At 36.1% G+C, this 71,057-nt stretch overlaps 5 protein-coding genes and 1 long non-coding RNA gene across 16 annotated transcripts; 4 read left to right on the top strand and 2 right to left on the bottom strand.

The window, feature by feature from the left end:
* Positions 1-12,800: 12,800 nt before the first annotated feature.
* Positions 12,801-32,754, top strand: LOC131160724 (uncharacterized). Of its 10 annotated transcripts, none has more exons than XM_058116594.1 (6): positions 12,801-12,894; positions 13,188-13,271; positions 30,639-30,711; positions 30,814-30,888; positions 32,184-32,288; positions 32,455-32,754. In XM_058116594.1, the coding sequence occupies exons 3-6, from the start codon at positions 30,667-30,669 to the stop codon at positions 32,566-32,568; spliced, it is 339 nt and encodes a 112-aa protein (XP_057972577.1). In that variant the 5' UTR covers positions 12,801-12,894; positions 13,188-13,271; positions 30,639-30,666; the 3' UTR covers positions 32,569-32,754. The 10 variants fall into 10 exon arrangements, with proteins under 10 accessions (XP_057972577.1, XP_057972575.1, XP_057972580.1 ...); XM_058116592.1 differs by having other exon boundaries at positions 32,184-32,382; XM_058116593.1 differs by having other exon boundaries at positions 12,807-13,104; positions 32,184-32,382.
* Positions 32,755-35,541: 2,787 nt separating this feature from the next.
* Positions 35,542-38,109, top strand: LOC131160722 (bidirectional sugar transporter SWEET14-like). Its single transcript, XM_058116588.1, has 6 exons — positions 35,542-35,668; positions 36,444-36,480; positions 36,608-36,818; positions 36,939-37,100; positions 37,279-37,398; positions 37,529-38,109. Exons 1-6 carry the CDS (start codon positions 35,617-35,619, stop codon positions 37,868-37,870), a joined length of 924 nt encoding a protein of 307 aa, XP_057972571.1. The 5' UTR covers positions 35,542-35,616; the 3' UTR covers positions 37,871-38,109.
* A 928-nt stretch (positions 38,110-39,037) lies between these two features.
* LOC131160721 (RNA pseudouridine synthase 7) lies at positions 39,038-54,676 on the bottom strand. 2 transcript variants are annotated; one of them, XM_058116586.1, is made up of 12 exons: positions 54,521-54,676; positions 54,372-54,415; positions 54,163-54,240; positions 53,432-53,532; positions 53,223-53,310; positions 51,638-51,716; positions 51,387-51,469; positions 50,507-50,572; positions 49,223-49,279; positions 47,236-47,361; positions 46,470-46,705; positions 39,038-39,350 (listed from the first exon to the last, which is right to left on the bottom strand). In XM_058116586.1, exons 1-12 carry the CDS (start codon positions 54,612-54,614, stop codon positions 39,248-39,250), a joined length of 1,155 nt encoding a protein of 384 aa, XP_057972569.1. In that variant the 5' UTR covers positions 54,615-54,676; the 3' UTR covers positions 39,038-39,247. The 2 variants fall into 2 exon arrangements, with proteins under 2 accessions (XP_057972569.1, XP_057972570.1); XM_058116587.1 differs by having other exon boundaries at positions 51,387-51,459; positions 51,661-51,716; positions 54,521-54,658.
* A 2,927-nt stretch (positions 54,677-57,603) lies between these two features.
* Positions 57,604-62,614, top strand: LOC131160718 (membrane-anchored ubiquitin-fold protein 3-like). Its single transcript, XM_058116585.1, has 3 exons — positions 57,604-58,103; positions 61,134-61,304; positions 62,264-62,614. Exons 1-3 carry the CDS (start codon positions 57,974-57,976, stop codon positions 62,317-62,319), a joined length of 357 nt encoding a protein of 118 aa, XP_057972568.1. The 5' UTR covers positions 57,604-57,973; the 3' UTR covers positions 62,320-62,614.
* On the top strand, positions 59,506-60,778 carry LOC131160720 (uncharacterized). The gene is made up of 2 exons (XR_009138135.1): positions 59,506-59,883; positions 59,950-60,778. It is a non-coding gene; the product is annotated as an uncharacterized LOC131160720 (long non-coding RNA).
* Positions 62,615-65,998: 3,384 nt separating the features above from the next.
* LOC131160717 (glutamate-1-semialdehyde 2,1-aminomutase, chloroplastic-like) lies at positions 65,999-70,375 on the bottom strand. The gene is made up of 3 exons (XM_058116584.1): positions 70,037-70,375; positions 67,836-68,009; positions 65,999-67,258 (listed from the first exon to the last, which is right to left on the bottom strand). The coding sequence occupies exons 1-3, from the start codon at positions 70,208-70,210 to the stop codon at positions 66,191-66,193; spliced, it is 1,416 nt and encodes a 471-aa protein (XP_057972567.1). The 5' UTR covers positions 70,211-70,375; the 3' UTR covers positions 65,999-66,190.
* Positions 70,376-71,057: the final 682 nt, after the last annotated feature.

The following is a 71,057-nucleotide window of genomic DNA, read 5'->3' as shown; positions in this document are numbered from 1 at the left end:
ATTACGAGTTTCTCGTTATGCCATTTGGATTGACGAATGTTCCTGCGGTATTTATGGACTTGATAAACAGAGTCTTTCACCGATACCTAGACTAGTTTGTTATTGTTTTTATTGATGTTGTACTGGTCTATTCGAGGAGCTATGAGGAGCACAAGACGCACTTGAGGCAGGTTTTGCAGACACTTCGGGAAAAGAAGTTGTACGCCAAGTTCAGTAAATGTGAATTTTGGCTTGAGAAGGTCATGTTCTTGGGGCATGTTATATCTGGAGACGGTATTTCTGTGGATCCTAGCAAGATTGAGACAGTAGTGAATTGGGCTAGACCGAAAAATGTCCAAGAGATTAGGAGTTTCTTAGGGCTAACTGGATATTACCGTCGTTTTGTTGAACGATTCTCAGCTTTGTCAGGACCCTTGACACAACTGACGAGGAAGAATGTCATATTTGAGTGGGACGACTGCTGTGAGCAGAGTTTTCAAGAACTGAAGCAGAGGTTAGTCACAGCACCAGTTTTGGTTATCCCATCTGGGGGTGAGGGGTATGTCATTTATAGTGATGCGTCCTTGAAAGGATTTGGTTGTGTATTGATGTAGCATGGCAGGGTAGTTCCGTATGCGTCCAGGCAGTTGAAAGAATATGAGAAGAACTACCCTACACATGATCTTGAATTGGCTGCAGTAGTACACGCGTTGAAAATTTGGAGGCATTACCTGTATGGCAAGCAGTGTGAGATTTTCTCCGACCACAAGAGTTTAAAGTATTTCTTCACGCAAAAGGAACTGAATATGAGGCAGAGAAGGTGGTTGGAGTTGATTAAGGATTTTGATTGTACCATCAATTATCACCCGGGGAAAGCAAACGTGGTAGCTGATGCGTTGAGCAGGAAATCCAGGGAGCTAGTGTTGGCGACTATGGGGATCCAACATCCGATCATGATGGATCTAGAGAGACTCGGCATAGAATTAGTAGAGAGTGATCTCCCAGTATGTATTTCCAGTCTAGTGGTACAACCTACTCTGCAAGAAATAATTAAAACCACTCAAAAGGAAGATCCAGTATTAGCAGAGGTGATATACAGAGTGTAGATGGGTCAGGGGGAGGATTTCAGTATTGCAGATGACGGAACTTTGTGGTTCCGTTCTAGATTATGCGTTCCTGCCGATACTAAGATCAGGAAGACTATTTTAGAAGAAGCTCACAAATCTTTGTATACCGTTCATCCTGGTAGTACGAAGATGTATAGAGACTTGCGTGAAACATTCTGGTGGAGTGGCATGAAGAGAGAAATCGCTGAGTATGTAGCCCGGTGTTTGACGTGCCAGCAAGTAAAGGCTGAGCACCAAACATCGGCAGGGCAATTGCAGCCATTATTCATCCCAGAGTGGAAGTGGGATCATATATCAATGGACTTTGTGTCAAGACTGCCGACGGCATTACATGGCCAAAATGCCATTTGGGTGATTGTTGACCGTTTGACTAAGACCGTCCACTTTATACCTATCAAGATCAGCTACTCCCTCAGCCATTTAGCGGAGATTTACATTCAAGAGATAGTACATTCTCATGGGGTGCCAGTATCGATTGTGTCAGATAGAGACCCGTGATTTACATCACGATTTTGGAGGAATTTGCAAGAGGCTCTAGGGTCTCAGTTATCGTTTAGTATGACATTCCATCCTTAGTCAGACGGGCAGACTGAGAGGACGATACAGATATTAGAGGACATGCTTAGAGCGTGTGTACTAGACTTTGGGGGTAGTTGGACTCAGTTCATGCCGCTAGTAGAGTTCGCGTATAATAACAGTTATCAGTTTAGCATTGGCATGACACCATTTAAGGCTCTGTACGGTAGGAGATGTCATTCTCCTTTGTTTTGGGATGAAGTGAGCGGCGAGTAGTGGGGCCAGAACTTGTGCAGCAAGAGTGTGATAAGGTTCGGCTTATCAGAGACAGGATTAGTGTAGCTCAGAGCCAACAGAAAAGTTATGCTGACCATCGCCCCAGGAATTTAAAGTTTGATGTGGGTGATCACGTATTTTTGAAGATAGCTCCGATGAAAGGGGTTATGCGCTTTGGGAAGAAGGGTAAACTTAGTCCTAGGTTTATCGTTCCATTTGAGATTTTAGATAAAGTGAGACCGGTAGCTTATAGGCTAGCTTTACCTTCGGTGTTGTCCAGGATCCACGACGTATTCCATGTGACTATGTTGAGGAAATACATTCCAGATCCTTCTTATATCATCAATTATGATGAGTTGGAACTTAGTGATTCACTAGGATATGAGGAGGTACCAGTACAGATTCGGGATAGGAAAGTACAGGAGCTACGTAATAAGAAAATTCCTCAAGTAAAGGTTTTGTGGAGGAATCATACAGTAGAAGAGGCTTCTTGGGAATCCGAGGAGCAGATGAGACAGAGATATCTACATCTATTCCAAGAAAGTTGATGGGATAAGATCCAAGTAGTTAGGTAGTTTCTTTTGTAGGTACATGTAATGGTTAATTAGTGTAGTATTTTAATTTTGGGAGAATAGTTTTCTTTTGTATATGTAATCTTCCAAGACTCGAAATGTAACAACGGTATTTCTCCGCTATAAGTGAGGGTAGGTAATAAAATGAGTAGACCCTTTTTCCTAGTTAAAGGATGGCGAGTTACGGGAACAGTAAATTTCGAGGACGAAATTCTTTTAAGGGGGGAGGAATGTAGTAACCGGGAAAAATAAAATTTAAAAAATAATAATAAAATAATAAAATAATAAAATAATTAAATTAACAAGTAAAATGAATAGTATGATAAGGAATATATATATATATATATAAATAAGTTATTATGATATATATGTAATATATATAAGTTAAAGGTATATATATATAATTGTATAAGCTTCTATAAGAAGTCCCATTGTTCTCTCTCTCTCTCTCTCTCTCTCTCTTTCTTCGATTCCAGGCCAGTTTTACGCCGGATCGACAAATCGAAGCCACCACGACGCTCCTGACGAAGTTCTCTACAAGTCTGCCTGAGCAGATTGTTAGGGAAACGAAGTTGGATTTCATCCCAAATCCAAGGTAAGACTTTATACTCAATATTTGGATTTTTGACAATTGAAGAGAGTGATATACACGTTAAAATACTGAACTTTAACACTGAAAATTTTCATTTTCAGGGGTGTTAGTTGGGAACATTGGGAATCATCCCTAAGTTGAGGTAAGATTTTTTAAGCCAAATTTGACTTTGTGGTAGTTATAGAAAATGTTGTACGTACGAAAATACTGAACTTTAATTCTGCGAGTTCGTTTCCAAGGTTGTTGAGTTGGGAACCCTGCGGGTGCAGAGAAGATTTTCTTAGGGGCTTTACAGGAATCAGGTAAGGGGATAAACAAAGCTAATTTTGTTTTGAGAAAATACTTGTTTATATATATATATATATATTTAGCATCTGATTTATGGAAAATAAAAATATTTTTATATATATACGTGTTATATTTGCAAAAGACTGTGAAAATGATCGTATGATTGAATATGTGAAAATCCGTTTGTGTGACATGAGTAAAAATGTTGTGAAATACTGTTTTCTGGGAATGTGGATGATATGGATTTTTATGATGGAAAATTGGCGTACGGGCCAAGATTTTTATATGATTTGCCGACGTACGGGCCGTGCTATGTGACTGTGATTTGCCAGCGTACAGGCTGTGCTATGTTTTGCTGGCGTACGAGCCGTGCTATGTGACTATGATTTTCCAGCGTACGGTTCATGCTACGTGGATGTGATTTGCCAGCGTACGGGCTGTGCTATGTTTGCCGGCGTATGGGCCGAGTTATGATAAAATGTGTAATATCGGCGTACGGGCCGATGATTTTCATGATACATGTATATATGCAAAATGATATGATTGATGTGAAAATAAATGATATGAGATATCTATGTATCACGATTTTAGTATATGTTATATGATATCAGAACCTAGCTGGTTTGGTCTAGGCTAGCACTTGCACGGTACCGTTGATATGTGTCCATGGTCCTCGTGATCATGATATTTATGTTAATGCCGCTGTACGGAGTGGTGTGAGATTGGATGGTCGATGCGGTTATTTTCAAGAAGTATACTGTTATCGCCCCTGGTGTATAGACCAGTCTGGGTAGATCCATTAGACCTACAGACTACTGTTTGACTTGGCAGTGGTCGGTCAACCATTGTCAGGTCCCGCCTTCGGGCCACACAACCCAGTTATGTGGGGGTAATACATGATAACAGCCAGCTAACCTACCAGGGATTGTTTTATGTTATTATTATTATGATATGAGATGAGAAATGTTTATGAAAATACAGTATGTTCTGCCATGTTTTGAATTACATCTGTTTTTCCAGATTTGATAAACAGTATTGAATATGTTATGTATGGTATATGTAGAGCACAGGATACTCATGTTACCACACATTGGTATTAGTTTATTTTCCTTACTGAGAGGTGTCTCACCCCTAAATCTTATAAACTTTTCAGGAACCCCAGATAGGAGAGCGGGAAAAGCCCCGTAGATATAGTGTGGTTTATTTGCCCTTTTTGAAGGGTAAGTTTTTTGTATGGATAGTATGGCTCTGTGGGAATCGTCCCTAGATTTTATTTTTGGGATGTATATATGGAAGTACAATGATTCTAGTAACTCTAGTATATTGTGATGTATGATATGACGGTATGAATATGATTGTACATTTTTTGCTGCGTATGCTTCTACTGTATGTTCTAATTTATTCCTGGTACCCACGGGTCCAGGAGGATTGTGACCTACTGAGTTGGAATATGGGATATGTAATATTGATATTATATAAAAAAAAATGTGGAAAATGAGCAGGTCGTGACAACCTCAACCCATATCTGGATGGGGAGCCTAACCTCTTCAAAGGCCTAGGTGGTCGACTTTACCACGTATTATCTGAATAGGTGGTTGTACTCATAAAGTAACATAATATCTATAGCAACAGTATCGTGCTCTGGAGCTGCAAGTCCAACAGGGTCTGATATCATATAATATATTTCTATATATATATATATATGAATTTACCATGATTCTGAAGTACTAAAATAACCATGATGCTGCATAAACTGTAACTATAGTTCATACGTAATACTATTGAGAATTATACATTCATAACACTGAAACTGCATATTCATAATACTGAGATTCGTATAATCATGATACTAAGATTTGTATAATCATGGTACTAAAATACATAAAATCATGGTACTGAAATTCGCATAATCATAATACTGAAATTCGTAAAAATCATGAAACTAAATTCGTAAAACTTATATCCGTACCATATTCATATTCACAAGCCACACCATACTAAATACATAATTTTCATAATTAAATAAACTGTATAATGTTTCTAAAAATACCTAGCATAGCATATTTCCCTTACCTGACTATTGGAAAATCCCTAGGGAATACAAGCCTAACACCCGTAGGGCCTCCTACGAAACACCCTCGAAACAATATTTGCCAGAACATAATATCAGTATTTTTTTGCCTATATCATTTCCTATAACTATCATAAGGCCAAAAAAGGACTAAAATGCCTTACCCTGAATTTGGGATGAATTCCAACTCTGTTTTCCTGACGACCTGCTTCGGCAGATTTGCAGAGAACTCCGCCAGGAGCATCGTGGTGACTTCAGATCGTCGATCTGGTGACTGGTGGGGCCGGAAACGAAGAGAGAAGGGGGAGAGTGACGTAAAGAGAGAGGGGCGCAGTGAAAATGATAAAAATCTCGGGTTTCCACTATTTATAGGGTTAGGTTCGTCAACGAGACATGTCACTTTGTTGACGAATCCTTCAGTAAATTCATCGACGAAGCCCTATATTCGTTGACAAAATCCTTAAGGCCTTCGTCGACGAAACCCTGTATTCGTCGACGAAGTCTACGACCTCCTTCTGTTTCTGTATCTATTTTCTCTCTCTCTCTCTCTCTCTCTTATTATTAAAATGCTATTATTCTTCGGGTCACTACAATAGTAATGATTGAAAACTTCCCTATGGATAACTGTGTGTCATGATTTAATCCCTCATGATAGGGTTATGCGGCCTGTAGGCGGGATCTACCCTAGTTGGTCGACCAAGATAAACCACTATACTCCATCAGTCTGATCAACCCTCCTTAACTCATATCTGATGGGGAGCCTGTCCACTCGTGGGCTCTAGACAATCGATTGTTATACCACGTATTATCTGAATAGGTGGTTGCACTTTATATATTGTATATAGCAACGATACCGTGCTCTGTAATCTGTAATGGTCCAACGGGATCTGATACTATATAATACATCTCTATATACAACTATTTGTTTTACCATGAGTCTATAACAACTGTATAAACCGTGACATTGTGATAAACTGTATCTGTATTAACTATATTTCTGAAATGAACTGTAAAATTGTATGTCTTGGTACTTAAAACTGTATAATCATGGTATTCTGTAATTACTATAAAATATATTCACTGTCTGTATATTTTGTAAAATATAGTTATGAAAAATACTGTAAAGCATGTCTTTGTACTATATCTATATTCTCAAGTCACACAATAATTCAAAACATATTATACATAATGGATAAACTGTATTAATTCTTGCTGTGAATAATAATCTGGTATAAATATATATACTATACTGAAAATCATACTAAATTTGCCTAGCATAGCATATTTTCTTTATCCGATTTCTGCTAAAATCTCCCTACTGTAACGAGTCCTACACCCGCAGGGTTCTCCACTCAATACCTTGAAAACCATAAATTTCAGAACAAAACATCATTATTTCTACATCTACTACATTTTCGACAACTGCTATTAAACCAAATTTTTATTAAAAGACATTACCCTGAATTTGGGATGAAATCTAACTTCGTCTCACCAACGATCCGCTCCAGCAAACTTGGAGAGAACTTCCCCAGGAGTGTCGTGGTGGCCTCAGATCATCGATCCAGTGGCTAACGGGGCTGAAATCGAAGAAAAATGGGAGAGGGACCGTAAAGAGAGGAGAGAGAGAGTCTTCGCTGAAATTTTCTACATAAAACTGAGTTTAAGCACTATTTATACTGCGGGATTCGTCAACGAGCCATGTCACCTCGTCGACGAGTCCTGTAGAAAGTTCGTCAACAAACTTGCACCCTCGTCGACGAATTTCAGACTTCCAAAAATCCTTCTTGGTATCTTCTCATCGACGAGACGGGACCTCGTCGATGAGGCTTGAAAAATTTCTTGGGTTATTTTCTCCAAAGTGCAATGTCGTCGACGAACATGAAGCGTTCATTGACGAAGTCGGCTGCCTCCTTTTGTTACTGTTTCCATTTTCCTCCCTCTTTATTATTTAAATACCATTATTCTTTGGATCGTTACATGTAATATGAATATTGTGAGAATTCTATGTATGTGAGCAGTTTAGAACTCTAGTAATGTTTTGGAGAATATATCATTTATTTTCGCTGCTTTTATATAATGAATATGGTATCAGGTACACAGACGTCATCAAAGTAGCACCCTGAGCCCCACATGGCGGGTTGGGGTGTTACATGTGAGGAGAGAGAGTTGGCGAGAGAGAGAAGGGGGGGATGTTCTCTGGATTAAAAAAAAAAAAAAAATTGAATCCTGAAGGATCTTTCAGGTTGCTTACTTATATATATATAATAATAATAATAATAATAATAATATTATTATTATTATTATTATTATATTATATAATCAATAATTATTAATTAATTATTTATTTATTTATTTTTAGGATTACAACCCTAATCAAGTATAACAATTTTTGAGATCGCTACATTCATAAAATGATAGTAGGTAAAAATTACATATTTATAATGTTATTATTTCATTTTAAATTAATAAATAATTTTTTATACTATAATGACATAATTGATAAATTAGATTCATTTTTCGATTCTTATAAAAATACCAAACATTATAATACAAATTAGGAATATGACATTTCGTTTTCAATTCCAATAAATTTCAACTCTAATTCCGATTTCAATTGTGAACCAAATGCTATCTTAGAGAATTATTAAAAAAACAGAGAACATATTTTTTTATGTAGAGATTAAATGTTGTGTTTTTTTTTCTCTCTCTTAACTCATTTTCTAATTTTATATGCTTTAATAATATTGCGTTGCTTCCCGAGTGGCAAAATAGATTCACGAGTCGGGTCCATATGAGTTGAAAATGAATCAAATCGTAAACGGGTTGATGTTAAACGGGTCGCAACCATGTAAACTCTAATCCGTCCGTTTATTAAATGGATGGGTCACAAGTTATTCGTTTAAAAAATAATTATATATTTTAATTTTTTAAAATTTATTTTTTAAAGAAAAGTACTCCTTTTTTATTTATTAAATCTTACATTTTTTCTTTAAAAAAAAGGTAGATCGACAGACTGATTCTGAGAGAGTGGAGGGAGATGGAGTGTAACGCCCCAACCTGAGTCTGCCAGGGAGTACTACATCTCTCCTCCTCCACCTGGCCTGGACAATAGGGGGGCAGGCCTTATCGGACTAATGACTGGCCCCATAGATCAACACGTGTCATTTTCGGTGTGTTTTGTCTTCACTCACACACTTCCTGAGAAAACTTCCTAGGAGGTCACCCATCCCAATATTGCTCTAAGGCAAGCATGCTTAATCGTGGAGTTTTTATGGGAAAGCTCCTGAAAAGAAAGGTACACTTTGTTGATATGGGTAGTAACATCTAATCTTTTTAAGTCTTTTCATCCATGGGGTATCAAATTGAGGCTTGAGAGTGAGCTGAGGCTCGAGAGGGAGACTAAGGCCTAAGGGTGAGATCGTGAGAGCGAGAGTCGGAGATTTAGGGTGAGATGTCACTGAGATCGTGAGAGGGAGAGACGGAGACTGAGGGAGATTGAGAGTGAGAGGGAGGGGACAACGTGCGACAACATTGAGGCTTGAGAGTGAGATTGTGAGAGGGAGAGACAGAGAATCGAGATCGTGAGAGCCGAGAGGGACTGAGGGAGACAAACTCTGCGAGTGAGAGGGAGGGGGATAGCGTGCGGTGACAATGTTCTAGTGCTGCAGTGCTAGGATGCATAAAGAGCGATGTGCAATGCTGAGAGCTTGGGCAGAGGGCAAAGGGAAAGGGCAAAGGGCAATTGGTGTGGGTAAGACTAAGAGATAAGAGATTAGGGTTCTTTTAAATTGGTATTAGGTATAAACGGCGGGTCATGGGTTGACTTGTTTATAAACGAATTGACTTTCATAATTCGGAAGCCGTCTTAATTGGAGTTTTTTCTATTTTTGATTTTATTTTTTAATAAAATAATAAATAACAATCTGAATGGAGAAAAATTTCCTATTTTGATGCTTACAAAATCTCGCTAGATGGTCTAGCGAGATTTGTCACGCATCAGCACCTGCTTCTTTCCCAAGCAAATCTCGCTGGATGGTCTAGGGAGATTTAAGTGACACGCATCAAAACACGATTAGTCTGACTGTTTAAATCTCGTTGGCTGGTCCAACAAAATTTACACTGCATGTATTTTTTTTGTAAATTAAAAAATCCTAAGTATTCCATTCTCTTTTTATCTTTTTGAGATTTTGAACACTTAATTTGTGTTTTAATGTGGGAAAAATGAAGAAAAAACTTATTTGTTCATTTGTTCAATTTTTTTTTTAATTTTGGTCAATAACTAAATATAAAAAAGTGGATTCCTTTTCTTTTTATTTTCTTTATATTTTTCAAGCTACAAACGGGATTACTTTTTTTGTTTGATTCTAATAAAAGCAAAAAATAAAAAATATAATAAATTAATGAAAGAAATTAATTTACAATCATTAATATTTATATTTTAAAATTTAAAAATATTAATATATCATTAATAAAATTAAGAGTTAAGAAAAATTAAAAATAAATAGTATACAAAATTATATTTTCTTTATTCTTCTTTCCTAAAAATTTTAGAGTTTCACACCATTCCCCAAAGCATATGGGGGCTTAAATTTATAGTTATATTATATGGCTCTTAAGGATCCACGTCCTCCTGCTTCTCCACATTATTGTTTTTGGAAGACTTTGAAGTGTGAACAATTAGCATGACTGTCAAATCGGAGAAGAAAAAGCAAAAGATGTAGTTGATTCTTATTCTTTCCCCTCTTTTGAATTTAATCTGCTTTGTAATTGTGACACTCCAATTTTCATACCATTTTTTTCATTTTTGTCTCCAATAAATAATAAATATTAATCAAACATTGGCCACATGAAATACTCTGATACCACCTCAACACAACCCAACCCGAAAGTGGGTACTGGGTAAACGGTAAATCTCATTTACACAAACCTAATAGCGGAAGTCAATATATACAAACCATCCAGAATATAAATAACCATAGTTTTAAACATCTATATATATACATATCTAAACACATCCCCGCACCCCACCCCCCCCCCCCAAAAAAAGAGTAAAATACTCTAGGGGAATCATACATCCCTAGCTCATAATACTCACCCTGTCTATCAGGGTATTAGCTCCCTTTTATCTCGGAGCTCTATCTACTCGTCTATCACGTTTTCTTGTAATATTTAGATATTTGGGTGAGACAACTCTCAGAAAAACGAATAAATTATTCATAGTGTGTGGCAGTACAGTATGAGTTCAATTATATCATAATACACTCTTTTAAGTAATTATATCATCTGAAAAAAAATATACAGATATATACTCATTATCATATAAATATAAAATATGATTTCTTAAGTTTAGATATCATTTCTCATATTTATACACATACAACCAATATTTATCAGCGAAAGTTCCCGATGATAGGGGAGATTACACGCCCATACATGTAGCGTCCCTTTACTCTGATATCATTTGTAACCTTACCTGATTAACTCGGGTGTGGCTACAAATGATACTTATCAGAGCACTCACCTTACTTAGTAAGCCCTAAAGCGGAGAGTTTTACTTCATCTAATTATTTATATAATTAAACTCACACTCTTTCTTTTCTTATTTTCATTTCACCATTTAACTCATGAATGTCCTCGGTAACGAATACATGTGCTGTCTGTAACTCATGGCTGCCCTGAGGGTATTCTCCACATCATGCTTTCCTCCATGATCAGGGTTGTGCGGCCCGAAAGCTGGATCTAAATTGCGGTTGGCCTACTCAATTAGATCAAAATAAGAAATCCATCAATTCTTCTATAGTACGATTGGCTTGCCTAACCCTGGTCTGAAAATAAATCCAAATCAAATTCCAATATAAATCCAATTCAATGATTAACACAGTAAATTAGAGCATACCTTAATTTTTTTTCAATAACAATTTTAAATACAATATACAAGGTGAATCTTTTTTCAAATCCGAAAATATTCATATTCAACGATTACAGCATACCTTAATTTTTTCAATAAGAATTTTTTTTTTCAATAACAATTACACATACAGTATATATTAATTAAACAATTTTTTCTTTCAATAACAATTACACATACACAATACAATATATATTAATTACATCATACCTTAATTTTTTTTCAATAACAAATTTTCTTTTCAATAACAATCACACATATAGTATATATTAATTAAACAATTTTTTCTTTCAATAACAATTACACATACACAATACAATATAAAATATATTTTTTTTCAATAACAATTACACATAAAGTATATACACATTTGCATGAAACAAATTGTAAGAAACACAATATTAAATACAATAAAATAAAATACAAAAACAGAATAACCATAACCTTAATATTGGGGGTTTCTAGCAAATGTTTCCAATCAACAAATTGGAAGTGTTACATACTAATTTATTAAACACATTAACGAATATTTGGATCAAACTAACAAATTCTCCACTTAAACTAACAAGTCTGAATTCAATAATGTGAGCATAAGGGTTGAAGAAGCTACATACCTAATCTCCCCCTTTTATACCTTCCTCCCCACATTCGACGATCAACGTTCGCCTCTCCTCTCCAACGGTCACCTACAATTCACATCCAATCATTTGGCTCGGCTGCTCTGCCCTCCGCTCTACAACGCTGCCTCCTCTCTGCTCTCTCTACAATTCGCGAGCAAATGAAGGAGGAAGAAGACTTTCAAAATTTGAGCAAAACTCGCTGGATGGTCTAGCGAGTTTTGCCATGCATCAAATGTCAGTCGATTTCGAAGGAAAACTCACTGGATCATCCAGCGAGTTTTGTCAATTTCCAAGCAAATCTCACTGGACCTAAGTGCCTCGCATCAAACGCTGCTTCACTTTCAAGCGAGATTTCGTACGCATCAAAGTGAGAATTTTTTTTTTTTCCAATCAGACTATTATTTAATATTTTATTAAAAAATAAAATCAAAAATGAAAACTCATCTTAATTGGACGGGTTAGAAGTCATAACCCATTTTGCTAGATCTAGTTCCTAAAGGTAGCAAAATTCTCCTAATTAAATTGTTAGGGAACTTTTAGTAACATCAATAAGTAGATGTCATTGTCGCTAGCCCCCAGGGTGTAGTTCAGGTGGTAGTGTGGGCTGCAGGAGTGCCTTTCATGAGGTCAGGTGTTCAAACCCTTTCGGACTCGTTTCCGCTCCTGGACTCCTGAACTTACCGTTGCTTTGGAGTTGTGAGGTCAACTTCAAGGGGCGTAGGATTAGTCACGTGGACCGTAAAATGAACGCGTGGATATCCGGTGCGTATTCCAAAAAAAAGAAGTAGGCGTCGCTAAACTAAAAGTAATAATTAATAATGCATGATAAAAGTAAAATCCCTCTTCCTCATCCCGTTCCCTCAGAGTGCACCCACCTCACGCGCCCCAGCCGGTCCCTCTCACGGAAGCCCTATTGCCATCATCGCCGTCGTATTCCTCTTCCTGGTAATCTCAATCTCTCTCTCTCTCTCTCTGGGAAGAGAAGTACCACACGTTGTAGTACAAGTTATACGAGGCAGAGGAAGATATCTTACGCCATGTGAGAGCTAAGGGACATCGTTTTGAGCATGAGCCTTTGGGGGTTCTCTGCCCAATTCCGTGTTGGATTTTCCTTTTACATCATTTCTTGATTGTAAATACGATATAATAAAAATGGTAGCGTGAAAATGAACTGCTTGTTAAACCCCGAAGATCCAACCTAATTATTTATATACTGATTACGATATTCTTATTAACAGACGAAGCAGACACTGAGAGGAGCTAAGCAATCGTTGTTGCCCAGCGTGGAAGGGCAACCGGCAGGAAACTTGTCATTGGTTCAGGTTAGTGCGGCTGAATTTCGAACTGATTAACCCATATGCCCGTCTACATTTATCATTTTGGTATTCCAATTACAGCGAAGGCAGAAATGGAGATAAAATCCTTACTATGATTTTATATATTAACTATTTTTTAACAATGTACTTAAATAGCCTCCTTCAAAATTATCAATTTCTCACATTCCTCTGCTAATTTCTATTTTCCAATGTTGTTTTCTTTTTAATCTGGCATATATGATTTGCATTTTTTTTGGTACACGTGCACTCTACATAAATGTTAAAGGCGCATACCCTCGATAATTGATATAATACATTTGTGACACCGCAATGGTTTTGGCCCAACTCTAACGAGATATTGTCCATTTTGACTCACAAACCTTATAATTTTGTCCTATAAAATGCACCTCATATCTTTGGAGCCTGAGCCATCATTATAAGTCCAAGATCTCCCTGATTCATGTCCTATATGGGATCGTGACAACTTTTCTCATCCCACGCTCTCTTTAGAGTGACCAACATCTTTGAGTGGGACCTATACCTTTATGTAGTTGTAGTATCTACCTTCATGACAATACTCTTAGAGTAGCTTTGATGCCAAACAAAATGTTCTTGGCCCAATTCCGACAAGGTCTTGTCTTCTTTGACTCACTAGCCTCATGGTTATATCCGGCGGTTCAAGTACTTGGAGCACAAACCATCTACAAGCTCAAAATTTTCGTAGTACATGCTTGATGTGGGATCGCGACATTGGGCATACATACATTGTTTTGCTTGTTTTATTGCCGTTTTATAGGGCCAATAATAGTTCAATGGGAATGCTTGAGCATAGAGCTTTCTCAAGTTGGAAAGTTGTTCCATATTTTGCAAAGGGAGTTGTAACGACCTGCTTAATTAAATTGATTTTTTTTTTCATAATAGCAAATAACATACTCTGATATCATGATATTAACCTAAGCAGCAGGAAGTAGAATCATACAAATATAACCATTATATAAAATACAAAATCAATATCAGAGTACTATTATGTTTCCCAAAATATACACATATAATTGTTTTTTAAAAATTCCCTCAACTGTACTGGGATATACAAAAACGCTCCCAAAAATGATACTTTCTCTCTGACAGGGCACTACAGACGCCCCTTTATTTGCGAGCCTGATCTGCTCGCCTACCTGGATCACCTGAAAAATATTTTAACACTAGGATGAGCCAACGCTCAGTAAGAAGAAATATTCTATTACTAGTGTGTGCCAAATGAGCTACTATATATCATGAAATTTGTTTCATATAAACATGAATAACTGAGTAAAAAAGTACATCACAAATAATAAAGTACACCACCCCTTTTTCCCTATTGCTCGACATATCAGTATTATGGTTATAATTCAAAATACTTTTAGTGTATATAGTAAGATCCCCGTTTCTGTAAATCAATACGTAAATAATAGTAACTGAAACTGTTCCTTGTGGCTATCTGTGTCATGACATGCCCCTCATGACGAGGTTGTGCGGCCCGTAGGCTGGATTTACCCTGGTTAGCCAACCAGGAATAAATCACTAAACTTCGTTAGTTGACCTGCCCACCTCAACCCATATATGGATGGGGAGCCTAACCTCTTCAAGGGCCCAGGTGGTCGACCGTATCACGTATTATCTGAATAGGTGGTTGCACTCATAAAGTAACATAATATCTATAGCAACGGTACCGTGCTTTGTAGCTGCAAGTCCAACAGGGTCTGATATCATATAATATATTTCTATACAAAACTAACCGATTTACCATGATTCTGAAGTACTGAAATAACCATGATGCTATATAACGTACTGAAATCTGAATAATCATAGCATGAAATTGCATATTCGTAATACTGGTATTCGTATAATCATGGTACTAAGATTCATAAAATCATGGTACTGAAATCCGTAAGATCATGATACTGAAATTCGTATAACCATAATACTGAAATTCATAAAATCAGGAAACTAAATTCGTAAAACATATCCTCGTATCATATACATAATCATAAGCCACACCATACTAAAATACATAATTTTCGTAAATAAATAAACTGTCTAATATTTTGAAATTTCTTAGCATAACATATTTCCCTTAACTGACTACTGGAAAGCCTCTAGGGAATACAAGCTTAACACCCGCAGGGCCACCTACAAAAACACCCTGAAACCAACATATGCCAGAACATAACATCAGTATTTTTTCCGTCTATATCATTTCTTATAACTGTCAGGAAGTCAAAAATTGGATAAAAGATCTTACCCTGAATTTAGGATGAATTCTAACTCTGTTTCCTCGACGATCCGCTTCGGCAGCTTCGCAGAGAACTCTGCCAGGAGCGTCGTGGTAGCTTTGGATAGTCGATTCGGCGACTGGTGAGGTCGGAATCGAAGAGAGAAGGGAGAGGGAGTCATAGGAGAGAGAGAGCAGCGAGAGAAGTGTGATAAAATCCTGAGTTTCCACTATTTATAGGACCAGGTTTGTCGACGAGACACGTCACCTCGTCGACGAGCCCTTCACAAAATTCATCGACGAGGCCCTGTGTTCGTCGACGAAATTCAGAGCAGTCCGAACCGTCTCTCAGTATTTTTTCGTCGACGAAATTCTGAAGACCTTCGTTGACGAGATTCTGTGTTCGTCAACAAAGCTGGGTAATTTCCTGAATTTATGATTATTTAATATTATTTTTAAAATGCAATGTCGTCGACGAAGTTTACGGCCTCCTTCTGTTTCTGTATCTATTTTCTCTCCCTCTTATTATTATTAAAATGCTATTATTCTTCGGGTCACCAGGAGCTCTATAAATATATATGGTATTGATCACAATAATTAGGCATTGGAAGTTAAGACTCAGCTTGGGTTGGCACATTGTTTCTGGTTTTCTTCATTTGTTCTTTGACATAACTCCATGAGCATCTGGTAGTTGATAACAATCTAAGGTAATAGTCTTAAAAAAATTGACTTGCAAAAAATTGTCTTAAAAAATTGACATCAGTGCTAAGGAATTTTTTCAATTAAAATATTCAGTTTTTCACTAAATTTATTAAAATTAAACTATCCTCTTGGCAAAAATTTTTTTTTTTAAGGCACTATTGTTGCAATTCAGTGCAAATTTGGTGCAACTATTAAACAAAAATTGCAAAGTTTTAGAACAAAAACTAACCAAATTTGTAAAAATTTTGGGGGCTGTTTAGTATCAGGGTAAAAAATTACAGAAATGAAGCTAAAAACTAGAAATTGAAACTAAAAACTAGAAACCAACAATCTGTTTGGTTATTATTTATAAAATTATCACTTGAAAACTTAATTAAAAATTTCTCATTTTTGTCTTTAAATCAAATAATATTATAAAAATATGATTAAAATAATAAAATTTCAAATAATACACATTTAAAAAATACTATTATAAAAAATAAAATTATTATAATTATTTTACTTAATTTTTATAATTCCAAAATTTACTGTACAATAAAAAAATTTATTAGACATGACTATTGAAAAATAATAAGAATATTTTGTAATTGACTTTATTATGATTTTTTGAGATTTGTGTATATTTTTATTTTAATTATTTTAAAATTCATACGATCATTTTATTTTTAATTTTAATTTAAAAGTATATAAAATGAATGATTTAATCCAAATGAACTATTTCTAGATATTAAAATTTCTAGCAATTAGTTGCCAAAATAGCTAAAAATCATAAAATCTGGTTTTTAGATTTTTCCCAAATAGTTAAAAACTGACAATAGAAATATAAAATTAGTAATATAGACAAATGCGTTTTTATAATATGTTTATGCATTGTACATAAATAAAAATAAAAAATAAAAAATAGCAATGATACTGAACACACCCTTAAATAATTTGCAATAACTAGTCGGTGCCCACTTGCAAAGATTTTTCCTTTACGTTATTAGTATCCCAAACCTACTAATTGTTTTGTGTTGACACCCTCCCTCCCTTTTACATTCTGTTTTTCTTGTATTTTATAGTGTTTTCATATAAAATGTATACGTGCACACACTCTTGCAATGACTCTTAACTTTTAAACCATAAATAAAAGTAAAACTTGGCAAAAAAGAAAAAAGAAATAGACAATGAGAAATCCAGCTAAGATGTAAAAATTTAATTTTAATTTAATATATGGGTTGGATTAGGGTAGGGGTGAGCATAATTCAGTTTTAGTCGGATTAATCGAATTGTCAATCGAGTTCGGTTGGTTTGGTTGGGGTAATTTATAGTTCGGTTCGGCTCAATTTTAGAAGGAATAATTTTAGGTATTTGGTTTTCGATTCGGGTAATTTGTATTTTGATTAACTGAATTATCCGAGTTTTTAATTAATTAATAATTAAATATAAATTATTAAATTATATTATTTATGATTTTAATTTTTAGGCTAGGTTGGGCGCTAAGGTTCCATTCGGGATTCGGTTATTCCTAAATCCCAATTTCCTATTTCCCTCTTCCCCCTTCGGATCTTCCCTTCCAAAGTTCGCAGTTCGCAAGTCGCAACTTCTCCGGCAGCTGGCACTTCCTGACCCTTAGTCTCAGCTCCCTTCAGCTTCAGCTTCCCTTCCCAGTTCCCTTCCCACTTCGCAGTTCACACACAGTCGGCGACGGCGAGTTCTAACCTCCTGTTCCAGATCGGCAGATCCAGTCTTCCCCTTCGGTCTTCGGCTTCCACCTTCCCAACTTCGCAGCTCGCACTCTCGCAGACTTGCAGTACTCCTTCGGACCTTCGTCCTTCAGGTTTTTCATGTTTCCGCTGTGTTCAAAACTCAAAAGTCTTGGCATTTTGATTTTTATTGAAATTTTACAATGCCCTAAGATGAGCACAATGTGTTTGATTAAATGTATGAGAGAATGTTTCCTCCAAATTATTATATTTATGTTGATCAACCTCTCTATTTAAAATGGCTTTCTTTGTGTTCCTTGTTCATATTTGATTGAATGTTCATTAAATTTGAGTTTTGTTCCTTTTTAATTTTTTTTTTTTATTTGTGTTTTCTTACTTTTGTTGTACCCAAAGTCCAGTGCCCTGTTCTCTTCTTCTTCGATTCTTCCCTGCTCTTACCAAAAACCCAGATGAATTTTTTTCTCATAATTAATTTTATTTTTATTTGGTTAAATTCGGTTAACCGAATTACCCAATAATTCAGTTCGGTCGGGTTCGTTCGGTTAAATAAACCAATTTAGTCGGTTCGGTTATGGGATGGAGTTAAACTGAAATAATTCAATTAATTGGCCGAATTAGCGACCGATTGCACACCCCTAATTCAGGGTATCGAGTTAGTATTCAAGGAGAATTTGGGATATCGTTTCAGCATTTGGGGGCAGTAGGTGGAGCTCTAAATGATTCGGGGATGAGATATTAGCTTTGCTTCAAGATAGATTGGAGGCAGTAGGAAGGGGTGTGTGATATTTTTTCAGAGTAGTAGTGATGGTAAGTCTTTATCTTATGGCACTTTTGGTTAAAAGGCATGCATGAGCATACATTTTGCTTTGTGATCCGACCACGTGAAGCAAATCCCAACATAATATATGGAGGAATGTTGACTATTATGAAATTATGGCCTTGAATGCTTAGTTGTTTTGAAATGCAAGATATGTTGATGGGTGTTGGAACCTTGATCCATGGTCCTATGATCCTACTTCCCTTGAATTACCTTGATCATGTGTAGAGAGATTCACACATTGGTTTGATTGGAGTATAGCCATAGTAGGATTGGTAGGGTCAATGGGATCTATAGGATTATGAAAGGATCATAAGATCATACAATGCATTTTATTTTAAAATTTCACCAAATTATATTAGGTGCGATGTTTGTCTTGTATAATTTATACCAAGAATGGACAACTTAGAAAGTGATTTGATTTATCAAATATTTATAAAATTATGGACTCAAAAATTTGTTTTTGGATTGATGTTCATTAAACAGTTCAAACTTCAAACATCAATATCTAGGTTGAGAATATAAACAAATATTTAGCACCATGGTTATCAAAATCGCAATTCATAATTAGGATCATATGATTCTTCGATCCAGATTGACCCCAACAATCCAAATCACAACAATAATCAGAATCAAGTAATAATCGTAAAAGAATTGGTAGAATCAGGATAGCATGTAGGATTATACCAATTTTACTTTGTGGTCTGCCCCTTCCCTGGACCCCGCATACGTGGGAGCTTTGTGCACCGGGCTGCCTTTTTTTTTTTTTTCTTGGATTGGGTTTCTTCTCTTTTGGGCTTTAATAATAAGGCCCAATGAATGTTTTTATGGGCCCAAAGACTCCAAAAGGTTTAAGTTTGCAACCTATTTGGCCCAAGTCTTAAAATATTAGGGCAAAAGAGCTCCCATCAATCAACACCCGGCACCTGACTTCTTTTTGGAATTCAACACCTCAGTTCTCTTTGAAGTTCAGAATCCAGCACTTGATTTCTTCTCTTTAAAGTTCTAATCAGAACCTAGCATCTTTCTTTGGAGTTCGAGAACCAGAGAGCCCTCCATCTGGTGTTTGATCAGCAGCAACCAAAGACAGAGCCAAGCCAGTGGGCGCAGCAGAGCGCTTGCTTCGAAACAGAGAGATCGTGAGTCTTTCTTGTTGAAGAGCTTCGAAAAAGATCTTGATTTCTTCGTATTCTTATCATTCTCTCGAATCTTGCTTCTTTTTTTTTCCTTTAAGAAAATAAAAAGAGCAAATTTTGATAGTCATAGACTCACAAAGAGCTATTTATGACACCAGCCAATTTATTTTTTTAAGCATTGTCACACTGTTAGGTTGTTGGCACTTAGCAGACTCAGCATTGAATCTCTTTTCTTCTTCTTCTCTTGCTCTTCTTTTTATGATCTGAATGAAATTCTTTGTGCCTTGATGAATTACGAGTCTGAATTCTAAATTGGCCATTTCTAAACTCTAATTATAGTCAATGCAGTGGCAGTCTAGCTATACTAGGGCTCTCTACCACTTGAGCTACATTCTTAAAAAAATTTTTATAGTAGAAGAAATAGGAGAAGAGACATCTCCTTAAGAAAATCTGGGGAACCCCATAGAAAGCAAAAGAAGAATGCCAATTGCGCTGAATATTTAGAAAGCATATCCCTTTGAAGTCACTGTTACCCGCACACCAATGAGAAGCCAGAAAATGAATCTTCTCCCACACCAACAAAAATGCTAATTTCTTCCCTAAAAATATACGCTAATTTTGTTCCTCCCACAAACCCCAAAATACTCCAAAATAAAACACAAATCCACAGCGCTTTTCCATCCTTCTTCCTTCTTAAAGTTCCACATTGGTAATTTTTTATTATTTACTTTCCATTGTAAATAGAATCTTACAATCCTTGATCCAATCCTACAGACCCCTCCAACATTCCCACTTAAGATCCCGATTTTGACAACCTTGTTTAGCTTTCTAATGCATTTGATGATGATAATGATGATGGTGACAGTGATTTTAATGATGGGCTTGATGAAGTCACCCATGATGATCTCGACAATACCAATGGACCAAATGGTGGCTTGATTGTTAATGAAAATGTTAATGCTATAGATTGATATTTTGGCTTTTGTTATTTGTTTGCTTGTGTGTTTGTCTTTTAAATGTTCACATTGAATAGTTGTTTATTGACTATATATAACATATTTTTTTATCTTTGTACTTTGCCTGTGTAACACGAAATATAGATGTGCACATAACTAGTCCCAAGCCTGGAAGGAGTAGGGTTGCATTAGGTGGATGATAGTTATTGTAAAACTTGTGAGATATTTATAACATGATTCTTTACCAAATGTTCATTGGGGCATTCCCTACAAGCGACGCTTTGCACTTATATCACTCAGATGTAGCGAGAAATGGACAAGGGTGGAGTAGATTGGGTCAGTCTAAACAGGAGGAAAATTAATCTGCCTTCAAGAAATGAAATGGGTAGGGGAGAAAGTTAGAGAAATTGAGAAATTAGGATTTAAACTTTGATACAATGGAAAAAAGAAATATAAAAACAGGATGAGAATCATTGTAGATAAAAACCTAAAAGATAATGTGGTAGATGTTAAAATAATAGGGGATATGATCATAAAAATCAAGATAACTCTGAGCCTAAAGATAGTAAATATCATTAGTGCATATGCTCCAAAAATAGGATTAACAGGAAATCTTAAAAGACAATTTTGGGAAGATATGGATAATATTATACAAGTGATACTAAGGTTTGAAAAGACATCTATAGGAGCTTATTTGAATGGACACATTGGAAAGGACAATATAGGTTATAAGAGGATACATGAAGACCATGGATATGAGGATAAATATGAGGCCAATGACATAATTTTGGATTTTTCCATATCCTACGATTTGGTTATATTGAATACCTACTTTGTAAAAAGAGAAGAACATTTAATAACTTTCAAAAGTGGCAAAATAAAGCCAAATTGGTTTCTTCTTAACTAGGAAGTGGTATTGTGTCATGTAAAGATCCAACATAGAGTCTTAGACATGTACTAAAAAATGGAAGAAAAAGAGCAACATAAATAAATGCAACAGGACTAGATGGTGAAGCTTGAAGGGAGAAAATATAGTAAAATTCAAAGATAAAATGAATAAAGAGAGTAATTGGACAATAGGGGATAAGGTAAATGCAATCACTATGTGGAAAGAATGACCAACTCTATCATGAAGATAGCAAAAGAGGTTTTAGGTGAATCTAGAGGAAGGTACTCAAGCAGTAAAGAAAGTTAGTGGTGGGATCAAAATGTCCAAAAAGTCGTAAAGACAAAAAGGAATTGACATAAAACATGGCTAAATTGTAGAAATATAGAAAATCTTAAAAAGTTGTTCCTTTGTGATCGGTTGGTCATGGGTTCGAATCCAAGAAAACTGCCTCTCTATGTAAAAGTAGGGGTAAGGCTACATACACTGTGACGACCCTCCCCTTAGCAGGGAGCCTCATGGCCCGAGGACACCCTTTATAGGAAATCTTAAAAAATATAAAGAGGCAATAAAAAAAATGCAGAAAGGCTATTAGTAAAGCTAAACATAGCACTTGTGATACTTTATATACTAGACTTAATACCCCAAAAAAAAAAGAAAGGACACTTACAAACTTGCTTGAGTTAGAGAAAGAAAATGTAAACATTTAGGTGATCTAAAATATATAATGGACAAGAATGATAAAATCTTGATAAAAAAAGAAGACATAAAAGAGAGGTGACGTAGATACTTTAATAAGTTATTTAATTAAAACCAAATTGAAAGCTTGAGCTTGGATGTGACAAGTGAGGAAAAAACTAAAAGTAGGAGATTTAGTCACAAAATTAGAGTCCTTGAAGTTTAGATGACTTTATAAAAGATGAAAAGTGGAAAATTTATAGGACTAGATAACTTATCAATTGAAGTTTAGAAATGTTTAGAGGATAAAGGAAGTATATGGTTAACTAATCTATTCAACACTATTATAAAAACCTAGAAAATAATAGAGAAATGGAGGAAAAGCATGCCAATACCTTTATACAATCCAAGGTGATATTTAAAATTATAATAACTATCGTGGATTATGAGTCATACGATGAATTGAAACCATGAGAAAGTATAATTGAACAAAGAATAAGACTAGAAAGGAGAGTTTCAGAGAATCAATTTTGTTTTTGCTTGAGAGATCGACAACAAAAGCTATTTATCTTTTAAGAAGATTAATGGAAAAGTTTAAGGAAAAGAAAAGGAACTTGCATATGGTTTTTATCAATGTTTTGAAAGGCGAAGGCATAAGGCGAGGTGTTTTACCCTCCGCAAGGCGAGACGTAAGCCTCAAGGCATTGAGGCGTAAGCAATTTGGGACTGTATTTTTTTAAAATAATTAATAAATAAAAAAATTATATATAGTATAAAAATGAGAAAAAATTAGAATAATGGAGAAAAAAATAAAAACATAATTCTGCCCCTTGGAGTCACCTTCAGACATATTTTTCTTTATTGAACAGGAACAATCAGCAAGTGCAGCAAGAACTTAAAACTGAAAAATGAAAATAGAAATCTGAATTTCTGAAACAAAAACCTTATATTGAGATGAAATCTCGAAGCAGATAGGTTGTAGAGGGTCGCTGCAAAGAGACGAGAGGTTCGAAGGAATCGTCGTAGGCATATCAAAGCTTGGAAGGGACCCTCTACTCGTCAGACAGAGACGACAAGCTTGAAGGAATCGTCGAAAGCAATCGTGGAGTCGTCAGAGATGGACGAGAAGCTTGGACGAATCGTTGGAGGCAGTCGTTGAGTCGTCGGAGAGGGAGAAGAAGCTTTGCCGAGAGAGCATAAGCTATCGTTGAGGAGAAGACTTGTTGGACGCTTCATCGAGAGTAGAAGCTTTGCCGAGAGAAGAAGCTTCGTCGAAGAGAGGGAGGAAAGGGTTTTAGATTCATTATAGGTTCTTTCTTTTTTTAATTTATGTATTAAATCAAGCATCCCAACATGCGTACGCCTTTACATTTGAGGTGTAAAAGGCGAGCATTTAGGCCTAAGGCGTACGCCTTCTCCCCTGAGGCATACACCTTTCTAGAGTTGCTCATTACCACTTACGCCTTAGGGCGTTTTAGGTCCAAATTGCCTTAAGAGGCACTCCTCAATAAAGCTTTTTAAAACACTGGTTTTTATTGACCTAGAGAAAACCTATGATAGAGTACCTGGGAAAGTTCTTTGGTAGCTTTAAATAAAAAAAAGGGAGTCTACAGTAGATATACTAAGGTCATTAAGGATATGTATGATAGTGTAATGACTAGCGCTATGATTGTATGAGGGGAATCTAGAGATTTTCCAATCACAATAGATGTACATCAAGGTTCTACTTTGAGTCCTTATCTTTTTGCTTTAATAATTGATGAACTCACTAGGAATATCCAAAACGAGATCCCTTGGTATATGTTGTATGTAGATGATATTTGTCTTGATTGATGGATGTAGGAGTGGTGTTTTGGAGAACCATTTTTAAGTCTAAAGGTTTTAGAATAAGTAGGAATAATATAGAATATATGAAATTTTTGGTGGTCCGCCCCTTGGACCCCGCATATGTGGGAGCTTTGTGCACCGGGCTACCTTTTTTTTTTTTTTTTTTTTTTAGGGAGGTATTGGAGAGAAGATTAAACTTGATAATTAAGAAATTAATAACACTACTAGACTTCAAAATCTTGGATCTATTATGCAAGCAGAAGGGGAAATTGAAGAGTGGTGTGCATCTGACATGTTCTGTGATTGTAAAAGGAAAATTTTATAAGACAACTAAGGTCAGTCATGCTTCAGAATGTTGGACAACTAAGAAACATGTACAAAAAGTAAAAGTTTCCGAAATGTGAATGTTAAGGTGGATGAGTGGAATAATATTAAAAGATAAATTAAGGAACGAACATATACATAATAAAATAGGCATAGCGCTAGTCACGGAAAGGATAAGGGAGGGGAGGCTTAGATGGTTTGAGCATTTAAACGCAGGCTTAGTAGCACATCTGTGAGGAGGAGTGAGTTAATTATTATTTTTGGTATTAAAAGAGGTAAGGATAGACCTAGAATAACCTGAAATAAGGTAGTGAGGAAGGATTTAATTGCTCTTAAGTTAGAGGAGGAAAATTCTCTTGATAGAGTCAATTGGTAGAAAATGATTCATGTAGCCAACCCGACCTAGTGGGACTCAAGACTTGTTGTTGTTGTGTTTGTGTCTACGTAGACCTAGCAAAATGGAGAAAAATCCGTTAATCCGAACCCCAACCCGTTTTAACCGACTTATAATCAACCGCTTGTTAAATGAGTCGAATATGGTTTTCCATTTTTTATCCGCCTCCTTAGTGGGTCAGGTCGAGTTTATTCGACGGATATCCGCCAATCCGCTTAAAAGCCCATTACTAATTAACCCATAAAAGCCCAACTACCCTGCCCACTCACTGCCCAGTGCCCGCATGGCCACACAGACCACACCCCCCCTCCCACTCCCAGGCAACCACATCCCAACTCCTAGTGTCCTCCCACGAGTCATGATTCCCACTGCCGTCACCGACTGCCATGGCCACCCACGGCCCAGATTGAGACAATCACAGAGTCGCTCGCTCGCTGTCTCGCTTGCTTGAGTCGCTCACCAGCTTGGCAGATCACTCGGTCCTCTCCCAGTCGCTCACCAGCCGCTCGTAACTCGGCCCTTGCCTAGTCACTCGGCCAAGCTAGCCTGCTTCAGTGGAAGCACCGAAGCAGCAAGCAGCCAGCAGGTATGGCCGTACGGATGAAAATTTTTAATTGCTGTTTCTTTTAGTATTTTTTGTTTCGCTAATATTCCCACCGTTTATGTTATAATCTGTTGGAGCACAGAGTAGGCGTGCACCTTGTACAGAAAGAACCGAATATATTAAACCGAGTGAATCTCCATAAAATGAAATAGTTACTTAATGCTTCATTTCAATACATACCCCAACCTTAATCAATTTAAAAAGTAAAAGGAAAGAGGAAAAGTGAGAAGCATTCCATTTTTTTTTTCTTTTCTCAAATTTATCCTTACTTTGGACAAAAACTCAAGCGCTCTCCGCCCCCCTTTTTTTTTTTACAAAAAAAAAAGCCTGAGTGTGGTAATACCTTTAAAACCACATCAATTTGAAAATGACAGGAGATCACTTCAATTAGGGTTAGGTTGTCTTTGGAATATAAATTTCAATTTTTGGACTTAAATTTATATGTATTTAGATGCAGTTGAGCCCACAATTTCATAAAACCTACCCAAAATCTAATAATTTCATTTGCTGTCTAAAATCTATTGTAATTAAACATTCCTGCATTATATTATATATATATATATATATATATATAATTTTTTATATATTTTAGAATGTTCTAAAAGATGGAAGAGCCTAAAATATTGTGGGCTTGGTTAAAGATTCCTAGTCCATGTTTCGCACAATCTTTTTGTATAATAGTAGGAATGTAGGATAGACTACCAAAAGACTCGTTAGCCTGCATAAAAGTTTAAAGGCATAATTTAAAAGGCATATTATAAAAAAAATCATATTAAAAGGCATTTTTTGTCATTTCATTATGTTCAATATAAATATAAAATGAAAATATTTAATATCTTTTTGCTAAAAAATACCATAATAATAAAATTATATTTGAGAATGGCAGATTATCTGCCATTCGCCATGAATTGTCCGACCCGAATCCGCCACTTAAACGAGTTGAATATGGATTATGATTTCTTTACCCGATAATCCGCCACGGGTTATCCGAGCCAGTCTGCTTTGTCAGGTCTATGTGTATGTGTGTGTGTGTGTGTGTGTGTGTATTGTATAAGTATTAATTTCCTTTTTATTTCCTTTTCATTATAAGCTGGTTTGATTTAGGAATGCAACATTTGAACACTTGATTTCACTATTACATGAGCACTCTATCATATAAGCTTTTTGCTATTTCCAATCTCTTGGAAGATCAAATAGTAATGTTCCTCGGGGGGAAAAAAAACTGAAAGAGTGAGCCCAAAAAAAGCAAGGAAAACAACTCTGTCCCAAAGAAGACTAGAGGGGGTTGTTTTGCCATTAAAAATCCCAATGATCTTTTCAGTGCACAAAGTCCAAAATAGCACAAAGACAGCGAACCTTCATAAGGCCAGCCTCTTCTTGCTCCTCCCAAAAGCTCTATACTATACCACACTGACAAGAAAGTATCAATGGCCAAAAAAAGCGCCACAATCTCATCAAAACTGAAAATGAAAGGACCCAAAGTCTCTTAGCCACGCAACAATGGAGAAAAAAGTGATCAGTAGTTTCACTTTACTCAAAACAGAGGATTGATGCCTTACAAGGTCTCTTCGTGCAACAAATCATTGGTATTAAACTGATAAAGGTCCATAATTTTAAAAGGAACCTTTGCCTTTGTGATGAAGTTATTCAACGGGAAAGAACAAGGACTCAAAGATTTCATAAGCCTAGAGAGAGAGATTTTGTAGTAAAGGTCCCCCTATCTAAATCCTTGAGTCATCTGTCACTTGGGGAGAAAAAGAATCCAACACTCACAATAAAATAGTCAAATTATCAACCCCTTTCTCATTGAGATTTCTAAAGAAATGAAAATCCTAAGAGAGAGAGCCCCCTCTAAAAAATAGAAAGCGTTGATCAGGGAATTTATGTAAGCTAGACAGAAGGGGCAAAGGAGCAAATATTCCAATGAAACCTCTTCTGCCCAGATATCTTACCAAAACCAAATGAGATTTTCATTTCCAACTTGGAAGCAAGTAAGAGGATAGAATAAATGGGTTTCTTAAGAAATGAATTTCTAAGGGCTTGCATGAGAAGCATTGTTGCTTCCTCTAGTATCCCACCCATTCTGACGCAAACTGTACTTGCGTCCAATTACCATGTGCCAAAGGGTATCAACCTCCTAGGGAAACCTCCAAAGCCATATTCCAGCTAGAAAGATGTTTAGACACCACATTCCTTGGGCCCAAACCCCAAACTTAACTCTTCTAACTCTATCCCAGCTAACAAGATGGTCCCTCCTACCCTCCCTAGCTCCTAACCACAAAAATTTCTCATAATCCCCTCCAAAGCCTCTGCCACCCGGCTGGAATTTTAAATAGGGAAAGAAAATAAATGGGAATATTAGAAAGCGCAGCATTGATAAGAGTAATGCAATCTAAGGATAAGTAAGCCGTCTTCCAACCCCCAACCGGCCACCTGCCCTCTCCATTGCCGGGTCTCAAAAGGTGGAGGTATTAAGGATATCAAGAGAGGGTGTTGTTCCTATCAACCCATTGGTCTATTGTTTCATCTAGCATACATTCATTAGCTAATTGATTAATGCAATTATGTGTGAGTGAGGAATGTAATAAGCCACTGGTACATATATTCTAAGGAGTGGTACAATTGGGTTTTACACATTGAAGCATTTTTTGCATCATGCATGCTTAAGATATGCAATGCACGAATTACACATAGTTGTGTAATCACTCGGTAATCAATCTCCTATGCCAATCTTTGTATGTACTAATAATGATTTGAAATTGTTGTACGTGTTCGCCCATCCTGATACACACACACACATATTTTTATACGTATCATCTCTATACTTTTTATAAGGGCAAGTTAATGAAATGTAATTTTAGTCAATTTAGGAGGAATATTGGATAAAATATTAAACTTGATTGTTAAGAAATTCTTAGGATTAGTTTGAATCCAGTTTGCAAGCTAAAGAATAAATTGAAAGTAGAAGTTCTATGAGTGTGCTGTGTGATTGTAGAAAACTATTACAATTTACATTTAAATGGACGAGGATGATAAGGATTTAACTGAACTCCATTGTTTGAAGGATATTGCCATAAAAATTGCGAGGAATGGTGGGGAGAGGATTCATGTGGCCAAATGCACCTAGTGGGACTCTCAGCCTAGTTGCTGTTTTGCATGAAATATTTGAGTGTTCTTTGTATGCGATTGGAATTGATTTAGCTTGACCGCATTATTATAGCACAGCCAAATTATTGGTTGCCATCGGGTTGATTTTGGAAGGCATGTTGGTTTCATCTTGTTGTTTTAGAAAAGCTTAGTAAATTTAGAAGCTCGCATTTAGCACTGGTCATAGTTACATATTGTTGAATATAAATTGTTTTTAGTATATTAAGTTTTAAAAATATAATTTTCAGGAAACTTTTGTGTTTTTATTTCATATCTTGTTAATGTTAAGTTATTTATTATGAACTGAGTGGTTCTTTTGATGAAGGCTTAAAATGTGTCCAGATTTTTTTTTTCTTTCTGTTTTTTTTGTTTTTTTTTGTTTTTGTGTGTGTTTGTTTGTTTGTTTTTTTTCCAGCCCATGTATTATAAAGAAGCCAAAAACTAAGTCAAAAAATCACATATAAAAAACCCAGCCTAATAAAGAGACCTGGACTAAAATTTAGGATCCTTAAAGTTCTGTGCAGGCATCTCCTCCCCATCAAAAGCCTTTTTGTTCCTCTCCCTCTGGATGCATCCGACCAGACTAAGGGGAGCCATGCCCTGCACCTTTTTTCCCACCATTCTTTCTGCCCCCAGCACTCCAGCGCAGCATCAAGGAACCTGAATGACCCCATGTACCCCAGGCTACTGCCTGATGAGGCCCCAACTCTCCATGCGATTCTGCAGTGGAGAAGGAGATTACTCAGCCTCCTATACAGCATCCAAGGCAAGGAAGGCTATCTTTTCTGGCCCTTTTGGTCTCCAAACAAGTTTCCAAGAGAAATCTCCTATGCCCCTGTTGATGAAAATATTGTAGTTTGATGTGAACTTGCATTCTTTCTACTTTTCCATCTGATGAGAGAATTCCCTAACATTGCTGAAGTTTGCTCATGAAGAATGCTCAGAAGGTTCTACACATTCTAGCTCCCATTCCTGATCAAATTCCAATTCCAAGAGGTTCTATTATTACAAAGCAAGCTTGCATTTAGCATCAATTCTTCCTTGTCTCTGTCCTTGAGAACATCCTACATGAGAGCCTCCATATTAACCTTTATAACCTTCTTCCACAAGCCTTTGTTCTGATCAGCAAATCTCCGCAACCACTTTGGGAGCAGAGCATGATTAAAAAACCCTGGAGATTTCCCAGACCCAACCCCCCATGATTCATGACTGATCGGGAAACACTTTTTCCCACTTAACAGGATGGAACTCTATATCTCCAGTCTTCCAGCAGTCTCTGCTGGAATAGTAAAAAGGCAATGATTTGAGTGTGAAGGCTGGAAAGAGTACTTTCAGTCAGCACTGAATTTTCCCCCTTTTAATTATTCTTCCACAAAACTACACCAAGCTGTATTGGCTTTATTGGGTCGTTCTGGGATCATAGTTGCGCTAACATAGGGATTTGATATTGTAGGTAGAATAATTCCAATTCTGTTTTATTCAAAGTGGAATCTGCTTTTTTACATGTTTTCATCTTTATTAGCCTGTACTTTAGGAATGCTAGGTAGAGTTCTCATTGATTTCTTTTTAAATATTTTTCTTATCTTATTAGATATTCATGTTTGTAATTTATTGTAAAAAATATTAAACAAGAGGGGTTGAAGTTTGCTGGGTAGTAGAAAATGGTGAATTTCATTGCTTGTCTACACTTTTCAAGTTGATTCTGCTTAGGTGATTGCTTGAGTTGAGGACTCAGGAGCATGGGGATATTTATCATTTGTAAATTTTTTACTTCATTTTATTTTGTGTCCTGCATGTCCAGCTCATGGGCTTTCAAGGCATATTGCTTGGAATTCTTCTTTGATAATTGAAAACCATATCCCATTTTCTGTTATTCCTTTTTTATTGTATACCTTATCTTGCCTGTCATTAAGGGAATAAAATAGGATTGGGTGGTTTGTTGCAGTGTATTACAGCTTGAATTGTGGTGGGAAATGCATCCTCCTCTAACACTTCATAGACACCCCATGTGTGCAGAGGTGAGTTATTGTTCTACTTATGATTTTCATTTTCCCAAATGGTCACTTCTTTGGGAACTTGCCAAATGCTCATGTTACCACGCTGCTTTTGACTTGTGATAGACCACCTTGCTTGACGGTGTATTCAAGTTTGACGTGGTGATTTACAGATTGACTCAACTCAGAAAGTTTAAGCTGGTGACTTGTCCCAAACTCCATCGATCTTATAATTGTTGAAGTCAAGTTCCACTTGATTGCGAGCTCATAAAACTTGTGTGCAACTCAATGAAGCTTAATTTGATTATAAGACAATATTATATATCATAAAATTATACACTACAAAAATTAATAAGATAACAAAATCTCAGTTGAGCTTGATTAGACTCATTAGTACTGCAAAACTCAAAAGCACAATTCGTCGAGCTATTTGAATAGCTTGAATTTGAATGTAATCGACTTGTGTCAAGCTATAGAGCGTATCGAGCTTGAGTGGCTTGTGGATTGAGTTGACTCACTTACACCCCAACCTTGCTAATTGTATCATATATTAGATTATAATGAAGAGATCTTTCTCTTTCTTTTAAAGCTGGTCTAAACCTTTGTTAAGTAAACAATAATAACAACCAAGCCTTAAGTCCCACTAGGTGGGACTGGTTACAGGCTAACAGGAATCCTCTTCTGTCATTCTGTACTATGGGCTAATGTCTTCCAAAATTGAAGTCCTGTCAATTCCTTTTATCTTGGTTTTAGTTAGTATAGACTTACGTCTACCATATTCAACAAAAATTAACCCTCCTCACTAGTGTGTCATTTGGATTATGTTATGTGTTCAAACCATCTTAACCACTCTTATCTTCTACAGATTATGTGTCTAATTTGCCCTCATTCCTAAGTTATCTTTTGTACTACTATGCAATCTTAGCATTCTCCTTTACGCAACTTCCTCATTTTGGATATGCTGATTCTTGGTTACTGAGGATTCTAATGCTTACAGCATTTTGATCTGTACAACATTGCTGGTCTTATATCCATCTTATGAAACTAGCTTTTAATTTTAATGATATTTTATGATCACCAAACATGCATAAAACAGATCTCCATTTCCACCCAACCTGCCTTAGCATTACATTTTCTTCAATTTTTCCTAGATTCCATAATAGATCCAAAGTGCCAAAACAATTCTTGACCATTGAGTCTTCAAAATTATATGCCGGCTGTCTTTAACAGAACAAAGTACATGGCCCTTGATAGAGCAGAAACTGTGTGCTGTAAGCAACCAAAATGACTTTAGACAGGTTAAAAACTTACCAAGAGAAAAGGTGGTCTGTAGTCGGTTATTCTCATTAGATATATTCACATTACCAAAATGACTTTTTAAGTGTTCCAGTGATATTGTGTGATTTTTAGTCATTCTTCATGTTCTAGTGGATAATATGAACAGATAGACACGTGTCTATAATGGAAATCCTTTTGTTTTATATTCCTTGCTGCAGGTTATTGAGCAGTTCCAGAAGTGTCATTTAGACCATCCTATTGCGAAATTCTTCGGTGAATGCACAGATCTGAAAATTAAGCTTGATCGCTGTTTCCGCCAAGAAGTGAGTTTTCTTCATACGGAACTAGTTTTAACAATTTGGAAATGGATCTTTCCTTTTTTTTTCAACAGAAAGCTCCTAGAAGCAATCTTTCTTGGTATGGATCTCTCCTTTTTGTTACTTTAATTATATTAGCATTTTGAAATTGATTCATATGTTCCTCTCACAGAAAGCTTTGAAGAGGAGGGCAAACTTCGAAGAGAGTAAGAAGCTGAAAGAAAGGCTACGGGCTCAGAGGAAAGAGGATGCAGAAAGTACAGGGGAGAACTTCCTGCCTGCCTAATAATGAAGCTTTAAACGTTCAATAAAAGCAAATACTCAACAGGATCAATAAAAGCAAATTATTCAGGAGTGTAGAGTTCAGATGTTACATTTGAATTTGTGTGAATAATAATGGCTGTATAAAAAAATGTATTAAATTTTGTTTAAATTTATACAAAGCTAAATTGAAGGTCGTTAGTTTATGAAATGTTATATTTGCTTGCCTTAGGAATTCAAAATGTTGCAAATATGGATTTCTCCCCATCAATAGGCAGTGATCATCTGGTAACAGGTGATTAATTACCTTGTTTACCTGTCTGAGATTTTCTCTGGATAAAAAATTTTGCAAAATAAAGGGAAACAAAATAAGAAAAATTTGTCAACGTGTATATATTTTTCTCTATGTGAATTGCTATTAAAATTAAAATTTATTCGAACATAGTTAAGAAAAAAAAAATCAAGGCTAATGACATGCTAAGTAAAGTTTTGACAATTGATGATCTATTCTGCCTTTTAATTTTCTTTCGTTTTCTTCTCATCTTTTTGACGTTACAATTAAGTTTAATTTCAGTTTACTGTTATGTTTCATTTGAGAACATGGATTTTAGACTTTGAATTTAGATTTGAGTGGATTCGGATGAATTTCCATACAATTTTTATATTACATCTTATTCAAATTCAAGATCTTTCTAAACATTAGGTTCATCTATTTTTCCTCAAGTAGGTTTTGATTCCTGATGAATAAATTCCTATCAAATGTTTGAAATTTACAATGTAGCTTTAAGTTCCATGAACCAAGAATGCCATCAAAACCATCAAATATAGAATAGGTAGGAAGTTTGGTGATGGTTACAATATTTTTTTCAGCAACTATGGTTGTTAATTTAGAATGGAAATCCCAATTTGTTGAATGTGAAACCACTCAAAATAAGAGCTTACCTATTAAAAGCAAGCTGTCACTTATGGTGACAAATGATGGATGATCCCACTATTTGAGATTTGAGACATATGTCAATAAGGGCTATATTTTATTCCAAAGGCTGTGAGTTGAGTTCTATTTTTGGTGACATAGTACCAATGCGCCAAATAGAATTGGAGAATTCTAATCTTACATGAAGAAATCATTTTTTATGAACATTCTCTTAGTGCCCTTAAAAAAATTTCATCCTCGAATTAGCCTATCAATAAATAGTAGACACTTTCATTATATGAACCCACACATGACCTTAAAGTTTGGGAACCTCTAGCCCTAGTTGCCCCATTAGATCAAGATTTCCCCTTGGCTAGGAGAGGAAGGAAGTGAATTCAGCTAGTCTATTGGGCTTGAGGTCAACTCTTCAAAGTGTGACATGTTTTGGATGAACAGCATATTCTCCATTCAGATACTGCCCTCCCTTTGTTCATGCAAGACGAGGAGAAATGGTATATAGCTCCCCCACCATATACACACATGAAGTGGGATTACACATCATAAAGCTTCCTAGCTGATGGGATCCAAAAAAATTGACCAACTGGTGCAGCTGGCATAGAAAGATTTAAAATTTTAATTTTTTATTCATGATATTATCTTAGAATTACATTTTCAAGATTCTAGGATATTATTACTTAAAGAACCAGTATTTTAATTTATATATGTTTGCTGGTGGCGGGCAATAGGAAAGGTGAGAGGTCAGGGAGCGGGAAGAGGGCTCTTTATCTTTCTAGCGTGGTAAGCCTATAAGGAAGCCCACGTATTAGTTTCATTCTGACTCGAATTGAGAATTAGTATTGTTAGACATTGGCATTGCATCAAGTGATATAATAACAAACCCTAGTCCAAGAATGTTTTGTTATTTAAAATATTATATAAGGCTACTGATAAAAAGGAGATGGTGGGATTTGAGCTGCACCGAAATTGCTATTACAAATTATCTCATGTGTAAGGAGTAAGCTAAACAAGAATCTTTGAATTCCATTCATATAATATTTTTGACAACCAATTAAAGCCTAAGATTGTGTGGCTATCTCAATAAAATGAATAATCTCAAGTTCAAAACTACCCACCACTTACAATTGTAATTCATATCTTTAAATGACATGGTTAAGCTGTCTAACACAAGTTATAAGTGGGTAAGCTCAACAGTCTTGAATGAAATCCCCAAGCGTGCATCCTACTTGTTGGTTCCGCCCAATCACTTTTTTCCATGTCAGCATTACAGCTGTTCCATTGGTACAAGTCAGATGAACCAACATTTCCTGGGGTACAGATCAGATGAACAAAAAATGCCTTGGTTTGGTGGGAGCAGCCTTCCTAATTTAGCAAACATTTTTAGCATAATGGCAACTCTTCTTTCAGTAAAGCACCAAAATAACTCAAAACCAAAATTTCAGTGGAATTGAATGGCTCAAAACTTCTCAAGGTATATGTTAACAGAGGAAACCCATTAATGTGCCAAGCAAGTTGGTGAGAGTGGACAAAAATAATTGTAGGATTGGGTGGTTATATTTATATATATATAATTTTTTTTTTTTTTTTTTTTGGGGCTGAGGATGAGGAGGAAGGTTAAAAGAGCATGGAATATGAAAACCCTAGAACTGAAATATGAGTTGTGAGCCTCAAAAATCACTTGGTGGGTGACACATCAGAAAGGCCCATGAGGGGGCCCCCAGTGAATTGGCCAATTGGGTCTGTAGGGTGTACCAAGAAGAGTACTGGCAAGTGGGCTTGGGCCTGGGTAGGAAGACTGCTTTTGGATGCAGTTATTACTAAATATGATAAAAAGTGGTATTAGGGCACAGGAAAGATGTTTGGAGTGTGGTGACCACTGATCATCCAAACAACTGTAAAGAAAAAACACAAGCTCACGCCACCCTTTGGCTCTGTTGATCCCCCAACTCTTTCATAGTAATTGCAAGCAACTTGAGTACATAGTGGTAGCTAGCTAGCAAGCTAATTAGCTTAATGCTCCTTCTCCTTTGCACCCTATATATACTTCCCTCCTTCATTCTCATGGTCACGGTATTGTGGAACTGAGAAAGAGAGAAAGAGAGAGAGATCATAGAAAGAGATAGAAGAGTTGAGGCTGAGGAAATGGCTGTTTTGATCATTAATCTGACATGGGTTTTTGTTTTTGGTCTCTTAGGTAAAATATTTGATTACTTTCCATGCATCATTATGCCGTTGGGTACAAATGGGACATGCATGGCAGCATTATTTTTGACTTCTCTATTTTTCTAACTCCCATTGTTTCCTCTCCTTGTCAAATTGCTAGTCTAGTAGTATTAAAGAAAGATTTGACTTAATACAACAACAAAATCAAGTCTTAAGTCCCATTAGTGGGGTCGGCTATATGAATCCTTTTCCGCCAATTTATGTGATCGTGGAAAAAATTTGACTCAATCAAACCAGAATTTAATATTTACTTTAGTTGGTGGCATCATTAATGAAATATTCTATTAAAGATATTGTCCAGTTAGTTTGTTCAAATTTACACACATCCAAACCTAAGATATCAAATTCATATTTCCAAATACTATATTACAATGGTGACTACATTTGCTTCTCTCTCTCTCTCTCTAGCAGCTTAGTTTGCTTTTGGGTGGGGGGGGGGGGGGGGGGGGGCGCTGTGCTTGCTAGAATCATTTGGACAGGAGGATGTAAGAGGGTATCTAAGTGAGTCCATGTGGCAGATGATGAATTTTTATATATATATATATATATATATATATATATATAATGTCTTGTTCACATCCTTATTAACAAAAAAAAAAAATGCAAATCCCAATACTTATCATTTTATTTTCAGTTCAAGTAACACCAACATTTTTCTATTCCTGTCTTCTCCATTAATTTCTCCATCTTGCAAGAACTACTAATTTTGACTCATTTCCCCTTCTTTGACAATTTTGCCTTGACAGGTAATATCATCTCTTTCATGGTGTACCTTTCTCCACTGTAAGTCCTCTCCTCATTACCTTTTACTCTTAGCTTTTCTTTTTCAATTAAGCATTAGAAATTAGTCAACTACAACTCAACATTAACTGGGTCTGACTTAAACTTGGTTAATTCTCATTGCATGCAGGCCAACATTCTGCAAAATATACAAGAGGAAATCAACAGAAGGGTTCCAGGCAGTTCCTTATGTAGTTGCATTGTTCAGTGCAATGCTGTGGATATACTATGCATTGCTCAAGCAAGGAGCCAACCTTCTCATCACTGTTAACTCTGTGGGATGTCTCATAGAGCTCATCTACATTTCCATGTACCTCTTTTATGCACCAAAGAAAGCTAAGGTATTAAATAATATAACTAGAAATATACTCTCTCATTTCCTAACTGTAACTTTTTTTATTAATAAATGTGTAAAAAAAGTTAATTGAAGCTTAATGCTTGCACTGGGGCAATTGATGCAGATTGCAGCTATGAAGCTTCTTCTTTTGCTGAATTTCGGTGCATTCGGGTTGATCCTCGTAGTAACTACGTTCCTAGCAAATGGATCCAAAAGGGTGAAGATTCTTGGATGGTTCTGCGTAGCATTCTCTGCCAGCGTCTTCGCTGCACCTCTCTGTGTTATTGTAAGCATATTACTTATCAATATAATAACTATTTTGGATTTCTAGTAAACCCAATTTTTTAAGTTTTTGATTTTCTAACAAACCCATTTTGGTTGTTTGATTTTCTAGTAAATCCATTTGAACTATTTAAGTTTCTGACAAACCCATTTTAATTATTTGATGTTCTAATTAACTGCAGAGGCAAGTTATAAGGACAAAGAGTGTGGAGTTCATGCCATTTCCCCTGTCCTTTTGTCTCACACTCTGTGCAGTTGTGTGGTTCTTCTATGGCCTACTATTGAAAGACACGTGCATTGCAGTGAGTAATCAACTGAGACTTCAGTTTGCACACATACCAAGCAGACCCTCCTCCCATTTCAAGCTCAACTTTCATAGTTTACTCGTTTAATTTGTAAACTCTAATGGATTTTCTTGCTTTATGAAAACAGCTTCCAAATGTGCTGGGTTTTGGGTTTGGAATAGCTCAGATGGTGGTCTATGCAGTGTACAGAAACAGCAATAGGAGGGATGCAGGTGATAATATTCAGGAGCAGAATAAGGTTTCTGAATTGTCAGAGCAGATCATTGAAGTTGTGAAGTTGAACACTGTGGTGTGTAAGGAAATGGATATAATTGCAGCAGCAGCAGTAGTTGCAGCTCCCCAGCTCATAGCTGCAGTTGCTGCCCCTCAGCTGATCATCAACCAAAACTACAAAGACTCTGAGCTGCTTCATGAAGCAGCAGAACAAAGGGACCAGATCTGCTTGGAAGCTTCCATTAATAATGTCTAACCACTCCTTAAAATGAATTGAGTGGGACGACAAAGTGTCCTTTACCTCCCAAAAAAAAAAAATTTGTGCTTTAACAATGGTCTCTCCCTTTTAAGCCTCCCCCCTCCCCCCTCCCCCCTCCCCAAACCCTGTCTAGGCCCTGCTATCTCTCTCTCTCTCTCTCTCTCTCTCTCTCTTGTTTGTATTGTACCGTGCGTGTTTGTTTTAAATAAATGAATGCGCAAGCATCCTCTTTCTCACTTGTCTCCCCTTTTTAAGTGTTTGTTAACTTGAGGCTTGTCCATGATTGATCCCATGTCATAGAACTAAAACAAAGACAACAGCAATGACAATAAGAATAATAACAATAATCCTAAATATGCTTGAAAGAAATATTAATTCAATTATAAGAAATGAGTGTATGATAAGAAATATTAATCCTAAATCAGTGTATGATAAGAAATGAATTAGGCCACGTGAATAAACACACATAGATACGTACATATATGTATATTAGGCCTATTCGACCGAATTAGTTAGTTAAAGCTAGAATAGTAGCAAACACGAACATTTAAGAAACATAATATTTGAGGACAAGGGACAAGGGCTCATCCTACAAAAAGCAAAAATATTTGTTTGCCACATCTTTGCATCATAAATTATTTGGTCATAAAATAGGAAATTAAAAGTGTGAACTCAGTAATTTTAATTATTACTGTTTATTTTGCGTGTGTGAACTTCTATGAAAAGAGATGAAGGGTTTATAAGCACAAGAAACATGCTACTAACACAGTATCAAATTTTTGAGTTTGGAGGACGAGAGAGAGAGAGAGAGAGAGAGAGAGAGAGAGAGAGAATAGGTAAAAAGAGAATCACGTTTTGCCTTTCTAAAATGCAGCTCTGAGTGATACTCTTGTAAATGCAATTAACTTTTATTTTATTTTATTTTCCCCTTTTTTTTTTTGGAACCTTGCTGTATTTTGAATGGGGTAATTGAGTTGACTAGTTCGGCTAAAAAAATCAGTTGACAATTTCAAACGCTAAAGTTGTCTTCACACAACTTTTGCCAACTTGTAATGCCACATTACCCCCCCAAAAAAAAATTCCTTTCTGCTAACTATAGAAAACAGGGAAATTACCCCAGTAATAATTTGTTAATAACCCTGTCAAAAATTAATACAAGCCATGTGTGAAAGGGTGACTTGATATCTATGAAAAACAGGGAAATTACCCCCGTAAATGTTTCAACACTGGCTGTTCTTGCCCTCCTTTTTTGGTTGGTAGGATGAATGATAAAAATACATTTATAGTAAAATTCTCTGCATGCGGGCGCACACGCAAGCAGAGCAGTAAAACACTGTTAAAAGGATCGAGTAAAAGCAAAAAGTAAAACAATAATTAGCTAAGTACTGCCCAGTCTGGATAAGGGCATTCGTAACTCCAATCGGGTCCAGAGTATCGAATGCATTGTAGCCATAAACCCTCTTCATAGGCATCGTACCTGCAATAACGAAAGCAAATTTCACAGAAAATCTAGCAACCGAACAGGCGTAGTCACTCAGATGAGAATAGATAATTAATCTTTTGAGGGGAATAATCACTTGAACAAATTGAACTGCTGGTCAGTTCTGAGAATTGAATAAATCTAATGCAATGATTCCATACATGATACAAAAGCAAAGATCAATTGGAAAGAATTTCTAAGGCAAGATGTCTTTGATATAGAACTGAATAAATAACTGGAGCTATTCAACAAGAATTCTTCAAGAAATTTAAAATCAAACCGATCCATAAGAACATAGGAGTATCTCTACATGCAGCAGTTTTAGTTGATACAGTTGGACAATGCCTGTCAAAAATAAAATCACCTCCTGGCCATCAAAGACAAACAAAGTTGACAAAATAGTTTAAAGAGGCTGGAGAAGCAATATAACGTAGCCAAGACAATGTTATACAAGGCCAGGGAAAAATTGAGTTTGTTTTAAAATGACTGGTATAAGGTCAACCCAAGATTAAAAATTTTTATGTTGGTGGCAGTAATGGGTTCATTGTGTTGCACTCTGAGTAGCCTAAACCACCCTCTAGGTAATAAGGTTACTGTTTAGTGATCTAAGATCACCGAAGAGTAGTGACCTTCAGAGGAAACTTTAGTTTGTCCCACTTAAAAAACCTAGGATAACTTATCCTCATTCTGTAAGGTACGGGCAAGCAACAATGGATCAATACATTCAACATGATCCATTCAGATTGGACCAGAATGAATAAGATTGGCCCCCTCTTGCTCAGATGTAAGACCAGAATGAATGGGATTGGCTCCCTCCGGCTCAAATGTAAGACAACAGCCACTGACAGATGTCCCATGCCATGTTCCTTGAAAAGCTCTGCCCAAGAATGAATAAATTGTGATATAGCACCAAATAAGCCACTGTTCTGTTCCCAACCAAAAATCCATAAAGGACTTTTCAGGGAAACCAGGGGGCTTACCTTCTCCAATGTATTGTTGTATACCAGCAAACATGGTATTTATAAATATATATGATATATCTAAATAAATAAAGCATGCACTTCAATAACAATTAAATATATTTAAATATAAGTTATAGTCCTGATATAATAATAATAATAGTTATAACCTACCATTTTACATTTTTTAAAGATATTTTTTGCATTGCATGACCTGTGGCTACTAACACTGGATTCTCATAGTACCAAAGAGGTTAGTCATGGATACACAGTGACCCTTGATTGCAAAAATATTGCAGATCAAATGCAGTAATCTTAGAAGGAGGAAATTAAATCGCCACATAATGAGGATCATATGTGATCTAAGACATCAATCGATCTCTTTTAAGCACAAAACCCTCCCCTAGCATGTTAAATGTCTTGAAATTTGTTAGGGACAGAACACTTCGTCTCAGCCTCAGTTTTACATGCATGTCAAGCTCTTCTGCAAATAATGGCTACAAGGTCATGAGAGTTGTTTTTATAGAAAAATATAAGAATTCGAATAATGAGTTTCCGTGAGTTTCTAACTTTGTTCTCAGATATAATGCATAATCACTTCCATAGGCCTTTACAAACCATCTAAGTTTTACCTCAGATCTTTCTATACTAATGTGGATGGCCATAGTGGCTAGTGACAGGGTAAACGAACTGGAAGCAATGTCATAGAATGCCTGCATTAATATGAATGGTAATTGTGAGGTTATTTATTCCTTTTAGTATTATTATTGTGTCAGTATGTTAATTAGTGAGAGTTAGTATGGGCATTATTGTCATTATAATGTATTTAATTTGTATTATAAATAAAGGGAGGAGCCTATCTTCAAGTTAGGTCGTTCATTTTAATCAAAATCCCAACATGGTATTACAGCATGATCCAACCTAAACCCTTTTATTATTGTCATTATAATGTATTTAATTTGCATTATAAATGAAGGGAGGAACCTATCTTCAAGTTAGGTCATTCATTTTAATCAAAATCTCAACATGATATTACAGCGTGATCCAACCTGAACCCTTTTATACTCAGATGTTGCCGGAAAACAAATTCCCATCACTGCCCTTCTCAGATACACCTCCACCCCTCATTATTTCACAAAACCAACCACATACCCAAACACAGAACCCTCCAAAGCCTAACCCCACAAAACCTCATCATTGGAAAAGGCCCCACGTGTCGCCACATGCCATCCAATTGCCGGAAGTGCCAAACCCATGCGCCAGTGCGTGAGAGAGTTTCCGGCCACCTTTTTCATTTTTTTTCCCTCAGCCATCTTCTGATTCCTTCTCTAGACAATATTATCAAGCTGTTGGGCATTTTTTTTGCTAAAAACTCCAACCTTTTTTGACAATGCACTCGCGGTTATCCATTAATTTCTGTTTGGTGTTTGAAAAGGCTTCTTTGTGAGTTTCTTGGAGCAGTGGCAGTGTTTGCGCATCAAGTTGCGAGACTGTGGCAGTGCTATATCAGTAGCTGAGTCATTCACCTCGTCCATGGTTGTGTCGGTGCTTCACATGGTTTGTGATTGTCCCCATTAGTTTTGATTGTTCTTTTTTGACATTGGTGTGGCTACAAATTTGTGAGTGTTGGGATGGAGTCCCAAAAATCTATTTCCTACATCGTTGCCATAAATAACAACTCAAAAGTTGGATGGAAAGAGTTGTGTTCGATGGTCTAAAGTTGTTTGGGTTTATTTAGTAGGATTAGGAAAATCTGACCACTTGCTCCAATCTGATCCTTCTGATGAGAAGAGAAAAGAAGTGAGGGTTTAAGAAGATGGCTTGATTGTTTTTTCTTTATGGAATTCGATGGAGCCATAGATTGCACAGATGTGTATGCATCTATATGCGTGTAAGGAGATTTGGGATTATATCAAGCTTCTATACTCTAGTAACATCACAAGTATGTATGATTTATCTCAGGATTACTTTCAGTTATAACAAGGAGACAGGAGCATTGCAGGTTATTTTGGAGATGAAGAGTATTCAAGAGGAGCTCAACATCGTGCAACCTATAACTGCCAACGACCATGAGATGCAGAAGCAAAGGGAGCAGATGACAATCCTTTGGGTTCTAAAGGCCTTGAGACCTGAGTTTGAGGCAGTCCGCCCCCAAGTAGTGTCGAGCTGCCATCATTTGCCGATATTTATTCTTGTGCCCTTTGTGCTCCCTTCATCACGCATTCTCCTACTTTTGCATTTGGTTCTAAGAGGAAAACCTTTGCTACACAAGGCGATTCTAGTTCTCTATCAAACAAATGCAAAAGTTATCGAGGTGGTTCAATTGGTTGTGGTGGTGGAGACGGACAAGGTAGAGGCACTCTTCGCAAGTGCATTCATTGTAGATGGAGTAATCATACTTTTGAGCAATGTTGGGATCTCCACGGTAGACCTTCACATGTTGCCAATGCAGCCACCACCAACCCCACATCTTTGGGGCCAAGTCAGGGGCATCGTACTGTGCCCATGTTAGAGGAAGAGTATTCCAAGCTCCAGAAGTATCAAGCATCACAACAAGTTTCTCCTCCCATTGCATCTCTTGCCCAAACAGGTAATCCCGCAATATGTCTGTCATCCAATACTTCTCGTCCTAGTCCTTGGGTCACAAACTCCGCTGCCACTGATCATATCACAGGTTTACCTAGCTTCTTCTCCACTCTTCAATATCATGCAAATTTATCCTATGTTACTTTTGTTGATGGATCCACCACTACAGTCAAGGGAACTGGGACTATAAATCCCACTTCTTCTATTTCTCTTCCTTTGATTTTGTATATTCCCAAATTTCCTTTAAATGTTATGTTCGTTAGCAAGAATACTAAATCCATGAATTGTTCAGTGACATTCTTCCCCGATTCTGTGGTTATTCAAGATTTGAAGACGAGGAAGACGATTGGCAGAGGGTGTGAAGCTGGGGGACTTTATCACTTAGAACCGCTATCTCCTTCTATCGCCTGCACTGCTAATGCCACGCCTCTCCAAATTCATTGTCATCCTAGTCATCCTTCACTAGAAAAGTTAAAATGTTTTGTTCCTGATTCGAGTTCTTTGTCTAGTTTTGATTGTGAGTCTTGTCAATTGGGAAAGCATCATCATGTCCCTTTCGCTTCCCGAGTCAATAAACAGGCTGCAAGCCCTTTTATGTTAGTTCATTCTGATGTTTGGGGTCCTAGTATAATTGTGTCCAAGTTGGATATTAGTAACCTTTGTGGATGATTATCCAAGAATGAATTGGCTATGTTTGATAAAAGATCATGGCTGCAAGCCCTTTTATGTTAGTTCATTCTGATGTCTGGGGTCCTAGTAGAATTTTGTCCAAGTTGGATTTTCAATACTTAGTAACCTTTGTGGTTGATTATTCAAGAATTACTTGGCTATATTTAATAAAAGATCTTCCTAAGTTAATTCATGTATTTTGTGCCTTTTGTTATGAAACAAAGATTCAATTTGGTTTGCCAATTCAAATATTTCGAAGTGATAATGTTGAAGAGTATTTCAATGCACAATTCACAACTTATATGACTCAGTTTGGGATTGTCCATCAATCAACCTGTGCCCAAAACTCCTTTAAAAAATGGGGCTGCAGGAGAGGAAAAATAGATATATCCTTAAAATCACTCGCATCTTACTTTATCAAATGCATGAACCTAAAGTGTTTTGGAGTGATGATGTACTTACTGCTTGATATCTGATCAACAAGATGTCATCCTCTGTTCTTAGTGGTAAAATTACCTACTCAATTCTCTTTCCTAATTCACCTTTATTCTCACTCCCTCCTCATATATTTGGGTGTGTCCTTTGTTCATCAACTAACTCCAGGGATGGACAAGTTGGATCCTGGTGTTAAATGTGTCTTTTTAGGCTACTCATATACTCAGAAGAGATATTGTTGTTATAGTCTTGTGCGGCATCACTTCTTTGTTTCTGCCAATGTTACCTTCTTTGAGTCTACACCTAGTCCCTAAGTGCTTCTGAGCTTAACGAGTTTCATCCTCTGCATAATCTTCCAAATTCTACTTTGCTATCCTTGCCCAACCAACCATCGGAGTCCACATGTAGTTTGAGTCCTTCCCATCACCTTGATCATTCTAATTTGCAAGTGTATTCACAACAGCGACTCCAAGGAAAAGAGTCCCCTCTAGCTTCTACTACCATGCATTTGGTTTCCTTGTCTGGTGATCATATTTCCTATGATGTTGATCCTCCCATTGCTGTTCGTAAGGGTAAATGCACATATACTCAACATTACATTTCCAACTATGTTTGTTATGACTTCTCATCACCCTCCTATTATTGTTTCGTTACTACTCTATCATCTACTATCCTTCCTAAATCTATTTTCCCAAAAGCCTTAGCCCACTCTGGGTGGAGGAATGCTATGGTTGAAGAGATGAATGCTTTACATGACAATGACACTTGGGACTTGGTACCTCTTCCTCTTGACAAATCTATGATTGGTTGTCGTTGTGTTTACATTGTGAAAGTCAACCCTGATGGTTATGTGGTCTGTCTAAAGGCCCGTCTTGTTGCTAAAGGGCATACTCAAGTGTATGGCCTGGGTTATTTTGACACTTTTTCTCTGGTTTCCAAACTTACATTAGTACATCTACTCATCTCCTTGGCTAGTACTTGTCACTAGCCTCTGCATCAGTTAGACATTGTTGCATAGTGACCTTAAGGAGGAGGTCTATGTAAAGCAACCACCTGGGTTTGTTGCCCAAAGGGAGTCAAGCTTAGTTGTTGGCTCAAGACGGCACTATATGGTTTAAAACAGTCTCCTAGAGAATGGTTTGGTCATTCCAGTGTTGTAGTACTTGAGTTTGGTCTTCGATGGTGTGCAGTGGATCATTCCATGTTTTACCGTCATACTTCATCGGGTAGGATCCTTCTTATTGTTTATGTACATGATATTGTTATTACATGTGATGATGATAAAGGTATTTAGAGTCTCAAACTTTTTCTATAGACAAAGTTTCAAACCAAAGATTTGGGACTGTTGAAATATTTCTTGGGTATAGAAGTATCCAAACCTTGTATGGGAACCGTTTTTTCATAGAGGAAGTATGTTCTTCATATGTTGGATGAAACTGGATTGTTGGGATCTAAACCGGTTGATACACCCATGGATCCTAACAGCAAGTTAGTGTCGGAAATAGGTGATTCGCTACCTAATCTTGGATAGTACAGGAGACTTGTTGGAAAGTTAAATTATCTCATAGTCACTCGGCCAAATATATCTTTTGCAACAAGTGTTGTGAGTCGATTTCTAGATTCTCTGAGAATAAGTCATTGAGACGCAGTAATTCGCATCTTGAGATATCTCAAAGGTGCACTTGGGAGAGGTCTTCTATATGGTGATCGAAGTCACACTAGTATCCATGGATATATAGATGCAGATTGGGTTGGGTCACCTTTCAAAGATCACAACCAAGTACTGTATCTTGGTTGGCAGTAATTTGGTTTCTTGGAAGACTAAGAAACAAATTGTGGTGGCCGGGTCAAGTGCTGAATCATAATATAGAGCTATGGCTCAAACTACTTGTGAACTAGTCTAGTTGAAGAAATGTTAGAAGGATTGGGTTTTTCAAATTCTCAGCCTACGAATCATGTGTGATAATCAAGCTGCTCTTCATATTGCCTCTAGCCCAGTCTTTCATGAGCATATGAAGCACAATGAAGTTGATTGCCATTTTGTTCAAGAGAAACTTGTATAGAAGCTCATTACCACTTATGTGAAGTTTGATATTCAGCTTGCTGAATTGTTTTTTAAAGCTTTTTGGGGGGGGGGGGTGCTCATGTTACATTCATGCTCCAGCTTGAGGGGGAGTGTTAAGAGGTTATTTATGTCTTTCAGTATTATTATTATTATTATTATTATTATTATTATTATTAATTGTGTTAGTATGTTAATTATTGAGAGTTAGAAAGCGCACTATTGTTATTAGAATGTATTTAATTTGTATTATAAATAGAGGGAGAGACCTATCTTCAAGTTAGGTCATTCGTTTTAATCAAAATCTCAACAGTAATCAACAAAAGGATTCATTAAGATGACATCTAACTGGGTATTAAAACATCATAGCATTAAATGTAACTTCAATGGAGAAAATCCTCTTACCCTTTAGGAATCAAATTTGGACAGTTTGTACACATAGGATCAATGCTGAAATCTTCACCCTTCTTGTCTTCACATTCATTAATACAGTTCTCGATAGAATTGGATCCTAGAGAATGGGATTTAACCGCAGCTCTATCTGCACTCAACCCTCCAACAGAACGATCAGGAACAAATTCAGACAGGTAGAGCATGTCATTGGCTATTGGATAGCCTTTATACTGCAGATGGACACGAATCTATGCCACAGAGAGAGAGAGGGAGAGAGAGAGAGAGAGAGAGAGAGAGATTAGTTAGTCTTCACCCCAAACAATGAAAATGAGAAGCTAGGCCATTCAATCCAGTAAAATAAAAGGATGTTGCTACATTAACGAGAACAAAAAAATGAGGGCATCCATTTGAAGTGTGAATAATAGCCAAAAAAACCAGACCAGCATATGTGAAAAATCTTCTTCAGACACAACAAATGAAAAAGCAAAGCTAGATTAATTACAATTTTGCTGATATATAACCGAACAAAATGTGGGCATTTTTTCAAATTATGGCAAAAAGTTCACAAAATATGAATGCAAAAGCACATAATGGGTAAAAAGGAGGGAGTCAAAATGATAAAAAAATAAAATAAAATAAAATTTTAAAATTTTAAAATATAAAATATAAAGCAGAACATCTGGACAGAACTATACAAGTATCCTCTGAAAATGCCAATGGTGTAACTGTAGAGCATGGACAGATAAGTTTGCCTTTGTAACCTGTAAAAGTGTCTTACTTGATGAGTTCGACCCGTGATTGGTTCGCATAAAACGATGCTATAATTTCCATTTGTACAAATCCTAGTAAACTTTGTACAAGCAATCTTCCCCTTCAGGGAAGTATCACCACAAGACTCACCCGCCTGAATAAAACAAACATGGTTACAGGTTAAGCTTAAATGTTTGATACTGCCTCAAAACGATTAAGCAGTGGATGATGAACCTTAGCAGAGAGCTATGATCACAATGAATGCAGCAGCAGTGAGGATGAAAATATCAATACTATAAAAACAATGGTTAAAGCCATGGTCACTTTATCACATTTACGAAGACCAACCAACCAACCAGCTAAGTACTAATTGAATCAATCACTTGATTTCATGTTCTCCATTCAAAATTTTCCATTCCATTCCCCACCCTTTCCATTATGCAAACCAAACACAACGCAAGTGTCATTCATATTTTATCACAAGATTGATCTTTAAAGAGAACATTTATAGAGACAGTTAAAGAGAGTAACTTAGTCATGTCAAGTCATAATTCACAAATAAAACCAAAAAATATATATAGAAAAGTCGGAGGAGGTGCAAATATCTGCCATCTACTAGCACAAACAGCCAATTAGGATTTAGGCATCCTAATATATTTAGTTTATATAGTATGAAGTCCTCAAATTGATAGCAATAGGTATGTTCAAAGCAATAGAAAAGTCGGCAAATAGGAAAATTAATGCTTGAGATTATCATGGAAGTGTCGGGGCTTACAGCCATATAAGCAAGAATATTCTAGAGTAGAATGGAATCCACCCAAAGTTAACACTCTAGGCTTGAAGCCACATGTAGATAAACTTGCACATAAAAAATTTAATTCTTCAATTTTTGAATAATTTTCAAACCAACAATTAGCCTTGCAAAATTTGATTACCTAATAGTCAATCCTAGGTCTTGTAATACTCCTTATCCAGCACCAATGCATGAACAATACTTAAAAAGACTGTAAATTAACACAATTAAATTATCATCACTGTATCTTTTACAAGTAAAAGAATGTACACATAACTCACGCATGGGAAGGCTGGAACACAATCTCCCTAGAGGAGTCTCAAACGCTGACTACATTTTTTTGGCGCAAAAAGGAAAAAGAGGGGAGGGGGGGGGGGGGGGGAAGGGAGCCTATGCTCAGCTCTACATTAAGTTTAAGTCTCTTGAAAAATTAAAAGTAAAACACATGTATCATAAGGACAATGAGAAGAAGACTACTGACACAACTTGCCAGTTTGCAATCAAATCTAAGAGAAAAAGGAACTTTACAATATCCAAACTGCCCTTTTACTCCAAGTCAGTGTTGGATCACCACATTAGTGACCTGTATGCTACCACATCAAAACAGTAACATAAGACTCTCAGAACACAACAATGAAAGACAAGTAGACAACTAATCATACCACAAACAAGGTGAAAACTAAAAAGGAGTAACTTCAACATATTCAAAATGCCCGCATGTATGTTCTCTCGGTAGTAAAATTACATCCCAACAGTGTTAGACACAATCGATGCAAGGCCTCACTTTCCAAACTACTGGCAGGCTTGCACCAAAATGGCTAAAATAAGCACCGCGGGGGGGGGGGCAGTGGCGCCCCTACAGTTATTGTTATTGGGCAAGTGCCCTCACTCAAATGCATGTAACAATGAGGTGTTATAAGTGAAACAAAGAGTTTCCCAGACTGAAACTTTTATGTAAATGCATGTAACATTGTGCTATGGATTTTTATATTGCCTCCACTAAAGGAAATTTCCAGGTTTGCTGCTGCCACGGGATCCAGCATCATGCAAATAATAGAACTCCACAAAATACCAATTTTTATTAGTTAATAAGGACCAATTGACTGAGCATTCAAGTTTTTCCCTTCCTAAAAAAATGTATAAAAAATAAGGAGAAAAAAAAAAAAAACAGCCTCGCTTAATAACAACTATAATAGACAGGGGGTTTGACGAAAACCCTTACCTCAGCTGTGCTCTTTCCTTCTCGAGCATTATAATTCACATTTGCACTGACAACTTGCTGAAATACAAACCCAGAAAAATTCATAATAGATGTCAACTAGGAAAAGTTGCGTCTTACAACTAACATAACACAATTTTTTATCCGAGACCAAGTTGACCAAGTTAATATGTTTTAGATATAAAACATTCCACAAACTGAAAAGATGATACAGATTCAAATTTCAGTTAAACATCTTTTAGAACAGGGGCTGCACAACAAACAGTTGGCAAAGTGCAACTATAGTTTATATAAAGCATTAATTTAAAATATTCAGTTTTTCCCATGCCTTAAGTTATCTCTTAACCCACACTTCAAATTCCTACAAGCTCATGAAAGATGATCAAGATGATGAAGATGGAAAGGAGACGGGAAAATGAGCTACTAAAGAATTGAAATCTTAAGTTGTGCATAGTACTTCACTATACATCATAGCGGTTGGCCCAGTCCACAAAGATCCTGCTTACAGAAGAGTCCGAGAAAGCTGGACAGTGGGCAGCCTTTACCCCCATTTCTAATATGCATTTTAAGATTTCTCAACGAATTGTTTAAAAATGACCATTTTGAGGTATGGACCAACCTACATAACAAATATGTTCCGGACGATAAGAACATTGTTTAAGCAAAGATAGGAAGACTGCACAAAATCAAATATGATTTGAAAGGTTCCTGCTCCTAAATCACAGATAATTGGGCGCAAGAAAGAGGAAGACAAAAGCATAGACATCCATACACATGAATGTGGATGGATATAATATCCTCGGAGTAGAAAATTAGATCTGGGCAGGTTGGATCTTGGAAAAACTGGTGTCGGGCCATCACAAGAAGAATTAAATTTGTTTGCCATTAGGGTGATTCAAGGCCAATACCTTTGTGCAAAAGTGAAATTTTCAAAAATTTAAGGGAAAAATAAAGATCATTGTCTTTTCTCTCCATCATTAGTTGGTTTACGAGTTCATTGATAACATTGACCTTCCCAATTCAGTAGCCAAGATATTCATGTTCATCCTTTTTAGGCCACAAATTCTTAAACAATTCAGTACCTAAAAAATTTCTACAATTAACTTGTAATATGAGCCAACCTATTTAAGCTGGGAACTTTCTGCAGAGGCTTTGAGGGGTTGAGGCAGGATGGGGGATTCAAGTACAATAAACAATCAAGCAAGCATGCTGTAGCTTGTAGGCCATGTGGTTGATGAAAACAATCCATATTGGAGTCATTTAAATGATATGAGTTAATAAGACTACCTCATCCTCCGGAAAAACTCCAATGACTTTTGCGATGTACTGTTTGTGCACCAGTCCGGCTTCAATCTGTAACCACCAAACCCTACTTTATGACAGAGCAATATTTTATTTATGCTGCAGGAAAAACTGCATACATCAGCATAAATTCAGGAAGCAAAAACTATAGCTTCAAGAAAGGAGTAATATTATAAGTCCACCACATAAAGTCATGAACAAAACTTTATAATTTTCATGAATATTAAGCCCAAAAAACAAACAAGTTTCTGGAGCAATATTGTCCTCAATAAGGTAAAACAACATAAGGAGGTGGTAACTGTAACAAATCTGCAAGCTTGTCTCCATACCTTTTGATCTCCTTCACTCCTATAAATAGAATTTCAAACAAAGCAACATGGCAACTCTCACTCTAGGAACCAACTCACAGAGCTACAACTCCTATGCATTGTCCTCTATTTCAAGATACATATTTCAAAATCCATGTCTCTATATGCACCGATACTAAATAATTTTAGGAAGATTTCCACCAATGGAACCTGCTTAGATTAATCTTTCCAAAACACGAACTCACAGTAATGCAATACTTGTTATCATTCTAACTCTTTCATTTTGATCTCTTTAATGCGTCATACCAGATGATCTGACTTTCTAGAAGAGAACGTCATAATTCCTTCATAGTTCACCATGACTTATGACGTAAAGGATTCATGCTGCATCGAGTTTGTGAATGGATGCACTTGTCCTTGTGTGCATGCATGCATACGCATGTTCGTGTTCATGGAATTACTGCTTTTGTTTTATTGATAGGATCCTTAGGAGGAACAGCTTGATTGTTTGCTTGCTAGAAATTTTAAATAAACCACTATGACGATCCGATTCCTACCTGTTGCCTGAAAAAGTCAGCCTTAGAAGCAGTTCGAGCCAGGATAAGCAGTCCGGAGACTAGGCGATCCAGTCTATGAACCGCTAACAAGAAATAGGGTCAAGAAAATTTTGGTAAATTTTAGCATTATAACATTGTACCTGAGAAAAATGGAAATAATTAAATTGAACAAAAACCTTTCCAAGCATTTGAACACACATTATAAGCTCATGTACAATTAAAATTTTGCTTTCCAAAAATTGCTTGGATACGAAATAGAGGTGCCAAGCTATACTCTGCCTGAAGGATGCCAACAACTGTATTCTTGCGATACTGACCACAGGGATGCACCTGCAAAACAGAAGGGATGCAGGACCCATTGACCACAGATAATCAGCAAGAAAATGAACAGAAAACTAAAACAAGGTAACAGGCAATAAATGGGAAAATAAGACAAATGGAAAATCAAAACAAGACTCAATTAAGGCTTAATAGTTAATATCCTCATGGTTGCACATCAAGCCTTTAAACAGGCTTTCTCCTAATATTAAATAAGGAAACAATCTCCAGGAAATAACATCATATTCCACAAGGAAACAATCTCTAGGAAATATATCAAATCCCTAAATTAGATCAGGATATAATTGTAACATATTTAAATCATAAAACCCCAGATAATTATAAAGACCCTATTTTATGTTTATGCCTATGGTAGAAACAAAAGTCTTGCTGGACTGTGATGCCCATCAATTCTCTCATGGTGAGAAAAACATGCGGCTGACAAGGAAAGACAGTTGTACTGCTCCAATAGCTCTGGGCTCTAGGTGACACAACTCATCCTTGGTAACCCATGAGGAAGTAAGGTGATTCACTTCACGAGGTATCATCTATACCCTCCTTGCATAGATGCAACAAGCTCGTTTGTAGAATGCATGATGGGCAATGGGCAGAAGAAAAGAAAGCACTCGCACAGGAACTGGAACTAACAGAGAAACCTTCCAAAAGGTGAGATATCTGCATGCACAAAAGGAGGCTCAAAGCCTTAAAGGTGCCTCAATAAGGGGTTAGACAGACCTCAACATTGAAAACAGGACTAGAGAGCTGTGTTTTTAGACATCAAATTTCAAGACCAAAACCCCCCCTTCCATTTAGAGTGCACAGTGCACACCGCCTCCCACCTCATCAAAAAGATCCCTAAAGCCCCCTATCCCCAACCACAAAAACTTTACTGGGGAAAGTTGGGTTTGTCCGGAATTTGTGGAGGATATCCTGGCTATTTCTTCTATGAAGTTTGGAAGGTACAAAGACAGGCCTGCCCTTTGGAGATGTGAATTGTATGCTATACTGTGGGGTATTTAAATGGGAAAAAAAAATAACACTGCATTTTAAGGGGAGGAAGATTTCTTAGGTTCTACTTTGGGACAAGATTCAATAGTTGGCTTTTTTATGAGCTCTGGCTGCTGGTTGTTTCATAAGAATGTGTTTTAAAGACATTCCGGTTTGCTGTGTTGTATTAACTGTTTTGTTTTTATTTTTTAGTTTTCCTGTTTTTTTTTTTTTTTAAAGGATACCTTATTCTCCTGTTTTTTACATTTCTCTATTTAATATTATACTACTTTTTTTCAATCAAGAAAAGAGTCTCGCATGGTTGATTCTATGTCTGAGTGCCGAACTACAAAGTCTACGAATAAAACAGACCATTATTAAGCATTTAAATCCAAGAAACAAAGTAGTAAAATGACCATTTCCAACCCCATAGGAGCAAGATGGGTATGAAATAAAAATAGAGATAAACAGTACACCTACCAAGTTTCTAAAATGTTCAAAAGGACATGTAACAAACTAGCATTGACTTACTGGAACAGATGCTGGCTTACAAACAGTAAGCACGTCAGATTCTTTGTGCAAAATTGAGACGTCCAATGCCATCACTGGTGGCTCATGCCTACAGCCGTTTTGACATCAACTGCTCGTTCAATAAGTTTGCATGGCAATTTTAAAGCAAAAAACTGACACAACACTTTCTGAGCAAACTTGTTTCAAGAACAGCATTAAGCACAACAAACCTGTGTAAGAAGTGGCTTATCTTCTGTGATCGTTTAACTATGTATGAAACAGGCACTATTTGACCATCAACCTGTATCCGTCCACATTCCACAGCGCTAACCTACAATCCCCAACACATTATTAAAACTTAAAACACTCAGACCCTGCTAACATGAAATGCCCATCAAAACAAACAGGTGAAGTTGCGTGTTGCAAAAAATGAGATAAAACACTTAGGTAAGACATAGCCCGACCCTGTGTTTGGGAGCTTGGGTTTTAGATCACGTATTTGTACTTGGACATTGTGCAGTATTAAATTGTATTGAGATCCATCCTGATCCACACAATCCCAATTCCGCTGTTTAAAACCATTACAAAACACAGCCAGAAACCTAAAATGCCTTTACAAATCAATTAACATTTTTTTTACATGCCATATTGTCATTACTCTTTGATTTTTCTTGATTTTCAATTGTACTTGGAATAAATTTTCACCTTAATTATATTTGAGATAGACAGAAAAATATAACAAAAAAATTGATTTTTCTTTCTATTTTCCTTTCCTTTTTTCTCACAAGTCTTTATTCCAAAATTCAAAAAGAGCATGATCTCATTACACATTCACATGTTGATAAAAATTGAAGTAACATCGATGCAATGATAGAACCAACCAAGAACTCTGATACTAAGCTCAGCCGATCCAGATAAATAGAAATCATTCAGAAAAGCAATAATAAGACAAAAGGCGTACATAGTAATCATAAGGCCGGCCCTTGAACTCTTCAGCAAAAAGATCGACAATGCGTTTCCCCGCCCACCGGTCCTTGACCTGAATAAAAACACAACAATACCTTCTATGACATTGTTTGGATCTAAATGGGGTTTATGATGAATGTGATTAGGGTTTTCACAGAAGATCCATCAAAAAACAAATAAAGAAGAAAATAAGTCATAAATTACATGGGAGATGAACTCGAAGTAGTACGGTCTAACATGGCGCCTCCCTGCAGAGTTCCCGCTAAAATTCAGCTGTGTTATATCAAATTATCAACGGTGGAACCTCGAAATATGGGGTTGAAAACGGTGACCGTTGAGTTTGAAAATTTTACCGTTGCGGAAGATGTAGTCGTGGGGCTCTGGAGGGTTTGCAGGAGTTTGCCATACAATCTCCATCTCCTCCTTTTCCTTCCTCTTTCTCTTCATTTGCAGTGACAAGGTACTTTCTTCTCCGCCTATGAAGTATGAACACTGTTAAAGCCGCGTTTGGGAAATCGAAATGGATATAGATCCTTTTTTAACTTTTTTTGAATTATTTCAATTGAAATTATGAATTATTTCAATTGATTGTTGTCCCAAAATCATTTTAAATTGTATTATAATGTGCCCTATGCATGAGATTTACAACCTATTGTATAAAATTATATTTTAAAATTTTGACACAAGCTAGTAAATATAAATGCATGTGATTTCTTAAGATGATATTTAGTAGTATAAATCATTAATATGAAGGCTTAGTATTCTTAATATAAAAAAAACATTTGAAAATAGTAAATATTTTCATTTTAATTGCAATTTTTTATTTATTTTATCTAAAAAATACAGATGGCTCCTTTTTATATTTCTTAAGGTTTGTTTGTTTTATGAGCTAATAATAGTTAAACCTAATTTAACAAGTATTGACATCATTTAGTGTGGCAAAAATATATGAGTGTGGTGTAAATGAAGGTACACTCAATTTTGAATTTGAGTTTGGACTAAAAATCTTATGCTTAGAGGCTATGTCACATGTGACTTTGGATCATAATGGGATCAAGTCTACTGTAGGTTTAGAGTTAAGATTGATTAGTGTAAAGTGTTTCAGTTTTTAGTTAATTAAAGATACTAAGAAAAATCTTAAAAATAAAGTACGTAAGGCCACTCCCAAAATATATTACAGGTGAATTTTTCAAGAATTTTTAATGAAAAATGTTAAATAGAAAAAATTTAAAACCTTAATTGAAAAAAATCCAAAAAAAACCCATCAAATGATGTAATTGAAACCGAACTCAAATTTTTACTGTTTGCAAATATTCCTAATCCCATGTTTGGAAGAGACTTTAAATTTGAATTTGATTAGATCTAGACCAAACGTAACACAAAATTATACTAAATTTTACTTAAATTCAACTAAATTTAAATTTAAGACTCAAAATCAATACTCTCAAATGTAGCTTGGATTTGGATTTGCATAAATTAGAATAAATTTCAATGCAGTTTTATACTACATGATTAATAATGAAAATCATTATAATAAGATTGAAAATTAAGACGTAAAAAAATACATAAGTTTAAAGCTGGGTAAAATAAAAATTTTATTCATTTGATTTTTTAAGATGATATTTATTAGTATAAGTCATTAATATGAAGTCTTACTATTCTTAGTATAAAAAAGACATTTGAAATAGAAATATCTTAATTTTAATTGCAATTATTTAATTTTTTCATCTAAAAATCTTAAGTGGTGCCTTCTTATGTTTCTTAAGGATTGATTTGTTTTATGAGCTAAGAATAGCTAAACCTAATTTGGGAAGTGTTGAGATTGTTTACTATGACCAAAATATATGAATGTAGTTTAAATGAAGCTATACTCGATTTTAAATTTGAGTTTAACCTAAAAAACTTGTGCACAAAAGGTATATGTCAAAAGTGATTTCGTATCATACAAGTATATTGTGGAATTAGAGTTAAGATTAGTTAGTGTAAAGGGTTTCAATTTATGGTTGGTTGAAAGCCAATTGTGTTGAATTTCAGCAAGTATTACTAGAACTTGATTTGTGCATATTCATCAACAAGGATGTTGATAGACTGAGTGGAAAAAAAATATTACGTGGTCTTGAGTCTTTTCAACCCTAAAAGTTATAGAATGAAGTTTTTCGATCTCTTCTACAACCGATGTGGGATAACTCCAATAATCTCCCCCTCATACATCAGGTTCCTAATCGACGGCCCCATGTACCTAATATCTCGGGGAGAGTGTAGAACCATGACTTTGGTATCAATGTTAGGTGATTTTGGGTCTTCTCAACCCCAAAAACTAACTCATGGGGTGATGCTTTCTCTCATACTTAATAATTGATCACCAAGCCCCTTCCACAACTGATGTGGGATAACCCCAATAAAAAGATTTTGGATCTTAAAGTTTTGTGACCCCAACATAGGATTTTGATATATGATTATCAACAATGAATATTGATTATTGATTATTAAGGATTTGTTTGGATAAAAGAATTTATTTGAAGAAATGAAAGAAAAGGAAAAGGAGGAAACTTATTTTTCATTATGTATTTTTTATACTAAAAATGCTACTCAAAATGAAAATTTATTTTAATATGATTAGAAATATGAAAACCAAATATTGATGTTGTGTAGAATCAAAATTTGTTGTTTTTTTTTTCTTTTTCACTTTTTTTTATAATTAAATAAGAAAATGTGAATTTATTAATATTTTTCTTAGCGTTTTTCAAGTTCGATATGGAGTTTATAAGATAGAAATTAATTTTAAATTATATAATTTGTCATAAGCTCAATTTATATTTAAAAATAATTAAATACATTAATAATATTCTAACATTAAAAAACCTCATAATAAAATTTGAATTCATATAGAGAAATAATACATAGAAACACATAAATTTGAATTCATACATAGAAATAATACAAATATAGAAAAATAAAAATTAAACCCAACAAATGAAGACAAAATCACACTAGAGTGTTTTCTATTTAATTAAATAAAATTTGATTCTCGTAAAATTTGTTAATAAAAACAATAATAAAATATTTCATTAAAACACTAATCATAATATTTTAGCCAATTAATTATCTTTAACATTTATTTTAAAAAATAAATATGCATTTAAGTGTAATATTTGCAAGAAAATCATTTAATTATGGTAATTAATTAAAGTAGATGATATGATAATCTCGTTTTGCTATGGTTTTACGTCACTTGAAAACTAAATAAAAAAATATAAAATTACATTATGAAAAATAAAATATTATGCATTCGAAATTTCAATTATCAAAATTTAATTTAATTTATTTTTTGCGCCGTTATAATTCAGTACACGCCGTAGCCGCGCTAATCGCCGTCTCATCCACGCGGCGCAGGACTCCATTCGCAGCTAAATGACGACGTTGAGCGACAAACAGAGAAAAACGACGCCGTTTGCTACGCGTCGGTCGGATTAGATATATTCATTGCGTAGGCAACACTTGTCCTTACCAAACTCCACCACCTGCCCAAATTCTAATTTCCATCTCTGCCCCCTTCCTCTTCCTTCTCCTTTCAAACTCTGCGTCCCAAACCCTCACGGATCTCTCCGCCATTGACGATTTGAAGCCCTTTTGCACTGTTTCTCAGCCCCCCTTCTCTACCCTTTACCGCAATCGATCGTTCGATCTGGATTTTCATCTCATTGAACTCCGATTGCGAGGCCTGGGTCGCGAAAGTAGTCTTGGTAGTTGGTGAATTGAACTGGGCCGGCGGCGATTTTGTGTTCCGATCGGAGAGTTTCGCGCAAATGCCGGAAGAGGATTTGGTGGATATTAAGTTCCGGTTGTATGACGGGTCCGACATCGGACCGTTTCAGTACTCGTCCGCGTCGACCGTGGACATGCTCAAGGAGAGAATCGTCTTGGAATGGCCTAAAGGTCGGCTTTTACCTGTTTTAGCATCACGTTATTTTGTTAGATTTTTTTCCTGGGTTTAGGATTTATTCATTATTGTTGTTTCGTTTTTAGCTGTTGATGTTGATCGTAGCTGTAAGCCGATTCTCGTTTTTATCTGATTTCTGCATGATAACAGAGAACGTTCCTCATTAAATAGCAGGTTGTCATTAAGATAGGACAAAGAATTAAATGATTCTTGCTTTATCATGATTTTTTGTTTTCAGAGTATTGCCTTTTGCTTCTTTGATTTCATTTATTGCCGTCCCATTCGCCGCTGTTGTTGTTGCTGCTGTTCATCTTAGCTGTAATGTAGAGCTGACTCTGTCCGGATTTAAAGTAATCCTACGTTTGCTTGGACCAATCCTCAGTTTTGCCTGATTTCTTCCAAATTATACAGAATACCCTACAATGATTTGCGGTTTGTAATTGAGTTAGGACAAGGATTAAGTGATTCTTGCAACCACCACCTTGTGTAATGATACTGGGCCCAGGATTGTCTTTTTTGGCCACTGGTCTCACGGATTTGTCCTATAAAAGGCGTCTCACTTTAGTTCGAGTCCAAACCTTCCTTATAAACATAAGATCTGTCTAGTACACATTCTATGTAGGACCGTGACAGATTCTCCCGTCCAATCTTGGATGCCCTCATCAGTGTAATTTTTCTAGTACACATTTGCTGACATCCCTGTCAGCATGATCTCCCTAGTACATATCCGATGTGAGACCGCAATAAGCCCTTCGTATGATCTCTGACGTCCTCATCAAAGTGACTTACACCTTCATGAAGGATCCACTCAAATGATAGTACCCCTAAGACAGATCCACTTACATGATAGTAGTCCCAGGGCGGATCCCCTTACATGATATTACCCCTAGGGTGGCTTTGATAACAAATGTAACAGTTCTGGGTCCGAGTCTGGTGAGGTATTGTCTGCTTGGACCCAATGGCCTAATGGGTTTGTCCTATAAAAGACACCTCACTTTAGTTGGAACCCAAACCCTCCTTATAAGCCCAAGATCTTCCTAGTATGTATCCGATGTGGGACCATGACACCTTGCTTGGGCTACAAGTGTTATATCCGCTCTCATTTTCTTGTTTAGTGCTTGTTTAGTTATACATTTAAAAGTGAACTTAGTGAAGAGAAGAACTTGGTAATGCCAATAAAAAGTTTATAAACTTTGGCAATAAATTGTCTTCAAATCCCTAGTCAATCCTAGCAGTTGTCAATCATGCGATGTCTTTTTGAAGGAAACCCAGGTCAAATTGGGGTAATTCAAGTCAAAACCAAAGTTGAAGCTAAAGAGTGAAGTCTACTCTTCTACTGTACCAATTGCTTGTTTTCCTGGGCTTTGTGATTGTAATTCAGTTCTTCTTTTAGGGAAGGAAGGATATTCTCGCTGGCTGTGCGGTTCAACATTGACTTGGAGATTTCTGGCTTTGCTGCACTCATGCCCACATCCTTACCCGCACATACGGAGGGGTTATTGATGGATTGTGCTCTAGTTGGTTGGTGGATTGGGCTCTGAGTCTTGCACAACTTGCTTCTGCCACTGCTATTTTTTTTGAGTTTGTTGGATTCAGGCACAGCTTCTGAGTTTTGACATGTTTATTTTACTCTAATTGAAATTTTATTAAGGTTCTTTATCCCGCACTTTGCTTAATTATTAACATTGGAGCTGTTCTAGAACTGTTTGCAAAAGGGATTGAAAAAGCTAAAAAAGTATTCCTCATCTCCCTTCCGTCTAGCGCAAACTATCAATGGTATGGCTGAGCATTTTATGAAAATTTTGAATGACTGTAAACATAACAATTACCTTACTTATGCAGAACATCAATGCGGAAGTACCGCCAAGAGAGAAATTGGAAGATTAATAGAGGAAGAAGGAAGGAAGAACTGAAGAACAGAAAAGAGAGGAGGACGAAGATAGGGGGACTTGGGGGGGGGGGGGGGTGATGCTCATGTTCAACTTAATACAAATTCACATTAACCACCAACGACAATGCAACCTGCTAGTATATACAGGGAAACTAATAAACCCTTAACATGATGCTTGTTAATCAGCCTCCTTCAAGAGTCCATCGATTGCCCTGCTGCTTGTTCTATGCCACTTACCTAAGCAAAATATGTTGCAATATTGCTTTTCTAGTAATAGTTGGTAATATCGTAATATAGTCACTGTTAAGTGTTCACTTGTTTTTGGAATAAGAAATCTGGTTAATTGAGTGCTTTAGAAGCCAAGGCTGTGCTTGACAGCAACAAGGCCTGAAGGAAAGCGGTGCATCCGAATTAAATGCGTAACATTAGCATGTTAAGCCAAACACAGTTCCTCAACCTTGTATTATGTGAACTTTTTTTAGTGGGGAATGCGCCATCATCAATAATGATCTCTCTCTCTCTCTTATTTTTTTTTTGTAGTTGTATATGCACTCATCAAATGGATTACTTTTTAGATGGACAAGAATTGGGTTTGAGCGTGGCAGAGATGCCAAGAGATACCATCTTCAAGAATGATATTTAAATTTTTTTGTTCCCTCATATTTCTAAGAAAAATGTAAATTAGGTGGGGAAGAACGTCGGGCAAAGAGGGTTGGGAAGGGGATGAAAAAGTTTGAATGTTTCTTGGATATGATAATTGAACAAATTATTTTTATAATTTATTGAGACATTCAAATGACCATAGGCTGGGATATTTTACTAGGTTCATGTCAATATATGGCATAGTGATGATAAATATATTCACTTATTTGGCATTTATTAAGCTACATTTGTGCAGCTTGTATTCCATTTGATGTTTTCATCTCCTTGGACATCTGAATCATGATGGTGCCTTTTGTATGATAATTTATTTTTGCGCTCATTGACTAGCTCTTTTATGTAGTAACAGGTAGGGAAGTACCATCTGAATTAAATGCTATTTTTGGGTTCCATTGGTATTTTCTTTTGAGATGGGGGCTTGGACAGAGTGTGTCTTCCTTGTGTATTATTTAATTTCTCTATCGGTTATTTTTAGATAAAACAATTACACCGAAGGCAGCGAATGAAGTCAAACTGATAACTTCTGGGAAAATTTTGGAGAACAACAAGACTGTTGGCCAGTGTAAAATGCCTTTTGGGGAGCTTCCAGGAGGGGTTATCGTTATGCATGTTGTTGTACAGCCATCTTTAGCAAAAACGAAGACAGGTATATTTTTCTGTTAAGAACCAATTTTGTTTTTTAGGTTAGATATTCTTTTAAGAACTACGTTACAGCATGTTTAGACTGTATGAAGCACAGTTCAGTGTTAAATCATTATATGTTCCTCATGCTGTTATGGAACGTGATGGTTAAGATTTGGACGCTCATCTGTAGCCAGCTTTAATATTCCAGGCATTTCCTTTTCAAACATTGTGATATGAGATTTCTTGTGTAGGCATCTTCTCATTCTTGTAGTCGTTATATGTGTGAATTTTGAAGTATGCACGAGAAGTTCCTCCATTGTGGTGAAATAGAGTATGGTCAGATGCTTGAGCTTCACCTGTCATTCCTTCTTTTTATTGCCATGCTGATATTGTTGGAAAATGAAAAGCACTATAAAATAATTCTATTTTCATTCTCAGGTGCATTCACTTCTGTCAATTTTTTGGGTACATTGGATTGTGTAGGGGTGGGGGGGTCAAAAGGGGATAATGCTCAACCCATGAACTTGTCATGGTTGGAACTGCTTTTACCACTGAGCTAGCCCTTGGCTTTGTACCTATATTTGTGACTACATATGGTTGCAACACAAATAAAGCTATTCACAAGGCTAAAACCTGTAGCTTTCACCCCCCCCCCCCCCTTTTTTTTTTAAATTATGTTTGGAGAGGTCCTAGATTTGGATTTGTGTTGGATTCGAATAAGATGTAATACAAAATTTATTGAAATTTATTCCAGTCCACCAAAATTGAAATTCAAGGTCCAAAATTTATGCTCCTCGACACTGTAAGAGAAATTGTTTAAATTATCTTCCGTTGTCAGTTAATCTCTTGTGAGTTGGGATCTACTTCTTAGACATTCATCTTCTCAATCCTTGTTGCATTCCTGTTATATCTGTTCTCTTGAGTTCTTGATTGCTGAGAACTACTTTATCTGGTTCGTGTATATCTGGCATTTCTGAACAGAAAAGAAGGTCGAAGATTCGCCGAGGAAAATTGTTTGCTCATGCTCCATATTGTAAAAGTGAAAAAGCTGATGCGAGCATGCACAGTAGAGACAAACCAGTGCTCCCCAAGTCTTGTGGTTTGTTCTGGCAGCATTCATTATACAGGCCTATAGTAGTAATGATATGTTCATATGAAATCATTATTGTTCATGACTTTCAGTAGGTTTCCCCCTTCTTCCTTCTGCTCTCTGTCTCTCTCTCTCCGAGTCTGTTTTAGAAGTAGCTTGATGTGCAGATGTAATATGAAGTTGGATGAACCTACTAATGTAAAAAGAGAAAATTTTCAATTAATTTTCAAAAATTGAGTTTATGTTTCTGTGCATGTGGCTGGGCTCTAGATCTGAAAAGTGATTACAAGATTTTGAATGCTAACTGAGGAATAAGGTGTAAGCCTATGAATTCACTTTCAATGTGAAGCTGTCTCTCAGAGATGGTGCTAATTCTAACGGTTTATTCTCCTAAGAATTGTGATTTGCAAGTCATAGAATTTCACTTAGCACTTAGCGATTTGCAACTTTTAAATTATAAAATGTTATGTTAGTTTTTAGATTGTCATGTTAATATTTGAACTCATGTAAGTGAGATATATATGTAAGTTTTGAATCTTAATTGTGTAGATTGAGAGAAGTCAATTTATTGTATCTTTTGTTTCCAAGGTTTAAGTAGGACCCTAGTGATTAGGATAGAATTAAAAAATAAATAAAAAATAGAGCAATCAAGATTGTATTTTAACTTTATAGTGTTGAGTAACTTCTTGGTAACCCCCAATGTTAAGTTGTGAGTGTTATTTTTATTTTTATTCCCCTTGATAGTTAAACATTGGAAAAGAGTATTTTTTAAAAATATTTTTTAATTTAAAAATTTTTGAGCATTTAAAAATTTTTGAGCTTCAAATGAAATGAAAAAACACAGTTGAAGAGTATGTCTTATTCTTTTTTGTTTGGGGAGGTTTAAGATTTAAATTTGTATTGAATTTAGATAAAATATTTTATAAAATTATATTGAAATTTATTTAAATTTAAATTTAAGGTTTAAAATTTATGCTTCCAAAGGTAGCATAAAAAAAATTGAGGATGAACAAGAGAAAACCTGTGACTTGACTGCATTCAAATTTTTTTAAAAATACAATCAAGAAGAGAAAAAAGTTAGGTTACATATAATATTAATTGATGCATTCATTATTTTTGTGCAAATCAACATGGTGCCTTCTCAAGGAATCACTTTAATGCTTTGTTTGGTCATAGAGAATAATTACTTGAAGTGGTCAAAAGAGAACATGAAGATTCATCTTTTTGCTCTTCTTTCTCAACAATCGCTCAATGCAAGAGTGAATTTACATCTAATCAATATTTTAGACCACGTTTGGTGTGCAAGAATTGATTCACTAGAATGGACATGTAATTAGGATTAAATAAATTCATTTGGAACTTCGTGTTGGAATCATATTTAGTGGGTTTCACCACTAAACCTCGGATGCCATTAAGAAATATTGGGTTAGAAAAAAAAATGTCAACTCGGGTGGAGGATCGGTACGATTCAAAGACATGATTGTTGACCCAAGCCCTTATTCGGCTTAGCATGATTGTTGGTCGTCTCCCCACACACAAATGACGATCATGAACCTAAGATGGCTGGGCCTCTTTGGACTTTTACCTCTTGCCAAGTCCAAGATGAATTGATCACGGCCATTATAGTTGGCATCAGATAACTTAAAGGTGTTCTCTTAGAGAATTCAACCGATGACCTTTCACACTACGTATGAATTTCAGACTTTGAATTTAAATATATTTTTAATATAATTTTATACTATATCTTCTCCAAATTCAATAAAAATTCAAATCGAAAGTCTTTCCAAATATAGGATTATAATTATTTGTCGGTCCTCACAAACAATAAGAATCCATAATCCAAATGACCTAAGCTATGGCCCAAGTTCCTATTATCCTATATTTGCTAACCATAGATGTACACAGGCAGCAGAATGGTAATAGCACTTTGTTTGGATTTTCAAAAGATGGAAGAACAGGAGCAGATGGTAAAGAAAGTCTTAACATGGACTCCTTTGCTAAGCATCGTCAAACCTTGAGAACTTCTCAAACCCCCCAGCAGGGGACATTGTAACATGACTGCAGCCACAATTGCAGCAACAGCTTTGGTTAGCATCTTGAAACTCACCTATCCTTTTTCTCTTTATATTTTTATTTTTAGTGAGATCCAAATGGAGTCTATGGATGTCTTTTTCATTGGGCTAGACAGAGAAATTGAGAGTGACAAAATGTTTTCCACTGAAACAAGCAAGGGGCAACAGAGCTCATTAAGTCCCGTTTGGACATCTCCAAACGTCTTAAAAAATAAAGTATTTATTATCAAAAATACTTCAATTAAGTATATGTGTTGGTAAGTAAGGTTTGATGAGTATTTCTTTTAACAATATAATTTTAAATTATCTTTTTAAGAAAATTCATATTTTTTGAAAAAAAATTCTAAAAAAAATTTATTTATAATAAGTAATCATAATTTTTTTTTTTTTGGGATATATTTTGAAAATTCAAAAAAATGAATCATAAGAGTAAAAGCTCGAATTCTTTACGAAACTCCATTGTATAGTAATATTGGGTCCAAATTTAATGAGTATATAAAATATGAGCTCATATAAGAGAAATTGATTCATCTTGTTATTGTGCGTTTGTGTGTAGCTTCAGGTGCCCACTTGATATCATGGATTGCAACATATTGATAAATGATCTCACCTAATGTTTGGGAGTATAGAATTCAAACCTTGAATTTGAATCAAATGGATTTGGATAAATTTTAATATAATTTTTTATTATATTTTACTCAAATTCAGGACTTTTCAAATATAGTGTCAAAGAATTTAATAGGCTGACAATTTTTGTTGTAACCAGTCTGCACCATGTGTGGGGCAGTGGCGACTGAAAACAACTTAAAGAGCATTATATAAAATTGACATTTCTGTGAAGCTTCAAAACATTTACTCCTTGTTCCTTTCTTCTTTGCTGCCCTCTTCATGAAGCCAATTATTGTTTCTTGTTCATTTGCATTTGACAGTGGCTTAGAACCCTCTACTCTTCTATGCAGTTTAGAACTGGGCAAGTCATATAATAGTTAATTCTTTTTTCTTCCTTCTCATAATTTTATCTGTACTGGGCTTATAATCACAATTTACATTGGTTACCCTTGAGACTCGTGAAAAGATACAAACTTCTCCTACAATTATGCATTATAAAAAAATTCCACATCCATTCGGCAGGAAAAAAAAGTATCCTTGAGGTTTCGAAAACTCTATAAACCTCCTTTGAGGTTTGACACAAAATAAGAATCTCTTTTAATATTTAACCAAAAAAAGATAAGGGGTATAAGTGTCCCAATTTCAAATGTAAAGAAAGATTTGAAAATTTTGAAACCTTACGAATGCTAGACTCATCACAAAAAATTTGAAAATAATTTCTGCAAGAATTGAAGGACCCATCTAAGATTTACATACATATGCACAAGCAAACCTGATTCTTGGTTCCCACAAACACCTCTATTCATTTTCATTGAAAGAGGTCAGAACAACTCTCTTCTCCAAGAGTAATTAAATACAAAAAAAATAATCAACTTAACAGGAGAAGGGGGAAAGAGAGTAATTTAGAGACCAGGGACAAGCTTTTACAGCAGGGGCGAAACAATCAACAAGAAAAAACAATAAAATTAGGTCAATGAGATGTAAAAATTTGGATAATACACATACAAAATTTCAAGAGGAAAACCCACAACACAGCCCACACGAACTCACCTACCAAAAAGACAACCATGCCTAAGGAAGAAAAGAGAATGGGGGACTAAATAAGGTGTAAATGCCAGCATTCTCAAGATTGGAGTTCTAAATCTTTCGGAAAACTTTCTCAGCTGCTGCTATTGTGTGTTGGATATCGTCTGCACTATGTGCCAAGCTAGTAAACCCAGCCTCAAATTGCGAAGGAGCAAAATAAACACCTTCCTCCAGCATTCCCCAATAAAACCTTGCAAACTTTGCAGTGTCACACTTCTTGGCATCCCCAAAGTTGTAAACAGGACCCTCTGTGAAGAAAAACCCAAACATGCCACCTATATAACCACCGCATATGGCATGCCCAGCCCTTTTCCCAGAATCCACTATGCCCTGAACAAGCTCACTCGTGATCTTACTCAGGTATTCATAAGTTCCTGGCTCTTTTAGCCGCTTAAGCGTTTGGATTCCAGCAGTCATTGCCAATGGGTTTCCACTCAAGGTCCCAGCCTGGTACATTGGTCCAGCAGGTGCCACCATCTCCATGATCTCTCTCCTTCCTCCATATGCACCAACAGGAAGACCTCCACCAATAATCTTTCCAAGCGTAGTTAAATCAGGGGTCATGCCAAAATACTCCTGAGCTCCACCATAAGACAAACGGAACCCAGTCATAACTTCATCAAAGATGAGAAGGGCACCGTTTTCCCTAGTGATACTATGGAGAGCATTAAGGAACTCGGGTTTGGGAGGAATGAAACCAGAGTTCCCAACCACAGGTTCAAGGATAACTCCAGCAATCTCTCCTTTGTGAGTAGAAAATAGATTTTCAACAGTTGAAATGTCATTGAAGGGGGAAGTTAGAGTATTGTAAGTCGCTCCTCTGGGGACGCCAGGGGAATCAGGAAGCCCAAGGGTGGCAACCCCACTACCTGCCTTAACAAGGAATGGATCAGCATGGCCATGGTAGCAACCCTCAAATTTGATGATCTTCTCCCGTCTAGTGAAAGCACGGGCAAGGCGGAGGACACCCATGCATGCTTCTGTGCCTGAATTGACAAACCGAACCATTTCTATGCTTGGAACAGCTGATATTACCATCTCGGCTAGAACATTTTCTAGTAAACAAGGAGCACCAAAGCTGGTTCCTTTCTTCATTGTCTCAGCCAAAGCTGCAAGTACCTGCAGGTAAAGGTTAGTCCAAGATTATTTGAATGCAAAATTATGGCTTTCAAAGAAAACATTTGTGAGGATTTAATGAGTATAGTAGAGAATTGGATACACTTCTAGCAATCTCATTCAAGGGGCTGCCAAGGAAAAATTGACACCATAATTTTCAAATTTTTGAATCATTTTTCCTGTGCAGACAGGAGAGCTGCTCACTCGGACACTGCCATGCAGGATAAAGTGATGGCCCTGTTTCAGAAAAGTGCTTCTAACCTTCCAACACCTTACTCAAGAGGGGTTTCCTATTGACTAAAATGAGATATGATAACTAATGTCCTAAAAAAAACAATGATTTTAGAGCAAAAAATGCATAACAAATGTAGTAGAAAATAAAGATTCCTATCAACTACAGAATGAATCTAGAAGCAGGACCGGATGATCTGTATAACCAAAACAAAATACAATATGTCCCTGAAGGAAAAGGAAAAAAAATGCAAAACACTCAAAAGTTGATCATAGATGATAATTGCATTATGCATATCAATACTCCAGTGCCGAAAATGTAAGTAGCAAATGGTAGAAAGAAAATAACCTCATCATCTGCATGACCAATTATTGCTGGCCCCCAGGAACCAACATAGTCAACATACTCATTGCCATCTATGTCCCACATGTGGGAGCCCTTGACGGAATCAATCACAATAGGTTGTCCACCAACGGATTTGAATGCACGCACAGGAGAATTTACACCTCCAGGCATCAGCTCCTACAATAGTGTCCCATAAATTAATAATCAAAGAAATCAGCCTAACCAGAAAAATAAGAAAAAAATAAATACTGAAAGGCCAACTCAAAGTAAAATTATAAAAATGAATCTCAACTAAAAAACAGTTTTCATAGTTTGGATGGGGAAAATAGGAGGGGTGTGAAACTAATCATGTTCATCCATTGCCATCTACTAGAAGATATAGTTAGAGCTTAGGCATGAAGGTAGCAATACTATGAGCAAGGTTTTTTATGCATTTGAGTAGACCTGACCAGGCATATCACAGGGTCGAATCAGCCAAAACTGACACAAAGCCATTTTAACTCTATTTGTGGTACTTTTGGCATTTTCTCAACTATAATCCTGCAGGACCTCCACTATTCATAAACTACCCAAAAATTTAATAAAATTTCCCTTTATCTCCATCAAAACATAATCTCTTTTGGAAGGAAACGAAATTGAAACATGCCCGTTCCCTCAGTTTGCATTTTGAGGATGCAAGAGAAAATACACGGACAGAAAATTGGCAACTATTTGAAAAACTTTCATATGTTATTGATATGTAACTGAAATTCTTATGCATTTGCTCCCAAAAATTCTTATGCATTTGCTCCCAAAAATGCCCACTGCCATTCGAGTTTACAATGTGCAATTTTACAACCTATAAAGCAGAGGCTGTAAGATTTGAACATTGGATTGCATATTCCTCTCCCAGATGAGTAACTAATTTTGGGGCTGACATTATTGCCCATGTCAAAAGGTAAAATTTCGTCTGCTTAACAGAAACCTAGACCTTTTTTCAGACTCAACTTGTTGGGACATATCAAGCAGATATAAGTCAGAAAGGCCAATTTTGCTGTTCCTCCCATCTTACCCCTTAAATACAACCAGTTTCTGTGGGGTACCTAACTAGCTCCAGAAGAAATACTTGAGCAGAGAACTCAAAGAAATTAACCATTGCATCACATTAGAATGTCCATTTATTGATCCCAACCAGCTGACCAGAAAAATATTTTATCAGCATATAAGTTCGTAACTTCACTTCATCAATTAGCATGATACCTATAAGTTGGATCTTTGTAAAAAGAATAAGCTACTAAAGTAGGATGCTTTTACCAATTAACTAGTGTTTTGGACAGTTGCTGGCACCACTCGTATCCATCCATGTACCATGTGCATGAAACCACTTGGACACTTAAGGAAATACGACGTCTTTGCTTAACTAAAAATAAAAAATACAAACATATGCAGACACTTGTGTTCAACAATCATGGTGCCCAGATTTTAACGATTTATCTATAAAACACTATATGTGACAAACTGAAAACCCAAGAGAATTTTTTGCAATCTTTTTTTTCTTTCCCCTCAAATGCAAATATTCACACAATACAACCCACACACCTCCCTCACCTTGATAACAACTGAGGAAAGGCTCCTTGGTTTGAATTGATCAAACTTTCTGCAATATCAAAGGCAAAATTCTAGCTGACTGGTTATATAACACGAACAAAGTCAGCTAAAATAAAGCAGATTTAGCAATATAAACCACACTTCTTCTCAACCCAATTTGAAATTTGGAATGCCATTCCCACAAGTCAGAACTTTTCTCTAACACTTAGACAACAGAAAACCAATCTTATATTCCATATAGTTCAAGACATGTATAGCAAAGCAATGTTATCGCAAAGAACATTCCACAAACCACATACAGCACTTCCAAAACAATGTCAAAATTATATGAAGTTCCTATTCAACACAGCAGAAGTTAATCGAAAGTTATGTCACTTCATTTTCAAAGTATTAAAAACAAAAAAGAAAAAAGTCAACTCGAGGCATAATTTAAGTAGATTAAAAGAAGGATAGCAGGAAAAATTAAACAAAAAATAAGATCATCACATTTTCAAGATTGAAAACAAACCCACTTCGAGGCATAATTCTAGAAGATAAAAGAAGGAACGGCAGCAGAAATTAAGCAAAAATAAGACCACCCTGCATTCAAAATAGGGAAGGGAGGATGTCAATTGTACCTTGGCGGCATCGAAGGCTTCCTCTGACTTCTGAATAGAGAAATTCTTCTTCTTCTCTTCAACTGAGACGGCCATTTTCACAGAAGAACGAGAAGATCGAGAAGGATTCGAAAAGGGTCGGCGAGATGACTTCGAAGGCCAAGAGAGACCCACCCCAGCTATGGGTGTTGCCATTTTCTTCCTCTTCCTCTTCCTCTTCCTCTTCCTGTGTTCTTCAACAAGATAAGAGGATTTGGGCCTGTGCTATGACTTCCGACTTGTGACCAAAGCAACAAAGTTTACCTATTTTGAATATAATATTCACCGTCGCTGCGATTCTGCCCAAGGGCCGGTTTCAAACTTTCAACCGTCCATTTTCTTGACTGTTGTAGGGCTTGGCCGGGCCGGGTGGGGCGGGGCGGGGCGGCAGATGTACGGGTTACCGGGTTGGACGGGTTTTGGGCGGGTCAGGGCAAGTTCATATAAATATTTTTTAATTTGTTTATTTTTATAACCCACTTCATATACATAAATCTAGTAATTTCGCTGAGATATAAATACTATCAATTATGCTATGCCATTAATTATGGATTAATAACTAAATACTTCCTTAACTATTTTCTCATAAACTAAAGTCAATTGAAAGTTATCTAAATCCATCGAATCATTGTGTCTTCTCTTTAATGATAATCTTTTATTACTGTATTATTAATTTATTTCAATCATTAGATTTATTCACTAAGAATATTACAAAATTTGTTTCTTACTTAAAATTGCATCACCATGATAAGAAGTTATTGAATAAACTGTTGAACATAAAGTCATTAATTTTTGTCAGTTAATTAATTTATCAAAAAATTATGTCATCAACATACTTTTCTTAGTCACTGCAATCCGTCACTCTTATATTTAGAGCTACAAATGAGTCAAATCATTCATGAACTACTAAACACTCAATTTGACAACGAATCTTTTAAATTATTCATTAAAATAAATAATTTAAATTTAAGTTTGTACTTAGAACATGAACATTAATTGAGTT

Source organism: Malania oleifera, chromosome 7 (assembly GCF_029873635.1).
Source record: "Malania oleifera isolate guangnan ecotype guangnan chromosome 7, ASM2987363v1, whole genome shotgun sequence".
Taxonomy (NCBI): domain Eukaryota; kingdom Viridiplantae; phylum Streptophyta; class Magnoliopsida; order Santalales; family Ximeniaceae; genus Malania; species Malania oleifera.
Note: the sequence above shows the minus strand (reverse complement) of the source record. Positions and strands in the feature narration are given on the sequence as shown.

What these genes read in the sequence shown, in the direction of transcription:
- LOC131160717 (XM_058116584.1), bottom strand. Translation starts at nt 70,210, where the DNA reads ATGGCAACACCCATAGCTGGGGTGGGTCTCTCTTGGCCTTCGAAGTCA. An exon ending in AAGCCTTCGATGCCGCCAAG is followed by an intron (nt 68,010 to 70,036) that starts GTACAATTGACA and finishes ACACTATTGTAG; the next exon opens with GAGCTGATGCCTGGAGGTGT. An exon ending in TTGGTCATGCAGATGATGAG is followed by an intron (nt 67,259 to 67,835) that starts GTTATTTTCTTT and finishes CTTTACCTGCAG; the next exon opens with GTACTTGCAGCTTTGGCTGA.
- LOC131160722 (XM_058116588.1), top strand. Translation starts at nt 35,617, where the DNA reads ATGGCTGTTTTGATCATTAATCTGACATGGGTTTTTGTTTTTGGTCTC. An exon ending in ATGGTGTACCTTTCTCCACT is followed by an intron (nt 36,481 to 36,607) that starts GTAAGTCCTCTC and finishes CATTGCATGCAG; the next exon opens with GCCAACATTCTGCAAAATAT. An exon ending in ATGCACCAAAGAAAGCTAAG is followed by an intron (nt 36,819 to 36,938) that starts GTATTAAATAAT and finishes CAATTGATGCAG; the next exon opens with ATTGCAGCTATGAAGCTTCT.
- LOC131160721 (XM_058116586.1), bottom strand. Translation starts at nt 54,614, where the DNA reads ATGAAGAGAAAGAGGAAGGAAAAGGAGGAGATGGAGATTGTATGGCAA. An exon ending in CTGACTTTTTCAGGCAACAG is followed by an intron (nt 50,573 to 51,386) that starts GTAGGAATCGGA and finishes TGGTGGTTACAG; the next exon opens with ATTGAAGCCGGACTGGTGCA. An exon ending in CCAAATTTGATTCCTAAAGG is followed by an intron (nt 39,351 to 46,469) that starts GTAAGAGGATTT and finishes TCGTTATTGCAG; the next exon opens with GTACGATGCCTATGAAGAGG.
- LOC131160718 (XM_058116585.1), top strand. Translation starts at nt 57,974, where the DNA reads ATGCCGGAAGAGGATTTGGTGGATATTAAGTTCCGGTTGTATGACGGG. An exon ending in CGTCTTGGAATGGCCTAAAG is followed by an intron (nt 58,104 to 61,133) that starts GTCGGCTTTTAC and finishes GGTTATTTTTAG; the next exon opens with ATAAAACAATTACACCGAAG. An exon ending in TTTAGCAAAAACGAAGACAG is followed by an intron (nt 61,305 to 62,263) that starts GTATATTTTTCT and finishes ATTTCTGAACAG; the next exon opens with AAAAGAAGGTCGAAGATTCG.
- LOC131160724 (XM_058116592.1), top strand. Translation starts at nt 30,667, where the DNA reads ATGCATCCTCCTCTAACACTTCATAGACACCCCATGTGTGCAGAG. An exon ending in GACACCCCATGTGTGCAGAG is followed by an intron (nt 30,712 to 30,813) that starts GTGAGTTATTGT and finishes GACTTGTGATAG; the next exon opens with ACCACCTTGCTTGACGGTGT. An exon ending in AACTCAGAAAGTTTAAGCTG is followed by an intron (nt 30,889 to 32,183) that starts GTGACTTGTCCC and finishes TCCTTGCTGCAG; the next exon opens with GTTATTGAGCAGTTCCAGAA.